The following is a 72,089-nucleotide window of genomic DNA, read 5'->3' on the forward strand; positions in this document are numbered from 1 at the left end:
CTCAGCTAAAATCCAATTCTTAAAAACGAAGGTTTAAAAAATATATATATAGGGTATTAGGCGACGCATAATCATGGTTATGCGTCGCCTATTACTAAAATTCAAAAAAAAAAAAAACAAACTCTGTTTATCATCTTTAAATATTTTCACTGGTTTTGATGCTGGAAGAAAATCAAATTGTTAAATAGGAAGATTTTAAGAAAACCAGCTTCTCTAACTAGTTTAAATCTTTTAACTGGTTATTTGATGCAGAGATAACATCAGATTGATTAAAAAAATAAAAAAACAAAACTCATTTATGTTGTTTAAATATTTTCACTGCTTATTTGATGATGGAAGAAAATCAAATTGTTAAAAATCATGGTTTTTTTGAAAGAAGAAAAAAAAAAAAAGGGTATTAGGCGACGCATAATACTGATTATTCGTCGCCTAAAACCTAAATTTTAAAAAAAAAAAAAAAAAAAAAAAAAAAAACCTCTCTTTATATTGTTTCAATATCTTCACTGGTTATTTCATGCTCAGCTAAAATCCAATTGTTAAAAATGAAGGTTTAAAAAATATATATATAGGGTATTAGGCGACGCATAATCATGGTTATGCGTCGCCTATTACTAAAATTCAAAAAAAAAAAAACAAACTCTGTTTATCATCTTTAAATATTTTCACTGGTCATTTGATGCTGGAAGAAAATCAAATTGTTAAACAGGAAGATTTTAAAAAAAACACCTTCTCTAACTAGTTTAAATCTTTTAACTGGTTATTTGACGCAGGGATAAAATCAGATTGATTAAAAAAATAAAAAAACAAAACTCATTTATGTTGTTTAAATATTTTCACTGCTTATTTAATGATGGAAGAAAATCAAATTGTTAAAAACCATGGTTTTTTTGAAAGAAGAAAAAAAAAAAAGGGGTATTAGGCGACGCATAATACTGATTATGCGTCGCCTAAACCCTAAATTAAAAAAAAAAAAAAAAAAAAAAACCTCTCTTTATATTGTTTCAATATCTTCACTGGTTATTTCATGCTCAGCTAAAATCCAATTGTTAAAAATGAAGGTTTAAAAAATATATATATAGGGTATTAGGCGACGCATAATCATGGTTATGCGTCGCCTATTACTAAAATTCAAAAAAAAAAAAAAACTCTCTTGATCTTGTTTAAATATCTTCACTGGTTATTTGATGCTGGAAGAAAATCCAATTGTTAAAAATGAAGGTTTAAAAAAAAAAAATATATATATATATATATATATATATATAGGGTATTAGGCGACGCATAATCATGATTATGCGTCGCCTATTACTAAAATTCAAAAAAAAAAAAAATTCTCTTTATCTTGTTTAAATATCTTCACTGGTTATTTGATGCTCCAACAAAATCAAATTGTTAAAAATGAAGGTTTAAAAAAAATATATATAGGGTATTAGGCGACGCATAAGCATGGTTATGCGTCGCCTATTACTAAAATTCAAACAAAAAAAAAAAACTCTCTTGATCTTGTTTAAATATCTTCACTGGTTATTTGATGCTCAACTAAAATCCAATTGTTAAAAATGAAGGTTTAAAAAAAAAATAGGGTATGAGGCGACGCATAAGCATGATTATGCGTCGCCTATTACTAAAATTCAAAAAAAAAAAAAACTCTCTTTATCTTGTTTAAATATCTTCACTGGTTATTTGATGCTCCAACAAAATCAAATTGTTAAAAATGAAGGTTTAAAAAATATATATATAGGGTATTAGGCGACGCATAAGCATCGTTATGCGTCGCCTATTACTAAAATTCAAACAAAAAAAAAAAACTCTCTTGATCTTGTTTAAATATCTTCACTGGTTATTTGATGCTCAACTAAAATCCAATTGTTAAAAAAAAATAGGGTATTAGGCGACGCATAAGCATGATTATGCGTCGCCTATTACTAAAATTAGAAAAAAAAAACTCTTTTTATCTTGTTTAAATATCTTCACTGGTTATTTGATGCTCCAACAAAATCAAATTGTTAAAAATGAAGGTTTGAAAAAAATATATGAAAAAAAAAAGAGATATAAGGCGACGCATAATACTGCTTATGTGTCGCCTATTACTAAAATTAAAAGTTAGATCAATGAGTCGCTAGATCATATGCCTTTTTAAATGTAAAATTACCATTTTAGAATTATTGCCAAAAGTTTAAGAAGTAAATAAACAGTACTTGGAGAAACTTATTTGTTTTAAACGAATTAAAAAAAGAGCGTCTATGAAACTGTTTATCCTTTAGCGACACAGTTTATCTGAATATGTCGCCTGTTTATCCAATTTCTTAAAATTTTTGGCGCGCTTTCAAAATTTACGCGGGATTTTGAATACCATTTCTTTTCACAAAATATGGGTTAGTACACTTCATAATAGGTGTTAGAATTGGAAGCAATCTAAAAAAGACTTGAAGAGTGGGATATTTCGTGTTTAATTTTCCATTTGCTTGCATTGCTATCTGGAAGTTGGATTTCTTTCTTCGTGGATTCTTCTTTCTTCGTCAACCTCGTGGTTAGCTTGGATTCTTCTTTCTTCGTCTCCCTCGTGGTTAGCTTGGATTATTCTTTCTTCGTCTCCATGGTTTCGGTGAGTTTCTTTTCGCTTTATGATTGGCGGTGACATGTGGTGGATTGGGTTATTTTTTATTTATTTATTCATTATACCCAAAGGTTCGGTTCGTTGGGTTTTCTTAATCTTGTTTTTGTGGATAATTTGTTTTCGATGGGTTTTCTTAATTTTGCTTTTGTCAATAATTTGTTTGCGATGAGTTTTCTTAATCTCGCTTTTGTGGATAATTTGTTTGCGATGGGTTTTTTTAATCTTGCTTCAATGGGTTTCTTAATCTTGCTTTTGTCGATAATTTGTTTGAGATGGGTTTTCTTAATCTTGCTTTTGTCGATAATTTGTTTGCAATGGGTTTTCTTAATCTTGCTTCGATGGGTTTCTTAATCTTGCTTTTGTCGATAATTTGTTTGCGATGGGTTTTCTTAATCTTGTTTTGTCTCAATTTTTTTTTATGATATTGTTTGATATTGTTCTGTTTAATTAGATTGGTAGGGAAATGGATAAATCGTGGATAACGAAGGATAGAACCTCAAGCGATTTTGCTAAGGGGTTGAGTGAATTTTTGAAATTTAGCATGGAGAATGCCAATGATTGTAATGCCATACGGTGTCCTTGCATGCAATGCGGGAATATGAAAATCCATACTATTAGGGATATTAAAGGCCATATATATTGGAATGGGTTTGATGTCAACTATCGGCGATGGATTTGGCATGGTGAGTCATGTGCTGATGGTATTAGACCATCTTCTCATTTTGGGAATATTAATGTAGAATATAATGAAAATGATAGTAGTAGTAAGGAAGACGTGGCTTTCAATAGCTTAGACATGACCCGTGCTGCATTAGAAACTTTTGATAATGATCCTAATGAATTTGCTACCTTATTGGAGGATGCGGAGAAACCTTTGTACCTAGGTTGTACCAAATTTACCAAGTTGTCTGCTTTGGTTAAATTATACAACTTAAAGGTAAGATATGGATATTCTGATAAGAGCTTTGATGTACTGTTGCAATTGTTATCCCAGATGTTGCCAAATGACAATGTGTTGCCAACCTCCATGTACAATGTTAAGAAGACTTTGAGTGCTTTGGGAATGGAGTACATCAAGATTCATGCATGTCCTAAAAGTTGTATTCTGTTTAGGAAGGAATATGTGGACCTTAATGAATGTCCTAAATGTGGATCTGCTAGATGGAAAATTGATAAGAATGGAGTTGCTAGCAATATTCCAAATAAAGTTTTATGGTACTTTCCTATTATTCCGCGTTTTAAACGAATGTTTCGTAGTGTTGAAACAGCTAAGAATTTGACATGGCATGCCAATGGGAGAAAGGTTAAGACAGGGAAAATGCAACACCCTGCGGATTCTCCATCTTGGAAGTTGGTTGATCGTTTATGGCCAAACTTTGCATCCGAAGATAGGAATTTGAGACTTGGGATCGCGGCCGATGGAGTTAATCCACATAATATGTTGAGTAGTAGGTATAGTTGTTGGCCTGTGATGACGGTTGTGTATAATCTTCCTCCTTGGTTGTGTATGAAGCGGAAATTTATGATGTTAAGTCTTCTAATTTCTGGACCGAAGCAACCAGGAAATCAAATTGATGTATACATGGAGCCGTTAGTTGAAGACCTGCAGCGGTTGTGGAATGAGGGTGTTACGGTCTTCGATGCTTACCGTCAGGAGAAATTCACGTTGAAGGCAGTGTTGCTATGGACAATAAATGATTTCCCAGCTTATGGTAACTTGTCCGGTCATGCGGTGAAGGGATATTATGCTTGTCCAATTTGCAGTGAAAATACTTTTGCTACAAGGCTAAAGCATGGAAAAAAAATGAGTTTTACCGGGCATAGAAGATTTCTTCCTCCAAATCATCAATATAGAAGGCAAAAGAAGGCTTTCAATGGATTTCAAGAATTTGGAGTGCCTCCAAAACCGTTGACTGGAGAAGAAATATTAGATAAGCTTAATGCAATGAGATTTGATAACTCACACAAGAGGAAAAGGACTGTTGATTCTGAAGAATGTTGGAAGAGGAAGTCCATTTTTTTTGAATTGGAATATTGGAAATTTCTCCATGTGCGACATAATTTAGATGTCATGCATATTGAGAAAAATGTTTGTGAGAGCATATATGGTACATTGCTCAATATTCCTGGTAAGACGAAGGACGGAGTTAATGCTCGGTTAGATTTACAAGAAATGGGTTTGCGGAAAGACTTGGCCCCTAAGCCTCAAGGTAATCGAACTTTCCTACCACCGGCCTGCTATACATTATCAAAGCATGAGAAGAAATTGTTTTGTAAGTGTTTAGCGGACTTAAAGGTTCCAGATGGTTATTCTTCAAACTTTAGGAATCTTGTTTCAATGGAGGACTTAAAGATGGTAGGATTGAAATCTCATGATTGTCATACATTGATGCAACAACTCTTGCCTCTTGCAATTCGTGCAATCCTTCCTAAACATGTGAGACATGCAATTGCAAGACTTTGTTTTTTCTTCAATGCAATTTGCAAGAAGTCTATCATTGTTGCTGAATTGGAAAATATTCAAAATGATCTTGTCGAAACTTTGTGCCTTTTAGAGAAATTCTTTCCACCATCATTTTTTGATGTAATGGTTCATCTAACTGTACATTTGGTTCGAGAGGTAAGATTGTGTGGACCAGTACATTTCAGGTGGATGTACCCGTTTGAGAGGTACATGAAAGTATTGAAAAGTTATGTTCGAAACAAAAATCGACCAGAAGGTTGTATTGCCGAGGGTTACATATGTGAAGAAGTGATTGAGTTTTGTAGTGAATTTCAGAGAGGATTAGATGCAGTTGGAAACCCAATTGGTAGATATCAAAAGTTAAATGATAAGGATGATGTTGGCGCCCCATTTAAAGGTGGAAAAAATCAATCAATTGATCAACAACTTTGGGAGCAAGTTCATAGATATATACTTTTGAATACACCAGAAGTGGAACCGTATGTCAGGTGCGTATATACATGTTAATGTATAAAATAGTTGATATATATTTTTAATATATATATATATATATATATCAACATGTATAATTTAGTTGATATTTTGAATATATTAATAGGCATCGATAAGTTCATATGTTGGATATATTTTTATTAATTACAACAACTTTTATTTGTTTTAGTATTCATTTTGAAGTCTTGAAGTCAAGCAAAAAAAATCGAGGAAAAAAAGCAAAATGGTTTCAAGACGAACACAAACGTACATTTCCGTACTGGTTACGTGATAAGGTATGGGAAAGTTAAATATTCAATATATAATATAATTGTTTTAGCTTTAAATTTTCATATTTTTCTATTGACTAGATTGCACAAGAGCGAAGTCAACCTAACCACACAGTGTCTGAAACATTACGATGGTTAGCCCATGGTCCGCAATGGGTGGTAACGAAACATGAAGGATATGTCATTAGAGGGGTTAGATTCAACACTCTAAATATGGATAATAAGAGGGTCACCCAGAATAGTGGTGTCAAAGTTATTGCCAAAAGTGAGCATTTTGCTAGTGCTAAGGATAATAACCCAATTTTAGCCGAGATGACATACTATGGGATCATAAGAGAGATTTGGGACGTCGATTACACTATGTTTCGAATTCCAGTGTTCAAGTGTGATTGGGTTGACAGCAGTGGTGTGAAAGTTGATGAGATGGGGTTTACATGTGTTAACTTTAGTAAAATTGGATATAAATCTGACCCATTCATCATGGCTTCACAAGTTCAACAAATATTTTATGTTGAAGATCAACTTGACTCGAGATGGTCTATTGTTTTAACTCCACCACGACATTGTACTTTGGTTGAAGAAGAATTGGTTGAAGAAGATGTTCTTGGCGATACTACAATGGCTCACAATCCATTTGCCATACAATTGCCAAGTGTTGATGAAAATGATAATGAGGATGAATGTGAGAGTGGCTATGTTCGTAATGACTGTGAGGGGATATGGATAAACAATATCTTCTAAATAAATTGGTACGTATATTTATTAACTTATAATTATATTTTAAGTAATATTTATTTATTCATTGTGTGTTTTTTTCTTATGTGTTATCCACTTTAATTAGGAGAATATGTGCCACGCCAAACCTTAAGAAGGTAAATATTCATTAAATTTTCGTTTGCCAAATTACAATTTAATTTATTAATTATGATTAAGTTTTTATTAATTTATTTTGCGTCAGTGCTAACAAAATTTTTTATTTTTCCATATGCAGTATGAGGGCGTAATATCGTCAACTAGAGTACATCAACTTCCATCTCAATAAGTATGCATATGTATGTCAATGAGATGATATTTAATTATATTGATTATTGTTTTGTTATGAACAAGTATTTATTTTAAATTTTATATTTTAATTATTTTGGACGAAGTTAGTTTGGGTTTTTTGCTATTATAATTAATTTTATATTTTAATAAATTTTTATGAAGATAAATCTAAAAAATAAAAGAAATGGCGGTTTATGAATATAACTAAAAGTCGCCTAAAATATATAACGACATATAATAAGATCAATTTGGCGACTCATATAATTTTTAGCGACATAAATATATAGTTGTATACGTCGCTAAATAGGTCAAAGAGTCGCTAAAAATTAATAAATATGCGACTCTTATAATATGTCGCTAAAATATAAACGGTCGCTAATATGGCGACACTAAAAACTCCTCGCTAATTGTTACGGGTCGTTAAAAAACCGATCCACAAAATTTGTCGCTAAACCTAATACGTCGCTACATAGATGCAAAACGGCGTCGCTAAAAATTCATGAGACGCTATTTTAGAGACACTAAAAAATAGTCGCTAAAAATATAACGTCGTTAAAAGAGAGACTCAAATAATGCGTCGCAAAAATTAAAGTGTCGCTAAATAGGCGACAAACAAAATATGTCGCAAAAAATAAAGTGTCGCTAAATAGGCGACAAACAAAATGTGTCGCAAAAACTAAAGAGTCGCTAAATAGGCGACAAACAAAATGTGTCGCCAAAACTAAAGCGTCGCTAAATAGGCGACAAACAAAATGTGTCGCTAAAAATGAATGAGTCGCTATTCAGGAAGAATTTTTAGCGACATAATTATTTGGCGACTAATCACACAACTGTCGCTAAAAATTTATTAGCGACTTTATTATAAAGAGTCGCTATTTTATTAGTCGCTATAAGTACATCACTGTATGAGTCGCTAAAAATATAATGTGCGTCGCTAAAATGTATTATTAGGCGACTGTTATTATACGTCGCCTGTTATCTTATATATTTCGCGACAAGACATTTGGCGACTCAGTCAAATGCGTCGCTGTTTATTTAGTGCGACGCAGTACTTGCGTCGTGTATCAGCTCGATTCTAGTAGTGATTATTGCTTCTCATGATCATGAGCACTACATAAGCATGGTATTCCCTTCCCAAATGCTTAAAGAAGACCTTTTGGGTTGCCAAACTTATATTAGGGATAAACTGATCACAGCAGAGTTAGGGTATAATAGCCCTCCATTCTTTAGAACCAATATTGCTCCGCTTACCGCAAGACTTGTGGAGATTGCTGACAGATTGAATATGGATTATGATCGGGTGCGTTGTAACGAGATATGCCTAGTTGGTATTATTTTCGTATTGATATGGATATTATTATTCATCTTGATATATAGACAGTCGATGTGATAAACATTGAAGATGAAGAAGAAGATGGATTGCTTGATGAGCAAGTTACTAGTAGAACAAGAACATTGAACACTGCCATTAAAAAGTTGAAAGTTAGTGGAAGATTCGTTATTGCTGATCATAAGAAGAAAGAGTTGGCAAGCTGCTGTATATGTTTGGAAGAGATGTTTGATGGGAAAAAGCTGCTTGTGGGTTTGCCTAAATGCAAACATGTTCATCATGAAAGCTGTATTCTTCAATGGTTGGACTACACCATTTCTTGTCCTCTCTGCAGATGAAAGTTAGTGGAAGATTCGTTATTGCTGATCATAAGAAGAAAGAGTTGGCAAGCTGCTGTATATGTTTGGAAGAGATGTTTGATGGGAAAAAGCTGCTTGTGGGTTTGCCTAAATGCAAACATGTTCATCATGAAAGCTGTATTCTTCATTGGTTGGACTACACCATTTCTTGTCCTCTCTGCAGATGAACCCCTATGGAGAAATAATTCAGACTCTTGCTGTATATAGTTTCTTTGTTTTTATTTTTCGGAGATGAAAATTTTGTTAAAGTTGAAGCAGATACTTAAAACTGTATGCATATAATACATTTGAATGTTATAGTAATAAATGTGGATTAAAAGTCCTTTTTGTGTTTAAGCACCACATAATTAACATACGTACATCTCTTGACCACGGTCCTAAAGCTTAAAGGTTTTCCAAAATCTAAGATTGCCTAGACTATATAATTCTATGTATGAACTAAAAAGACTGTAATTCTATGAACTTAAAATAGGATTAAATGATCAATGCACTTGATATAAACATACAAATAACGGTATGAAAGAAACAATATAAACTAGTTATTTAGTAACAATAATATCTTAATTTCAACAAACCCCTCTAGCTTTTTCATATTAATTTTCTTCACAACTTTAGTACATTGGAGCAAGGATGTATCAATTGCTTAGATCATATTAAATATTGAAATTTAAAATTATATTTATTAATCATCAAATTTTGATATAATTTATCTTTTTTTATGTATATATATTAAATATATATTTAATCACTTTTTAAATTATATTTCTTGATATCATCTAAAAAAAGCAAAAAGAAAAAAAGTATATATATATATATATAATTTTATTTTTTTTTCTTTTTGGAATCGCGCTAGGTTTCCTTTTTTAGATGATGAGTATGTGTGTTATAATATATTTATATATATATAAAGTCAGGTTCCAAAGTGCGATTTTTCCTACTTTGATTTGTTTTTCCTGAAAGCTCAAGCTCTTGTACAATTTGTTCTCTCTATCTTAAGTTTGCATCGGCACGACAATGGAGGATGCCATTGTCACCTTCGAAGTGGACGGATTTACGTTTGTATACGAAAATTTGAGTTTCCTTACCATCTCTCTGAAGGAGACCGGCATCAGAGAGATTCAATCCCTCGAGGGCGGCGATGTTGTTTCGGCCTCTTCATATCAAATTGCTCCAGAACGCTCCATATCTATTCTATTCCATTCCCAAATACTTGGAGAAGACCTTTTGAGTTGCCAAATTTATATTTGGGATGAACTCACAGCAGAGTTAGGGTATAGCCATTGCCCCCCTTTTAGGACCATTGCTCCGCTCGCCACAAGACTAGTGGAGATTCCAAACAGATTGCGTATCGATTATGATCAGGTGTGCGGTCATAATGATATGCCTGGGGGGTATTATTTTTTTGTTGATATGGAGATTATTACTCATCATGAGATACAGATAGTCGACGTGATAAATATTGAAGATGATGAAGAAGAAGAATATGGATAGCTTGATGAGCAAGTTACTAGTCAGAGAACAACATTATCGTAAACTGCCATTGAAAAGTTGGAAGCAGCTTGTGGAAGATTCATTAAGGGGGATGACGAGACGAAAGAGTTGGGAAGGTACTGTATATGTTTGGAAGAGATGTGTGGTGGGAAACAGCTACAGCTTGTGGGTTTGCCATGCAATCATGTTTTTCATGAAAACTGTCTTCTTCCACAGTTGGACAACACCGATTCTTGTCCTCTCTGCAGAAGAAACCCATTGGATTTTTTTTTTTTTTTTTTTTTTTTTTTGAGATAGACTTATGCATGACATTTGAATATAATAATAAATGTAGATTAAAAGTCTTTTTGTGTTTAAGGAACGCATAATTAACATAGATATATATATATATATATATATATTGACCACGCCCCTAATGCATAAGCGTTTACCAAAATCTAAGATTGCATAGACTATAATTCTATCAACTAAAAGTAAGATTAAATGGTCAATGCGCTAGATATAAAACCTCATACATGTTCCAAACCATCCAAATAACAGAATGAAATAATATAAAGAAAACCAATAATTTTTAGTAAGAATAATATCTTAATTTCAACAAACCCCTCTAGCTCCTTCTTGTTTTATTCACAACTTCAGTACAATAACATCAACTTTAGTACATTTTTGCTTTATGGTACGAGTTGGTATCACACGTTTGAGTCTAAAGTTTCCGAGTTTTTGTACAATAACTCATACAATTTGAATCGCGTATCACATTGGTGCTAAGTAGGCATTATAGGCTCTTAGCAAAAAAAAAGTGTGCATATAAGCTTTCGTCATCAAGTGTGAAACGAAAACTATGAGTAAAAAGAACACATGAAGCAATCGGATAAAGCACCAATACTAACAGTAATCAGTAGAAGAAATGAAAATTTGTGAAATACTTTTTCTACTAAAAACAACCATTTACAAGCAGCAGTCTTCTGCACAATATTAAGATCCTTAAATCTTAAGAAACCGGATCATCCTTTGATAAAGCAACATAGTTGACAGGTATTATGTTATTCACCCGGCCACTTTCTCTGCGTTCCTTCCCAGCTGATGGTCCATGACGACCCAGAGGACCAGCTGCACGTCGACCCATTGGTGTTCCAACCATTGTGTTAGCATTAGTGCTCTGCCCCAGTGGCTTCTTCGTCGCAGATCTTGATCCGAAAATTGCCTCATGCTCTGTAGCAAGTTGTTCTTGCATCCGCTTTTGTTCCTGTAAAGGTATGTTATAGAAGGCATTACAAAAAATCAGTGCAGAATCTAAAAATATAAGAAACTGAATCCATAGGAAATGCACAGTATTTACATAAGTTGTTCTTTATTAATTCAACAAAAATTAATAAAGGTAAGATAAAAATGGAGCACTGAGCATACCCTGGATTTACGCTTCACCTCTTCTCTTTCCTGCCGTTGAACAGTATATTCCTCCAAGCTATTTAAAAGAGGAACCTGGATATGAATTCAGTGTTAGACTTAAAGCTATAGGACTTTGCTTAAAACCTCAACATTAAAACACAACAGAACAAAAGGTGTATTTACAAGTTGACAAGTCACCTTGTCATATAAGAAAGGGATTCCTTTCTCCAGTTCCCAGGCTTTTACTTTGGCAGTCAAAGCTTCAACCATAGCTGGTCAACAAAATGATAGAAGTTTACTAACCATACTACAAATTTATTAAACAGTGGTATAACAATGATTTTAGCGCATTCAAGGAAATAACATACAAAGGAATTAAAGTCTTTCTATAATATATGTTCCATAAAGTAAAAACTGGAGGTGAGTTTCTACAGAGGAACCATATAGATGGTTTTGATTAAGTTTTTTATTTCAAGATGGTAAAGAGTGCTGCAAAAATTCAATTCTACATGCAGTGAAGTACACGTGTAGTACAAAAGGCATACTTTCCTTTCAATTATGATGGAAAGAGCCTAATTATATAGCTGAATAGTTATAGGCTTACATGGTATTTTGCTGACCAAAATCCGAGCTTTCTCTGCACGTTTGAGATTTTTGTGTGCTCCTCTTCCAGCACTGTATCGGTTTTCATCCTGGGAAAGAAGATGGCAACTTCAGCAGTAGTAAAATCCTCAAGTGTCATTTCATCTAAATGAGATCTAACATGCTAGAAGGAATCTCAATAACAGATATCCTCTTCAAACCAGTTCTATACAGAAGAAAAATTTTACTATCCTAGGAATTATCCTGATTTTCATTTTTTACCCTTTCATAGTCATCAAGCCACTTTTCCTCCTCTGATGCAAATTTCCATTTCTGTACTTTGTCCAAAATATCCTTTCGGCTAAGAGCTTGTTCATTGGCTTTTGCAATCTGGTCATCCATGCTTGAAAGCAGATCAGACAGATCAACATTACCTATAAAGAAATGCACCTGAAAACAGTTAACTTAAAAGCTTTTCTATACAATATATTGCCAAAATCAACAAGATACATTGTAAATTGACTTGTAGATCTAATTTGAAAAAAAGCAATATGTTTGGATTTGCCAAATAAAAAAAACAAAGGTTACTAGGTTTGGCATCAAAAAATCATCATCTGTTATGGTGTTGTGAAAAACAAGACAACCATACACCATATTTCTATTTCAAAACAACAAAAGGCATTAGGATCCACCATCTTTTCTCTATCCCATCCTTTTCTTCACCTCTCTCTCTCTCTCTCTCTCTAAAAAAATTTATTAGTATGTCATATACAGATTCCAACTTGGAGAACTATTTTCACATCCTATATGCAACGCACTTTCAAATTCTACAGATCAACAGTTTTAAATGAGTGTTTGTCTTGTGTTGTGTGCCTTTGTGTCTTCATTCAATATTCTAAGCAAAAGGCACATAATTTCTGATTCTCAAACAAAGTGCACTGTATTTGAGATGAGAGTTCGGTGAACCAGAATCAATGAGACCGTTGAGAATCTGCCGTGCAGCATCACTATCTACATCCATATGAACCCCTTTGTATATTTCTTCCAGCTCGTTTTGTCTCTTAAATATCAACTCCTTCATCTTGCTTGCTTTAAGAATATTCAACCGCTCAACTTCAGCCTCAGTCTAAAAATTTATAAAATTGTGAAAGATGAAGAATATACACCAAAATCAGTACGATCTACACAAAAGCAAAACAAAAGAAACCAAATAAAATAAGCACACCTGCTCAAGAACTTCCATAGAAAGGCATCCTTTCCCTGACACTTCATCAACTAAGGAGGAAATTAGGGAAGTAGCATGTTCAAATCTTTTACGCTCATCAACTGGTGCATCCATAAGATTCCACATATCTATCAAAACACTACCGAGACCTTGCAGCTGCAGTGCAATATATATTGTAAGAGGAAGACAAAATTTCATAAAATTTCTGATAATACATGACTGAAACAATGAGGTAAACTGCAATATATATTGTTAATCAAGCTTAATGTAACAAACGTTTCCATCAAACTTATAGATCTTAGGATTAGCAAGAGCATTTAGGATGGACAATGAGGGCTATGGGAGTGTGATAGTGCTGTTTATTGGAACAGAATGACAACAATCATATCAGCACTTTGATAATGCTAAAACAGAGAAGAAAAACAGCACATTGATTTTTATGATGGTGGTATAAGTAACATATTTGCTATATAAAAGTAGCCAAATATTATGTAACTCCACAAAAACAAAAATGATGCATTTATAATTGCAATTATTGAAGAAAAATAGTCAACCTTTCCCTTAAGTCCATAAAACAGCACCCACCATCCAAGAAGCAGACATGAATGAATGTGCAACCACATACTCTCTCACAAAAGATGCGAGGAGAGGTTTTAAAATAAATCACCTTTTGCAATCTTTGTTGCTTCTCTTGCTTGAGTGAGCTAATAACACCCGTTAATCTAGCAAGAGTTTCATTGCTGATGCTCCTCAATTGACCATTGGAGGGTTCACTTAAGCTCGGGTGAACTTCATGAACTGTCTTAAGGAAATCAACTGACATCACAACTGACAGCTCGTGGATGGTGCTAAGATGGCTGTTAACTTTCTGCAAGCGGAAAGCCTGCAAACCAGATACGAAAAATGATAAACATAAATGGAGCAAACATAAATGAAAACCATCTATATAAGAAAACAAGCCAATTAATCTTGCACTACAATCAAACTAGAATCACAATCCTTAAAGCTAAAACCTTTTCATTCTGAAGTTCTTTAAGGTGTGACTTTAGCTCCCCCAACCTCTTGACAGTCAAATCATTCTCATCAACTTGTGGACCAGCAAAGTTCTTAGATAGACCATTTCCTGCTATCTCTCCACAGATTTGTATAATTTGCGATTGAATTTCTGAAAACTCCTTGACCCTTTCTTTCTTCCTCATCCTCAAGTCCTCCAAAAAAGGTTTAATGGCAGATATTTGGTCCTTGAGAGTGCTCCTTCCCTTCTCAAAGTTCTCAAACAACATAAACAAAGAACAATTCTCAATACACAAGCAAGACTAACCAATCAAAGAACAGCAATTGAAATAAGCCACGTCAAAAAAAAAAAAAAAAAATAACCCATGTGTGCAAAAAACACATAAAGAAAAAGATAAACAATGAGCAATGCTAAAAGGACCAAACCTTCGAACACGAGGAATGCTCTCCGAGGGCAGAAACAATGGCAGAAATTTCAGCTTCGGCGTCGGCCAGTGACTTAAGCAAGTGAGTGCTGTACTCTCGGGTCTTTTCGACTCTCTTCCGGTAAATATCAAGGCATTCTTGCTCAAGCTGTAGAAGCATCTTGTCCCTCTCACTCTCAGTTTCCCCAATTTCATTCCATATTATCTAATACCATTAAAACAAAAGTAAAAATAAGCCCATAAATCTCCACCAATTATGCCCAACGTACACATAAACAAAACAAATAAATCATTTTTTCATAAATTTCCATTTAAAAAAAAATGGTCATTAAATCGAATTACAAATATAGTAGACCGAAGACAAACATAGCCAGTATAAACAAAATCAGGAAAATGAATTTTATAGAATTCAACAGCATAAACTAAACAGAGAATCGAAATGACTAGTAAGAACCTGCAATTCGTGGAGGAGGGAAGCGCAAGTGGTACGAGAAGGGGAGAGAGAAGGGGGCACAGTCGTCATTTTGCAAATCAGCACAAAAATAACTATCTATCAGAGACCAACAAGATCAAAGCGGTTTTTGGGGTTACGGAGTAGAGGAAGTAGAAAATTGCAGAGAAACAAAAATGGCGAAAGCAGAAGAAACCCTAAAAAAGAAAATTGAGGAATACGGGGAGGTCGTACTGAAGACAAGCGTGTTTCTTGAAAAAGATTTGAAACATAGTTTGAATTTTTATGATCCCTAGATATTACGTTACGATTTATATATATATACATATATGGAAAGAGAGAGAGAGAGAGTGAGAAATCTCTGCTCTTTTCGAATGCAGAAAAGTAACGGCGTTTTGGGGTTGTTCTTGGCGCCAAAACCCAAAGTTCTTTTTTAAGCAAAAAAAAAAAAAACCAAAGTTCTTTTTTTTTTTTTTTTTCTTTTGTCTTCTTCTTTTATTTATTTATTTATTTATTTATTTTTTGTCTTTTTAGATAGTTTTTGGCTGCTTTGCTTATATATGAAATTATTCCCTTAACCTATTTTTAGATTCAAATTTTCTTCTTTTTTATTTTTTTATTTTTTATTTTTTATTTTTTGGGTTTTTCAAATTCAAAAATACATGGAGTCTTAATATGGAATATCAGTTAATGGTGATTTTAAATTCACAGCCAAAATCCTTTTTCTTTTTTTTTCCTATATAACAAAAAATAACAATAATAAAAATAATTTATGCATTCAATTAAAGTTTTTTTTTTCTTTTTTGGTTTAATTCCTATACATATATATTTATTTATGTCAACGCCTATATTACTTAATGGTAACAAATATTTACTAAGAAAAATTCTAAAAGGAATTCAATTATATCAAATACTTTTTTTAAAGGAATTTTATCGAGTACTTCAAAATAGTAAAAAAAAAAAAAATTTCTTGAAAATTAAATAAAAAAAGATTTATTAAAAACATGATATTTCATTAATTAAATTGACAATCATTATTAGTGTTTTTGACAAACATACCGAATATTTATTTTTCTCATCCAACTTGGATTGAAAATTTTAGCCTTTTTTTTCCGCATTCGTAAATTATAGCCTTATAGGCACCAATTTATTAATAAAAAAATAAATTTCATTGACAACAAAAGTGAAATTAAAAAAAAAAAAAGAGTATTATTTATCAAGCAACAAAGTTAATCAACATTTATTTATATTTATGTACAAATATATATATATATATATATATATATATTTTTTTTAAAAAGAAGAAATACATGCAATCTTAGTATTTTTCCATGAAATCACTCTTTTCCGTCGAAATAAATAATATTAATTAATCCTACTTAATTTCAGACAATAAGCATGAAGACAATCACCTCGCAATAAACAACTAGAAAAAGGAAAACATGTGCTATGTAACTCTCCCACGGTCCCACCACATATTATGGAACTCCGTGTATGTTCTTGAAAGCTTCTCAAACTCCTAAGAATATAGGCTCCATCAAGATTTGTTTTGCTTGGCCTGTTTGTCTATGGAAAACTTGCATAATTGTCGTTGCATATCAAAACGCTTAACGTATTCAATTGAGTGAGAACATTTTGAGCTAAAACCTAATATGATTCAAAGTGTAAGCTTTGAGCCTTGGAAGGGCTGAGCTTGTTGAAAATACGAAGCAAGACTGCCTTGAGATATGAATATTACATGTAAACAAATCCACCAGCAGTTGTGGAGAAAGAAAAAAAGTCAAAAGTCATTTCTCAAGTTTCATACAGCAGTAGGTGTTTCCTTTCCCTGCTCAGTGCCACTCTCTCCATCGCTTCCTCGACGACTACCATTATATCCATTCTGTAAAAATCTATGCTCAGATGGCAAATTCTTCTTAGCTTTTCTGCCCCCTTCAACTTTCCATAGTTCCCAAACCCGAGTTTTCGGGGGAGGAGCAGAATCTGCAATTGGCGCAACTAATCCTGGCTTCCCATCATCAACAACCTCATCAACTAACCCGTATTCCTTGGCTTCCCAAGGATTCATGAAATTATCACGATCAGTGTCCACTTCAACCTGGAAATGACATCATAAGATGAAATTTTGCAACACATAGATGGTATATTTAGTACTGGGGGAATATGATTTAAATACCAACCTGCTCCAGAGGCTTCCCTGTAATTCTTGACAGAATTTTGTTCAGCTTAATCTTGTGGTAAACCATTTCTCTAATACGTATACTCATTTCTGTTGCCTAAGAGCACATAAAGTTGTCAGTGTCAGAGATAAGAGAGTTTTTTTCTTTAGAAACAGAAACAAGCACATCAACATCAAAACAATCGCAATTTGAGCTCATTTATTCATGTCAAACAACATATACCTAGCTGAATGTGTTTGTTCATACAATTCAAACAGATAACTATAGCTGGGTGTATTCATTCCTGCTAATGTATGCTCATTTGCTAGAAGGAACAATGCTTCCAAAGATATGAATTCGGGGTTTTGAGAATATGCTGGAGTAACATTTGAATATAGGCCGAAAAGAAATGAAATAAATAGACATCCAATCAGGAATAAAAAGAAAGATGGGAAATCATCAAGCAGAACTCTAAATAGTAATTCAAGAGGAATCTAGAAGAGGAAGAAAATAGTCAATCAGAAAAAGTAGAATTGTAGAAAAGAAGCTCACCAGCTCCTATTTTTAACCAACATAACTCAAAAGCAAAATGACAGCAGCGGAGTGGGATAGAGGTCATAGACTCCAATAAATGGATAAAATATTGGTATGGGTTTGGGGGTGGGTGAACAGGTAGGTATGATGAGAGAAAAACATGTGTGTAGATAGAGGAGGGAAGCGAGAGTGATAATATATGAGCCGTTGTACAAATCATTCCAGTTGACTATTTCCATCCACAAACTTAAAAAGTCTTTCGAAAGAACTAATCATGGAAAGGGTAACAAATTTAATCAAATGGAATTTTTTGGGAACAGCCCAGTAAGTGTTAATCACCTCCAATGAACTAAGTTTCCTCTCAGTTAAGCAGACAATTCTTTGTTTTTAGGTTGTGGCTTTATTTTTATACTTGCAAGTGGCACAGTTCAATTGAAGGGTTCCAGTAATTTTCAAAGCTCACTCCATCACATACTCTTTAAGACATCAACCTCCAGACTAAAAAGGTTTTTATCTTTCCTCTTAGGTCAATATTCTCATCAATGAGCATCCTAAACAAAATTGGTTAAAAACAAATACTTACTTTCCCTCCAGCAGTTCCAAGTGGTTGATGGATCATCACTTTTGCATTGGGCATGCAAAACCTCTTTCCTTTCGAACCAGAAGCAAGGAGAAATGCACCCATTGATGCAGCAAGTCCCAGGCAAACAGTTGAAACATCTGCCTTGCACAACTTCATTGCATCATATATTCCCATTCCTACATGCAGTGGTCATGAAATCAGAATAATACAAGAAATATACCTTTTCAAAGGAAAAACATAAAATAAAATAATAATAATATATATATATATATATATAGAGGACAACAAAAGCTTAAAAATCACCAAACCTCATATAAAGCTTTAAATCACAACTACTAGCACTAGTTAGGTATATCCTTTTACGCCAATTAAGTAACTTCATAGCAGTTCTAGGGGCAAAAAACACTTGGAACAATTGTAGAAACCTCAAGAATTCACTTCCATAACACTTGGAACAATTGTAGAAACCTCCAGAATTCGCTTCCATAAATCAATTATAAATTCTGCCTGCTAACCCATCCTCCTTATGGCTCAGACTACTTAAGCTATTTTGTTGGTTCAAAGACTGTTTTACCCATTATCGCTTGAAAAATTAAAGAACACTAGGTGAAAAAGAGACAAGATCAATTATTCCTCAGTTAGATGTATGATAGCTAAATTCATTCAAATGCTACAATATTAAAAATTCAATTGAAACCTAAATGCAAAAATGGACCACCATTTTCCATCGAAAGAGATTAAAAATGTCACAATTTCACTGCCAAAAGAAATGTGGCATTACTTATTGCAAAAAACTTTCAAGCTATCCTTAAGTCAAAGCCAGTTATGCTTGTTGTTCACTACCTTGGCTATGTTAGCAAGCTTTTCCTTCAAATTTTTTGGATATATTTAACCTGAACATACATAGCTTCTTTACCATTTTGTTACCAAATACTAGGTTATCTAATATGCTATGTTTTCTGTTTTATCATTTGATTAGCATGACTTTAGAATATAAAAATGTAGAATATGATCATTTTGCTAGTCATTATCTTTTAGAGGAGTCACCATCAAGCATATCAATTGCATTGTTAACATACCAGCAGTAACAGAGCCACCGGGAGAATTTATAAACAATTTGATGTCTTTTGTAGAGTCTTCTGCATCCAGAAATAAAAGCTGGCTTATTATCAAATCTGCTGTCATGTCATCCACCTGTTCAACATCAGTCACACAAAGAAAAGGGAAAAAAAAAAAAAAATTTAAATTAATTCATCCAAAACTTTCACTGCTTTTCCTTTTCTTCTCAAGGGTCATTCCAAGAAAAAAAACAAAAAATGAACTTTATAGATAATTCCCAAATTTAAAGCTAAACTTTAATCAAAGTTATAATCACACAGCATTAGTTTTAAGCTCTATAATTCGTAGATAGACAAACCCATCTCTAAAAGTTTTATCTTTTCAAGCTCTATGATTAAAACAAATACGAACAACTAATCCAATGAAAAAAAATAAAAAAAAATCACACACACACTATTAACGAGAGGGAAAGGGAAGTAAAACCTGAGAGCCCAGAAAGATAATTCTCTGTCGGAGAAGCATATTGGTGGTATCAAGCTCTTCGAATCTGGGCAACCATGGAGCTGAGGTTACAGAATATAAATCTTGGGAAACATCCCAGTTATTCGATAAGGTCCTTCTCGGTGACGACGGCGTCGTTTTCAACGCCTTAATCAAAGACGCGGCTTTTCTTCTTCTAAGAGGTCTGGTATGACTGAAGCTGCTACTAGTGGAACCAGTAATACTCTTCTCAACGGTCGAAATTGGGAATTGGGTTTGTAAAACGCCATGGTTGAAGCACATAAACCTTGAAGGTGCGGCCGCATATGTCAAGCCCATCTCCATCTTTTAACACACTGTTTGGAGCTAAAGAATGACGGGTACTGCGTTTTCTCAGCCCCACTTTTCCCTTTCTTTTTCCTGAGAAAATCCGTAAAGAAAATAGCTAAGAAAATAGGTGAGATGCGATATGGTGTCGTTTTTGCCTCTTCTTATTTTATATGATTTTTTAGGATAGCTTCTATACATTAAACATGTAAATAAATATTTTATTAGAAGAAAAACAGTGTCGTTTTCTTTTGGTACAGAGGAAAGGCCATACATGCGTAACATGCCCGAGCGTCAGAGTAATGTCGTTTGCATGGGAGATATTGCAGGATAAATAAGGGAGAAAAAAAAAAATTTACCAATGATTTTGATTCATATAGATCTTGGATATATTATATAAATTAATTTTGAAAAATGGTTTAATATTTTCAAAACCAAGCTACCAGGTCAAAATTTTCCCCAAAAAAAAAAATAATTAAATAAATTTTTATTTATTTATTTTAAGCTTTAAAGTTTAAAATTAAAAAATATTTTACAGGTTTTCTAAAACAAGTATAGATAATTAGACTCTTTATTTAACTTTTTGAAAAGTTTAATGTTGTCAGAACCAAATTATAAGGTCCAAAATCCCCAAAATTAACCTTTATAATTCTCTGAAACAGTTTTTCATTAAATTATTTTTATCTAATAATTTGAGATTTTTTTTTTATAAATAATATCTTTTTAATAATTTGAGATTTAGGTTTTCTTCAACAATATTATTTGCTAGACTCTTTAAATTAACTTTGATTATGGTTTTATGTTGTCAAAACCAAATTACAATTTATAAGGTTCAAATTTTCCAAAATCTTTATAATTTCTCAAAATCATTAATATAAACTATTTTTGAGATTTGGAGCTTTAAAGTTTAAATTGAAGTATTTCAAAGCTTTTTTTTTTGTTTTTAATAAGTAAAGGTGATTAGTTTTTGAAAGTTCGTTGGTTATTATTATCAAGTTATTATAGTTAAAATAATATCATTAATTAATATAAATATATATATAGAAATCTTATAGAAAACAGTTTGAGCACAAGGGTGTAATAATAATAATAATTATTATTATTATTATTATTATTGTTGTTGTTATTGTTATTATTTCACTGGATGTGTGTGTAATTTATTCGTTAAGAAAAGAGATTTCAGGCAATCAAGTTGAAAGGGGAATGGAAAAGTTAATTTCATATCTAAAAATTATAAACTTATCAAATATTTTTTTCCAGAAAAATTATTCCATGATCTATTTTAAGTTTTAAAAACAACCCCAAACGCACTCTCAGCCTGAAAGCTCATATTACCCTTGGAGCTTCAAATCTTTAAGGATTTTAAATAGTGGAGGGCCTTGCAGGTCCACGAATTCCTTAAGTTTAATTTCAGCATCACTATTACAACTTTATAAATACAGTATTTTTCTATATGTTGATTTACTAGATTTGAAATGTGTCCTACTATATTTGATAATATGTCATGTTATACCGTATTTATATCGTATCGTGTTGTATTCGTATGAAATTTAATTAATTTAAATATGATTTATTAAGTTTTCGTGTAAAAATAGATAAATTTGACTTTGTTATTTAAGTTATGTTGTAATTCATCAACCAACCAATTGATCCATTGAAAACATATGAAAATTTGAAAATTCAAAATTTACTTAACTTTCAAACAATAAAAGAATGTTTTCGAAAAGGAATTTTGCAAAAAAACTTATTTGTTTTTAGATTTTTAAAAAATTAAACTAAAAAAGAACAAATCAATATATGTTTAACAATAAATTAAATAATTTTAATATTATAAAAACTTATAAAATTATAAAAATATTCCTCTTTCATGAGTTTATCGTGTATTATCGTATTTTATCCATTAATTTATTGGATAATACGGATATGAATCCGATACATTATCATAAACCTAAATTTGCAAATTATTATTTGAATTCGTATCATATTATCATATTGTATTATATTTTATCAAGCCTATATTTTACTTTATTACAATTCAGATTTATACATTATAAAGCAAAAACTTCATAAACACGTAATATGGCCATTAATTTACAAAGATTTTTTTCCTTTCCATAATATACAAAATACATATATATAATATTTTTATAAGAATTTTACTATTAGTCAGTATTAATAATAATTATCAATTTACATGATAAATTTTAATTTGAACAATTAATTTTATTATTTTTATACTAAAATATTAAAAATAAATAATTTAATATGACCATTTATGCTATTTAACATATAAATGCTACTGGTGATAATCTACAAACGTTAATAAATAATATTTTTCTCTCCCTAATTCCCCATTGATTATAAAAGTCTTCTAATGGATTACTCAATTTTGATTGAAGTTGAACTTTGAGTTAATTCATTTACTTCCATGAGATAGTCAATAGGTCATTTGATAATGTGAAATGCATATAGATTCTTTCCTTTGCATGAGTTTTTTGGAGTTCCGCCATGTGGTTGTCTATTTTTCCAATATAGAACCATGTGAATATGTTGTCTGGTAGCCTTTCATTATAGATCTTGTCAATTTTTAAGTTATTTCTAAAAATTATTCTTTACTTTCATAATTATGTTTAAGAATGTTTCACAATAACAATATTTATATTGCCATGCCAATTTTTTTTTTTTTTTCCCAAGTGTTATATTCAAAAGCGACCCTACCCATTTAAATTTCTTCATAAATTTTGCAACTTTGTATAATTTTTTTAATGGAAATTCAAATTGATTGGTGGACAAATTGAACAATTTGCTAATTGAAGCATCCTTATCCCTCCTATAAAAATCTGTGTCTAAGAAGAAGACTGTCATTTTCCAAACACATACAACAAAGTATTATATATTAACATCACGAGAATACTTTTTTGTTTTGTTTTGTTTTTTTTTTTTTTGAATACTATTCAAACATTTTCAAGATAATCACAAGTACATCTTGAGGCTGAGATTCCTTCCCTTGTAACTAAAACATCACAATGACAATGTCTTTTTCCTAGAAAAAAAACAAAAAATCAGCATTTTTTTTTGGGGATAAAAAACAAATTTTTAGTCAAAATTTTGTCCCCAAAAAAAAAAAAAAAAAACTACAATCCTTTCAATATAAGATGACATGGCTGAAATTGTGGTTGCAAATTTGCAATCACGTGACGACATATACACATGTCTTCCATGAAAATTTGATGAAAAGAAGAAAAAATGTCTTACCTTTTTTTTTTTTGGCTAACCCATAATAAAAATGGAAAATATTAATATTAGATGAAAAATAAATAGAAAATAAAAAAATGTGGGCATTAAAAAAAAAAAAAAATTTGTAACTGCAATCGCACGTGGCAGGAGCTAATGCATGTGGCACAAGTATTTATTTTCGCAGTAACCAAACAAAATAATTCATACGGACAAAGACGGAACTAAAAGTCAGACGTCTTTGCACAGAGGACTGAGAGACACAGAGTCCAAGAAAAAAGCTCAGAGAAAGAGGGAGAAAATTTCGGGATTCTGAATTTTCCCGATGAGAAAATGAAACCATCCTTTGGAGCTTCGGATAGTTCTCTGACCGCTCTGTTCTGGTCAGGAGGATCAGGTGGCTGTGTTGGTGATCCTCAGGAATGCTCTCGGATTGTCCTCAGAGACTTAGCCACAAGGGAATTCAATGCTTTCCTGTGGCTTTTCCTCATCACAATCACAGCTTTGTTGATGAGGAAGGTCGTTAAGCTTCTCAGATTATGGTTCAAAGGACATCGAATCCCTGGACCTCCTTGTCCTTCTTTCTTCGGTCACTCCAAGCTCATCTCCAGGGAAAATCTCACCGGTGAGTTTGAAAAAAAAAAAAAAAAAATTTTTTGTTTTTGTTTTTGACTTTGATTCTTGTTTGGTTGCCTAGAAAGTGATATAATAAAAATGTAAAAAAAAATTTGGGGGTCAAAGAATTTGTATGAGAATTAATTACTTTGTATTATTTGTACAATTAGATTATTTATCGGATGTACATGAGAAATACGGGTCAGCGGTGAAGCTGTGGTTGGGTCCAACTCAGCTTTTGGTGTCCATAAAGGACCCAAAACTTATCAGAGAAATGCTTTTAAAGGCTGCCGATAAATTGCCTGGTACTGGGAGGGCATTTCATCTAGCCTTTGGAAGTTCTAGCCTCTTTGCTTCCTCTTTTCAAAAGGTATTTTCCATTTTTATTTTATTTTATTTTATGTATATATATTTTCTTCATGTTATTTATCTTGTTCTTTTTTTTTTTTTTGGGGGGGGTCATATTTTGAATATTATAATGTATTATACTATATCTTTTGGTAAGAAGGAGACAAAATAGAGAGGATGGATAGAGCAGGATTGATAGAAAGTAAGAAGGGAAGGAAATTTTGTTAATGACCCCTTTTGGTGTTTAGTATAAACAAGGAAATAAGATGGTATTCTTTCTCTGACTTGGATATCCAAAAGGAAAAATGAAAGGATAAGAATTTACTGAATTAACTTTTCAACCCTTATTTGCCAAAATAAAAAAAAAAAAAAAAAAAAAACCCTTTCCACGCTTGATTAAGTTTTACAAATTATCATCTTATTATTTTATATTAGGTATACGAGGATAAAAATAGTAACTCTAACCTATTCCGTATCTCTCTATTATCCTACTATTAAACATAAATTTACTCTCGATTGCCATTGTCTTATTTTTTTCCCCCGTCTGTCTGTCACTTCTACCAAGTATATTCTAAATATCAACTTTTGTATTTACTTGGATTTGATGACATTTTTTATTTTATTCCCAATATAATTATATATATATATATATATATATATATATACAATCATTTTGCTCATCCATAGGTACAACGGAGAAGGGAAACATTAAAGATAGAATTAAATGACAGACTGCTTGAGAGAGAAAATTTGATTTCTAGAACTGTTGTGGACTGCATTACAGAGAGAATACACGGGTCCATGGTGAAAGGTAGCGTTGATTGTAGAACGGTTTCTCAACATATGGCATTTACCATTTTGGGAGCTACACTTTTTGGAGAAGCGTTCTCCACTTGGTCTAAGGCAAATGTTTATGAGGAGCTCCTTATGAGGATTGCCAAGGATGCTTCCTTTTGGGCTTCATATAATGTTACTCCTTTCTGGAAGCGTGGATTTTGGAAGTACCAGTGTTTATGCACAAAGCTGAAAAGTTTAACTCAAGACATTGTTCAACAGGGCAAAAAAAACTACAAGATATTTCATTCTGTAGATAGCAAATTTTGTAATGAAGCTGCCTTCGTTGAAAAGGAGGTTGCATATGGTGTGCCGTCTTGTTCTGTTATTGGAATGCCTGATGAGTTTATCCTTGAGGAGCTTAAAAGCCATCTTAATGTGAGAGAAGAACCATGTGGCAATATTATGGGCATAATGTTTCATGGATGCCTAACTACTGCAGGTTTGATAAATAACATTTTGATGAGGCTTGCTACAAACCCAGAAATACAAAATAAGGTAGCTTTCTTGTCTTTATCTTTGTCAAATGATATTCTCATGCTGATTTGAATCATACTACCAAAATTACTTTCTGATTTAGTAGGGTAGGGTGCAAATCCAGTTGTCTTTTGTTATTTTCATTGAATATTTTGCTTAATATCTATGAATTTGAAATCCAGTGGATTTTTAAAACATTACTTCTTTTCATGACTAGAGTTAAGATTGTGTTTTGATGTTTGGAATTTGTTCATAATCTGAATTAACTTGGAAATCATTAGCATCATAGGTAATAAGCCATAATAGATACTAACTATTTTGACCACTCTACAGATTTATACAGAGATAACTATGATACAGAAAGGTTCAGTTAAACAAGTTGAGCAAAACGTTGATAAGATGTTCTTGTTATTGGCAACTGTTTATGAATCAGCACGTCTTTTGCCAGCTGGACCTTTACTACAGAGATGTTCCCTGGAAAATGGTAACTTTGTTAACTTCTTTGATGCAAAGCTTAATTTGGTGTAGCAGGATCACTGTATCAGTGCTTGTATATGTATTTCAAGGAAAATTAGGACTTAGCGTTCTTTTCATATGTAAACCGCATGAAGTGAGTATGACCATTTTCTATATCATTTCTTATAATTCTAGCTAAGCTGCGTTCTCTTGCTGGATTTAAGCACTAATTGTTTCTTTTTCCCAGACTTGAAACTTGAAAGCGGTTTAACCATACCAGCTGGAGCTGTAGTGGTTGTCCCTGTGCAGTTGGTGCAGATGGATGATTCTAGTTGGGGAAGTGATGCTAGTGAATTCAATCCATATCGCTTTTTGACAAAGGCTGGCAAGAAATCTCATATGGTGCTGAATACATCATATTCAGGTTGGGAGTGCTGACTAATTAGTAGTACTGCTTGCATAAGATTCTTAAACAAGTTATTGTAGAAGAGTTATAGAATATGAAGTAATTAACTGTAGCTAGAACACATAAGATTTCTTCACTTCCTGCATGATGCACCTCCATAAATTTCTTTCAGGGCTTGCAGAAGAACTGGTGAATCCATGTCCAGGAGAGAGCTCTTTTGTTTTGAATGATCCAAATGAGAATGCAGCCTTTCTTCCCTTTGGTTCTGGTATACGTTCCTGTGTTGGCCAGAAATTTGTAATCCAAGGAGTTGCAACGTTATTTGCATCATTGCTTGAACGATACGAGGTTTGTGCTTTTATGTTTTATTTTTTACCCCTCTCCGCCTAATTTTCATCATATTTAACATCCTCCTCTCTGTTCTAATGGGCCTAGTTGGTGTAACACTCTTGAGGTCTTAGGTTCTGCTTATTTTATATCCTAGAAGTATTTAGATTGAAAATGAGAAACTAGTTAGTATAAAAAATGTTTACACCCGAGGTTAAGAAACTGGTTTTGGACCTCCTCTTCCATGTAGTTATGATACAATGTGGTTTACAATACATATTGCTGCATAAAATTTTAAACTTGATGATGTGCCTCATTTGACATTTTACAATGTGGTTTAGAATAAATAGATAGTGTTACATTTATAATTAGTTGTGTATTATCTTAAAGGTTTCTTATTAGATTTTTAGTTATTGTAGGCCATAGACGTGTTGTCCAATGGGTATCCTTAGTATTGTTTATCTATCTTTTCAGTCAACATTGAATGGTGCAGTGCTGCTATGCTTTATTAGTGTTACATGAATCTGACTTGTACTTGAATGTACTACAATGTTTTTTTTTTTTTTTTTTTTTTGTATACTATTGCACATATGCAAAAGAGCAAACATCTGGCGACAAGGTCCATTCATTTTGGTGGCTTTGCCGGGCTTCCATTTTCACCTATTTATATATGATCACATGATTCACACTTATATGAACTTTGAACCGTAAATGTTTTTTTTTTTTTTTTATAATTTAATTTAATTTAATTTAACAGATAAAGCTCTTGCCAGAGGCCCAGAATAACCAAAAGCCAACGAAGAACAGCTCTGTGTTTCAGCTTCTTTCAGGTGTGGAAATAGCTTTCGTGAGAAGGAACTGCTGAAAGAACAAGGAAAGAGAAGACCTTCTTTGTGGATAAGTGTGTTTGTGTTGGTAATCTGTTTTTGATTTACTAGGTCATGCATAATACAACTCAATCCCTTCCTCTTTTTATACTCGGTGAGGGAAGCTTTTTCTTTTTTTAATCTCTTTTTTTTGGCACTCATCTGCTGGCTAAGTAGAGGATGTTACCTGAGTATGGGACTGTGGCTCATGTTTTTTCCTCTCTAATTGAAATAGCCCAAGTGCTGTCTTTGTGCAGTGACAGTTTTTGAATGGTAGTTTTTGAAGCACTCAAAGGGCTATTATTGAAGCAGAGCCTTGTGGCCATCGAGTGGATTTGCAACTTTTTATTTTTCTCCTTAAACGTTTTTCACTCCAACAATGGAGTTGGCCGTGATATCATAGAATGTATATGTACAAAACCTGTACTTTTTTTTTGTGTTGTCAAACAAATGTGAACTGCAACTTATCTTGTGCTTCATATTCATTAAAAAAATTAAACTTGTGCCTCTCTCTCTATATAACTTTTTGTTATGGGTTATTCCCATCAGATGATATAAATTTCACATTCAGGTTATATGTTATGAAAATTATTAATTTCCATAATATTGATGTTTAGAAAAAAAAAAAAAATTGGAAAAGACGAAAGAGGGCCAAAATTTATGTTATGAAAATTATTAATTTCCATAATGAGGACCAAAAGTTAAAAAGTGGTTGGATGTGTCATGAGCCAGCTTGGCAAGCACCTGCGAGTAGGACTCAGATCCATGGGTTGAGCCCAATCCCGGATTTATCATTGTTTTGTTAGGCTTTCCATCCGTGCTGGATGGGTGGGGCCCAATTACCTAGGGCCAGAGGGGTGGTAACCTACAAATTTGACCCAATCAGTAACACAATCAACCACTTTAATGCCCCGTTTGGTTACAAGCGCCCTCACCACAGGGCTCGGAGACAGAACCGCTTAAGCTGTGCTTTTTAAGTATAAAATTTATTTGATTTTCGACCAATTTGGTATTGTATAACCTTTACTGAAGATATTTAAACTTTTATATACTCTGGTTTTGTTAAACTATATAATTAATTAAAGGTTAGCAGCTTAAGTGTTGAATCCAAATTACTTTTAAAAACACAAAGATTTATGTTTCAATGATCCAAGGAAATAAAAAAGAAAAAAAAAAGAAAGGAGGTAATCTTAAACATGGGAATTTATATATTGATTTTCCTCTTCATTGTCTTAGATCGTGAGCAAATAGGTTGGTGTATTCAAGCTGTTCATGACTTGTTTTGTCCAAACATATGCAAGTGGATCCAAACGAGACCTAGCTATAGCTAGCTATACATACAAAACAAAATTGATATATAAATTTTATTTGTCACACCCAAAAAAAAAAAAAAGAAAAGGAAAATGAGAAGAAAAAAAGAAGTAAAACAATCAAAATTAATACATTGTATCCTAAGAGGTGTCACTATATTGAAAATTATATGAATGCCGAGTTGTAATTCAACTAGTACCAAATTAAAGTTACCAATTCTAATTATCAATATATAAAACTAAATATCTGAATTTTTATATCTTAGAATATTGAGAGCTAAGCTAGCCCAATCTATGTCAATTAGGTGAGACCTAAAAGAAAACAAATATTAATTTTAGAACCAGAGACAAATTCAATCATAAAAGCTTAGGCGTCACCAAAAGAAAAGAAAAAATCAGTGGCTTTTTTATTTTTATTTTATTTTATTTTTCTAGGGGCTTTCTTTTGTAACTGCCCTATAATACAGAAAAAGCTGTGGCGAAATGACTTTGACTGAAGGAAAATAAAAAATCTGTACTTGCAGATTTATGTTGGAGGAGGAGTTTGTTCTAGTAGTACTGCCAATCAAATACAATAATTTTTTTTCCAAACCCTGGTCGTTTTGACATATATTTTTGTGGCCTGTGATTTCAACAAGAAAAATACAAAGAGAGCATAAAAAAATAGTGCAAAATAAAGAGAATTGTTTTTCAGTTAGTGTGCTGGTTCACACCCATGATCTCAATCAACCATTGGTTACTTTCTTCTACATTTAGATAATTTGTTGTTATTGCTATTCCAACACAGTTGGCAACCACCGAAACATACTTCATACATACATACATCCATATATATATATATACATATATGTATATGATCCAGATGCATGGGATGGGATGGGTTTGATGTAGGATGGTGCTTAGTTACTAATTTTTAGCTTTAGTTTGAGAATATCGCTATGATGGCACAGATTGCAATCTAAATATGTCCACATGTGTGTGTATATAGATATATAATTTTGGTATAAGGGAAGTCGCTTACCTCTTGACAAGGGATGATAGGGATGATCGTTGGTTTACACGTAATTGTGCATAAGGGATGATCGATGATTTATGAGTAATTGTGCATAATTGCTGTTCAATTACACACAGTAATAGAGAGTTGATACTCATCATACAGTGAAAAACATAGGCTACAGTACCATTTTTCTATGTATTAATAATGAATCTTTTAGCACAACGGTTGAATTTGTGTTTAGAAGATAAGGAGTTGGCCTAATTGGGCAAATAAAAGGCTGATTTAGAAGTCTTTAATTTTAAGCAATAAGGGCTAGTTTGTCTTGATAAAAGACCAAAGCTTAATAAGCATATAAAGGAAATAAGGGATTCATGAGTTGCCTCTTCTCCCTAATAAACAAATAAAGAAAAGATGAATAATTCAGAGAAAAATCTAGAAAGAGTTTTGTTACATCACGGAAGTATGATTCCAAAATTAATCAATGGGCGGTAAATACTCTAGCTAGTGCGACACGTAAAGGCAACAAATAAAGTTATCTCACCTAAATAACACAGATATAATAATTTTCTAATTACTCTGTTGCTTCTATTCCCTCCAATCTCCATCCATTTTCATCTATATCAAAATTCTCCACCATAACAAGCTTATCCATTGTATCACTGTGTTTAAGCAATTCTATGTTCAATATAATATATACATATATATATATATATATATATATAATGCAGAATATCAATATTATATATATATATATATATATATTTATTAAGAGAGAGAGTATTCATAATTAAGTTGCCCCACTTGCAATACTACTAGATAGAATAATAACATCCACATCCATTATTGGATAAATCTTAATGATATATAGATTTAACTTTAAATGATAAATTCTCACTATGAGAGCCTATTAATGATCTTTAAACAACGAAATCTAGACCAGATCTAATCTAACAGTGGAACCTTCATTAACAATCACACACACACACACACACACACACACACACATATATATGTATGTATGTATGCACATGCAAATATATGAACTAATAATATATAAATAAAGTTAATTGAACGCCGATTTAGAGTTTGTTGGGTGTCTCCATAGTATGCAACACAAAAGATCTGCAAAGTGCAAGTTGGTAAGGGACCAATATAAATAAATACATGGGGAATTATCAACAATTGTGTTTGCATGATTAAGCACAACTTAGTGGTTTCCATGCAGATTAACTTTGTTAGTTTAAAGTAATTCATTATTTCTATATTTATAGCACAAAACTGATTCATATATTATCCGTCTCTAATGCTATATATGCGTTATTGGGTTTCTTTGTCATCATTTATATATATTTTCCGGAATATGACAACCACTACTGCATGATGTTCCCAATTTTTAACATACCAAACTGTGATCCACCCGTCCAATTAATTAAATTAAAGCCCTTCTCTGTTTTCTCTGTTTTCTGTAGGAATTAAGACATTGGAGAAAAAATCCCACAATGGAGCCACAACATAGAGTTCTTTTATAAAATGCATCATTAATTAAAACAAGCATAGTTTAGCAACATTTTATAACTAATAAACTTGGATTATTTTATTTGGAAATTTATTCAGTTACTAAGAACTAATGTTGCATGAAATTGAAAACTTGTATACGTTTCTATCTTTTTAGATACATTTTTTGATCAAGCTTTTAAACCAAAAGGGTAAATTCCATGTGGTTGATGCTTAATTAATTTTCAAAATAGACAAGAAAGTCCATGTGGTTAATGGTTAATTAATTTGCCACATATAATGAACGTTGACTGATATGAAGAGCTCAAGTAGTGGTGGTACCTAAAAAAAAAAAAAAAAAAAAAATCATGTAAAATAATATTGGTTCAATTGATGAGCTATTTACATTTATGATTTGATCGAGAGTCTTATGAGTTCAAAATATTGGGATATGACAATGGAGAAATATTGTAATTGATAGAAAAAAAATAAAAATAAAGAAACTAAAAATCTTCCATATGTTTTAATTTTTTTCCCTTTGATTTTCTGTTTTTAAGGTTATTACTCCAAAGGGATGAATTTTCACGGTGTAAATGGAATGCTTGTTTATACAGCAGGAATAAACATAAGTAAATGAAGTAGGAAAGGAGTATGATATTTTTCTGTAGCACTAATATTCTGTGGAGAAAGTAGAGGTTAGGGGTGGGAGATTCTTATAATGCATATATCTAAATCACGTTTATTATGATTGTACCACATATGTTTCTCTAATTATTTCAATCACTATACCAATTCTAAGCTATCCACTATAATTTTATTTTAATCTATGTGACTTTTTAAAAAAAAAAAAAAAAGAATAAAAAAGCTATAATTTATTTTAAGCTCTGACTTTTAAATTAATATTCTATTCTACACGACTAAAAGCTACTAGAGAATATCTAGAGGCATGTATTTTAACGGTACACAGATAGGACTTTTAAATTTGATCATTGTATACGAGAATCAAGAAATTAATTATAACAAAAACAGAATTAAGAAACTTTCCGACCAGTAGGAATTGAATAAATGAATGAGAAGAGAATATTGATGAAGTGGGAAACCATGCATATACATATATATATATATATATATATATATGTAAAATTATATTATGTTCAGATTCATCAATGGATATATATGTGTTTGGTGATATTCCTGTCTGGCTGTTATTCTTTCTGTAATGATCAGGAATCAATATTTGCAACTTGGCCACTTCAAAAAATATATGCTGTACTAGAGGGAGTATCAAATTGGATCCTTCAATTTGTTTATTTGGTTTCAAAAAGCAGACGTCTTGTTAACAAAGGTACAGATCTTATGGTACTGTTGCTTCAAATAAATGTTTGAATCTGATCACTTTGTGGTTTGTACATTATTTGGTTGGAAATTAATATACAAGTCAAGGGTATTACCACACTGCTATATCCACCCATTTATTAATTAATTTAAAGATCAATAAAATTTAGTCAAACAAGATATTGCAAAACAAGCATTAGCTAGATGTTTCGGTTATGTTTATGGAACCCAACTAATATTAAGTTAGAAATTACGAACTAAACACAATTCCCAATATCGACTAGATCATCGTTAAAAAATAATAAATGATTATATATAGTTTTTTAAAATGTCTCTAATTTATAGCATGGTTGACACTTCTATGAATAATTTGAATTTAATAGTTAATTATAAAAGATTATATACGGCCTATATATATGGGCATATCAATATGGTTGAAGGGAAAGTGTCAGGCATATTTTCTGTATATATAGATGCATCGATCACTGTCCAACATATAATACCTTAAATTTTCATTTTGGGAATAAGGGACAAGCTCTTTGAAGCGTGTCATGATAATGGACACAAAATAATAATGTGGTCGGATCACTAGTACCCCTCTCTCTTGATTCAAGTAGGTGCATGTTGATGCATTCAGAATTATCATCTTCTGATTCCAAAGATAAATCAATAAATAAAAGAATTATTATCTTCTGGAATTGACGTTTTTGCTTTTGCCTTTGTTGGAATGTCGAAGCTTTTCTTGCATATTATTGCACTCACAATTATTACACTCACACTGTGTCTATAAAATACTAGTACAGGCACTTTCTATTTTACTAATATATCTATTAAAAATATATGAATTACTATTTAATTAGTTTATATATAGTAATTTTTTTTTTGTGTTTATTTATTTATTTTTAAATTATTTTCATGTATTAACTAATCAAATAGATATATATATATATATATATATATATACATATTTATAGATTTGTTATAGTATTTGTAGTATGTATATATATATATATATACACAATTTTAATATAGTACGAAAGCAATATAAAGCTTATGATAAGGCTATACTTTTTGGCATGACATGTCTTCTAAATGTCATTTTATTTGAATATATTTTGATTGTTTTTAAATAAACAATAATTGAGGAAGTAACAACATGTTAGATTGGCATGGGCTCATTGCTAATAGCCTTTGGATTTGCATGTGTTTAATTCGTATTTTCTAACTTATTATTAGTTGATTCTATAAATCTAATACGAATTGACTAAAACAAAAAAATAATATTTTTCTTTAATTGCATTTATCTATTCCTCATAGATACTGTGTAATGATAAAATAATAATAATAGTATAGACTTCAACAAGTTCTCTGTTTGTTGTTTGTTTTTTGGGTAAATAAAAAGTTCTCTGTTCTAATGAAAAGGAAGCGCCATTATATCAACTGCTAAAAAAATAAATAAATAAATAAATAGCTTGACACGCTTAGTTGAACCCACTTTTTAACTAGTTTGGTTGCGTTTATATATGATAGATTGATATTGATACCCTCAAATCCTACTAATTTTGAAATGGGTATGATGAGTTAATTCACTGGAATCTTACTAAGACGGGATGTGGTGGTAACTTTACCCCCTCTCTATTATATATTGCTTTTCAATTGGACTCTGTTATAATCAATTATTTAACTAATTTTCCAATGAAATGAAGCTAGGCTTATCCAAGATAGATACCATTATTCTAGAGAAGCCTCGATGCTACTCTACAAGAGAATCAGTGAGAGAGGAATCCATTTTACTCATCATCACCAGACCTTAATGGATTCCAACCTCCCTCCACAACCCAAAAGAGGATACAAATTTGTTTGCTTTATTCTTTCCTATGTGATAAGCTATTTTCTAAGTTAGGGCCCAAAATTTCTTCATCTTCTTCTTCTTCCAATTTCTTGTTAAAGCATTATGTATTTGAAAATATAAAGTCTGATGAAATCCCAGAACTTTATATATTATATAATATATATATATATATATATATATATAAAATACAGACTAAGCTATCAAAGAGGTCTAGTTTCACATATTCGAATAACAAATATGCTCTATATATAAAAGTGGATTAATGTATCTTCCTGTGGTATCTCTGTCAGACCTATATAGCTATACTCTTAATTCTGGGAGGCATGTATGGTGGATGAATATTACTAGAAAGAAGGAATCGGAGTCGGAACCGGATGCAAAACAAAGATTATAAATCTTGGGGAACATATATATTTACATAACAAAGCCAAGGAAGACTCAACTAGCCCCAACATATATATGTATCAAGTACTTCCGCCCACTAGAGAGCAACCCTTTAGTGGAATCTGATTCAGACGTCAGCAACTTTTGCCACGTGTCCATACATACATGGATGCTTTTGAAAGTTATCCGGATGAGAAAATGAAAAAAGAAAGTAAAAAAAAAAAAAAAAAAATGTGTTAGTGAGAAAATAGGTACATAACCTCTACTGGGATTCTCATGATAATTCCATTAACCTCAAAAGTAGTCATTACAATATTAGCTTACATACACACAACAAAACCCCCTTACACATTAATATTAAGAACCAAAAAAGTTGGAAAAAAAAAAGGGTTTTGAGAACTTGGAGATGCAAAAGACAAAAAATCCCATCCCCATCCATTTCCATTTCCATGGCCATCCCTCTTTCCCTTTGATTACATATTAACTTCAAGCTTTTTGTTGTGGGTTAGTGACTAATATCATCTGTGGTTCTTGGGAGGGCATGGTAATAGCAAGTGATGAGAGCTTGTCGTTAGCCAACTTCTTCAATTCACCTTCATTTGCTTCAATATCTTCCATTATTGAAATTGACCCATTTCCATGGCCATTTATTTGAGGACCTTTTATGGCCTCTGGTATCTCCTCCTCTGTTTTCTGCATGTTCTCTTTATGCTTTCCCCATAGGACCGAGTATAGACCAATGACTATCAACACTGCACCAAGTACTCTGCGCACCCAAAAAAAGTGAATCCATTAATTAAATCCCAACCACTACAATTAATTTATTCTTATAAAAAATAAAATCCACATATATACTATTAATTAGATCATGAATGACATATATATATATATATATATATATATGTATATATATATGTATACATGCATGCAAGAATAGTATATATATAAATATATATATTGAAGTCAGCAGAAAAATAATTTACCCTCCAAGGAAAATCTTCTCTGCAAGGATGAAGGAGCCCATGATTGCAACAATGATCATCATCAAGGGGCTAAAAGCTGTTGCAAAGACTGGCCCTCTTTTCTTCATCACTAGACCTTGTACATAGTATGAAATACTTGATGTAACAATTCCCTGTATAGATCGTTAACAAATTAGAACATCTTACCAATTTCAGTAAATTAATTTCACACAAACAAAGAATATATTTGTATATATACATATATATATAAATAATCATTTATTACCTAACATCGGAGAACTTATATTAGACGTTTAGCATTTATATTTGGATATAAGTCATATGACGTCCAGGATAAGCTGGGAAACATTGAATAAATTTGTGTGTATATATATATATATATATGTACAGTATGTAGAGAAGGAGAGAAATTTACAGCATAGGCGGCAGCAAGGAGGTTCATATCCCAGCCAACTTTCCAGACAGAGGGATCGTGCTCCATAACAAATGTGACGGCAGTTGCTTGTAGAGTGCCCACAAAGCATACCATTGATGTCAGTGAAAGTTGATGGTTCTTGTAGGTATTCAGGGCCTTATTCTGTACATAACAAATTAATCAACATTAATTAAAAAAATAAAAATAAAAATAACCATATATGTTTAGTTTCTCTGATATATATATAATATCTATTAAAACAAATTAATTTTAACTTAGAAATAGGATGACTTACTTGAAGAACAAACAAAGAGGCCCAGGCAAGAGTGGCAATGATAAGAAAAATGGAGCCAAGGAACCAGTGCTTTTCGCCGGTGCCGGTGGTGTCGGTGACGTAAGATTTCCGAGGATGGATATGTTTAGTCCAAATCATCTCCACTACAGGTCCTTTGTATAAAGTCATCAACATGGCCCCAGCCACTGTCACTGCCGTTCCTACCACCTTTGCTTGACACCTCACTTTCTTCATGTTCACCTTTTCCATTCTGTTTTTTTTCACATTTTTTTTTTCATTTTTGATCCATCAGTACCCAAAATAAATATAAATATATAAATATATATATATATATATATATATATATATATATATATATATATATATATATATATATATGTGTGTGTGTATATTTTTATATTGTTATTATTATTATTACCTGCATATGACGGCCATCACAAAAGTCATAGCCGGAAGCATGTTGCTCATTGCACATGAAAACGTTGGAGATGTATATTTCAACCCGGCGTAGTAGAAATTCTGATCAATCACCGGCCTAATTATCCACCAAAAAAAAAAAAAAAAATTTAACAATCTGATTAAGTTTAAAAAATTATATCGTAAATTATTATGAAAATTGTAAAAGAGAATTTTTGGAGTACTACTAACCCCAGAAGAGCCAGGATGAATATTTGCATGAAAACTGGGAAAGTGATTTTTGGCTGAGCTTTCCTATAAACAGTTAATAGCAACATTTAAGTACGTAAAAAAAAAGTCAATTAATTAAATTGAACACATTATAAGAGTAGAGAAAAATTAACAAACTAATTTGATAATTAATGATTAACCTCTCAAAGAAGAAGGCAAAGGGAGCGATGATAGCTGTAGCGAAAGCATGGCGATAGACAACAAGAACATAGTGGCTCATCCCTCTGTTTAGAGAAACCTTGGTGATGATATTCATGCCAGCATAGCCAAATTGCAAAGAGATCATTGCGAAGTAGGGTTTGGAGCTCTCAATGAAGTTGCTTGAACTTCCTAGCTTCTCCATTCTTTTTTTCTTTGAGAAAAAAATAAAATAAACTAAAGAGCAAGAATGCAAGAGAAAATGGTAGTGAAAAAGAGGGAAAAACAAAGGAAGAACACTAGCTTAAGGAAAAATGCTGTGGTTCTTCCTGGGGACAGAAGTGCATTGCTCACATATATATACACTTTGAGGATTGCTTACTCTTTGCTTTTCACATATTATGTCATCACCCTTACCGTCAAATTGCACCCCACTTTTTTGTTTTTTTTTCTTTTTTGAGATTTTAGAAATCCAATTTGTGATCATTTATTTCAATTTAATTTTTTCATCATTATATATATATATATAGAGCATATATAGTGCAGACCGTATCCAAAATCAATGCTTTTTAAAAAAAAATTTCAGTTTTGTTGTGTACGCTGTGTACACATACACAACAAAATCGATGTTTTTTTTTTTTTTTCTAAAAAATATCGATTTTAAATGCGATCTGCATGTGGACTATCTGCATTATAGAATTACTCTCTCTCTCTATATATATATATATATATATGCATGTGTGTGTAATGGGAAATGTGGAATTTTCAATTCCTTGGCTGATTTTGGTTAATTTGGTTCCCTTGCCTTTCCCTTTATGTTGAATAAATTGACAATATAAAATAGACAGATTCTTGATGCTCTGATGTCATTATTGGTCATTCGTTTCCTTTTTAATTTTTTTATTTTTCCTTCAATGATAATTTATGTGGGATGAGGAACCTTTTTTTTATTTTTTTATTTTTTTTATTTTTATTTTTTAAAGCGAGGATGAGTTTGAAATAATAAAATAAAAGTAAAACAGAATAAAATCATAAACTATATTCATTATTTTTCGAAAACTTGCCACGTGTCATAAGATGTTTGCAATTCAGGTAAAGCTTTAGTTTTGCTTTATCAATCACTCAATTTTTTTATTTATTTTATATTTAATACAGTGTGTTACCACGAAAGAAGATTTTTTCTTTATTGGTGAAAAAAGATTGAAATGAAAAATTAAAGAGTCTGATAGAAGAAATAGGAGAATATTCTTAGTTCTCTTTGTAAAAGAACTTTCAATTGTTCCATTTTTTAGTGGAATTTTTTTTGATAAAAATGATTAATTAATGACCCATTTCATATTAAATTCAAAATCAAAACAAAATTGTAACTATGTACTTCATAAGAAAAAAAAAAAAACATTATTTTTCATAAATATTAAAAATATTTTTTAACTACCTCTTCTATTATATATATATATATATATACAGGCTATGGTGCAGTCCGTTCATATGTAGACTCAAATCAAAATTGATGTTTTAAAAAAAATATATCAATTTTAGTACGGATCCACATACAAACAAACGGACCGCCTCGTAGCCTTTTTATATATATGTGTATATATATATATATATATATTTTCAAAAAAAATATGCTTTCATAATGACCAGGACAAAACAGCGTCACGGACATATGCCTAGCAGATTGTATATTTTTATACAAGTAATCGCACACTGTAACCTTCTAATTTTTAATATATGATCATAAAAGTTTTACAGGCCAGTTGTTAGCATACTCTGGGAACTAAATAGCAAACAGCATGAGAACCAATTGAGCAAAACCCAGATCATCTTCCATAAATAGTTTGTCCAAAAATTCTGAATCTTCTTCCGTAGAATTTATTACGGCCTTTAATTAAGAGGGATAATTTTATATAAACCTTTTTAGTTTTACTATGATTAAAGTTAAATCTCACATTTTAAAAAAAATTAGTATTTAAAATTTTCAATTTTTAACAGTTAATTTTAACAATTAGAAGCTATAATTATATTTTCAAAATTTTATTCAATCATAAAATTTTAATTTTTAATTTTTTTGATTTTTTAACTGTAAAAATTGATTGAAAAATTAATAAATGAGTTTGTTTTGATAGATTTAAAAGACTAAAGTGAATGTAGTCATCCCCGTTTAATTAAAATAATTAATTAATGTAGTCATCCCCGTCAAAAAATTCTATGATATCTGAATTTATAACTGTATCTGTACACTCAATAATATTGATTCGTAATAAGGTAGAAATGACACAAAACTATTTAATTTCATATTTTAATTTATTTGAAATTTATTTTAGTCTAATTCAGTAATTGAATAGGAAAATCATGCGGAATAAATATTTTCTTTTCTATATTGCAAATAGAAGGAATTCAAAATTTTTAAGGTTTTTAGTTAAGAAAATAATGACTTTATTAATAAATTATCTTGTATGTTCTATATTCCAATTATCCTCGCCTCTCATAAAGAGAAGAAAAATAAAATTCTTATAGAAAACAATTATAATAAAATATTGGATTAACTTAATCTATATGATTTATTTTAAAAAACAAATTAGGTAGTTGTGTATTATCAGCTTATTTCGTGTATGAAAGTCTACTGAAATAAAGGCACGTAATATTAGTTTTTGTTTTGTTTTTTGTTTTTTGTTTTTTTTTTTTTGTTTTTGAAAAATAAACTCATATTGAATTCACCAAATACATTATACATCCTGATGGAAAGCGTATTTTATTAAGCTATTAGGCTGGTATATCTAGGATAGTTTAAATTAATCTGAGACATGGGCAGGGGTTAGGTTATATATAATAATATCATATTGAAGATATTACCATCCATCAGAACGGCCGTTTAATAACAAATTAATAATTGGTAGCGTGTTAGGTTGCTAGTGGACTCCTCAGGAGTTAATTCTTTCTCCACTCTCAATTTCTGTAGGAATATTTTTGGTTTTTCACATTTAATGAATTGCATATTTTTCAATTAAAATAACTAACAAAAAAAATTATAAATTAGTATTAAAATTTATCAATATTATAATTTTTTTTTATTATTACAACAGTTTCTAATATAAAGAAGAAAAAAAAATGTCAAATTTATGAATATATATAAAAAGGATATTAACTGAATCGATTTTTTAACTATATAATTTCATATGTCATTGAGGTTAATTTTTTTTTTTGGGTTAATTTCTAAAATTTAATAAATCAATTTTCTTGCAAACCCAAGTTTATTCTTCTTTTTGCCTAACCTCGTTAGGTGGAATCTGATGAGTGTTTGGAAAATATACATAAACGAAATATGATTGTCTGATTCTGATACATAAATATGTTGCTTTAGATGTAAGAGAGTAAAGAAAAAGAATGGAGAGGGAGATAGTGGTTTACACGTGTCAAATCGTAGTGAGTGATTGATGCAGATCGATGTGTAAGCTCCTCCTCCTGATATTTTACACACAAAAAAAAAAAAAAAAAAAAAACTCATCATTGATGATAAAAGGGACCCACCAACATATGTATGATGATCGATAGCTTGCAACCCTGGTTTTCTCTACATGATGTAACCGCTGCCGTTGGATCAATCTAAAGGGAGAAGACAAAACATATTACGTCCCAAAATTAATTATTCGGTTACTTTTCTTTATAAAATAAAAACATTAATTCAGTTAAAAGTTGAAGGCAATATGAAATTAAATTATTGTATCAACTTTTTAATCTTTCCATTAGTTTTTTCATATATAAAAGAATCATATCCTAGTTTGAAGTTTCTTTTATTTATTAGCTCATCCGTGGACGATTTTGCTTCTATGGTTAAAGACATCAAACACTTTAGGTAAGAGTTTGATTGTTTTTTGCTTTTTCTTTAAAGGCTCTTCTTTTTTTTTTTTTTTTTATGATTTTGTTTCCAGAATTGGTAAATAGATATTTAATTCCAATAGAGAAGTATTGCAAATAATAATGATGATAACAATAATAATAATAATAATAATAGTGATTAATTTTCTCTAGCTAAAAATGGGGTGCTCCTTGATGGTTTAGCGCATAATTCGATATCACGAGCTAATGTCTTGTAACATACCAATCTATTATTTTCAAAAATTATGCTTTGCCATTTCACACTGAAAATAAATTAAATAAATATATTTAAATAATTTTCATAATAATCTTTATTTATTATTATTATTTTTGAAGAAAGTAGAATAGCAAAAAATCAAGTTGGTGCAAGAGAGAAAAAAAAAAAAAAAAAACCTGATATGACAAGTGATTCTCACATGAAATATTGAAATGGGTGTAAGAGTAAGGGATAGAGATAGGAAGTGGAGCACCAAATATAAAAATGGGCGTCTAATCATCCTCCAATCATCTCACATGATATTCATCAAATTGGCACTTGTTCTTCTTATAAATCCTTCAATTAAACGCACCAAACTAATACATCATCAAATTGGCCTACACTCACTCACAATCAAAATCCTTTTTGCTCACCTTTGTGTTGATTCTAGGCATCTTTGGGAGAGAGAGTGTGGAAAAATTCAGACACATTTCCAACAATTTTATGTGGGAGACTGGCAAAATACCATTCATATATTTGTTTTAATTATTGAGTTCCAAACTTGAGAAGAAAGAAAAAGAAATACTGATCTATATGTACATATGAGTAGGGACGTCTGTGTCTTACACAGTTATAGTAAACGTGGAGAATAATGTGGATTATATATAAATGGCCTTTCCATAGGGCAAAGGAACTTGATGAGGGGCTGTTGAAAGGAAGTGATATGATTTATATATGTGCCCACAAGCTATTGTGTGAAATGTGTTGGAATTGAACTTCTTAAGCAATTCCAATATAAAGGAAAAACAAAGATGATTCTTGATTGCTCTTTCCCTGTCTCCTCTTTGTTTCTACTATTTTATTTTTTTATATTCTTTCATTTCGAATTTTATTTGTCTCGGCATTGTTTTGTTCTTCTTTTTTATTTTTTCTTTACTCAATGCGCATGTCTAACTTAATTTCTTATATTTATATATATACTGGTCTGATATACTGAGGGATTTATAGAAAGCACCCCATCAAATTTGACAGTTATAGATTTCTATCTTTTACAATTCTTCTCTCTCTCTCTCTCTCTATATATATATATATATATATATATATTTTTTTTTTTTTGGCTGAAAAATCTTCTCTATAATTTATTCATTATATCTAACTTTTTTTTTTGGCTGAAATATTTATTATATCTAACTTGTATATAAATATGCATATAGAGTGACATTCATATTATATTAACATTATATTAACGTGATAATTTTAAAATAAGAACTTTATTAACTCGTGAATCATTTTAAAAATTAATTATGACATAGAAAAGCATAGTTAAGATATTAAAAAACATAGGAGGGGGTTTGGTAAAATACTAACATCTTATTTCTACCTACAAAACAATTATAATTTTTATTTTTGAAGTAATTAAAGGATTCTAAAGGAAATTTTAACGGTTTTACCATAGTATCCTCTTAATGTGAATTTAATTATATATATATATATATATATATATATTTATATTGAAGATGATACTAGTCGAACTTTGAATGTTTTCACTACAATAAGTGGAATAGATAATTGGTTTCATCAATTGTTATATGGTTTTTGCTTTTAATACATTACTATTTAAAGTGTCAATATTATATTCGTGGGAAAAAGAGTGTCCACATATAGAAAAAGAAATAAGTCGTATAAGATCACTAGGAAGTTTTATCAAAGGAAGATGAAAAAATTGTAAAATATTTTGATGTGTGAATTAAAATCGAAAAAGAAGAATTATTTTTTTTTGAGAATGGCACTCCATTTAATCGTAATAATGTTAGTCTCCATAATTTATTCATGTCATTGGGCAGAGAAAGAGAGAATGATCTCTTAGAACTTCATAGTCCCTTTATGGCCACCCAGGATCCCAACAACGAACGAAAACGACAAAACAAAAACGAAGCTAAAAAAAAAAAAAAAAAATGAAAGCAAAAATTAGTCAGCAAAATTAACAAAATGATGTATCAATTATTACCAACAAATGTCATATTCAAGCCCACTATATAAAAAAAATATAATTTGTGTACTTAATTAATTATTAGAAGCCCTCCTTGTCGAGCTAGATCTATCATGTGTTGTCTATAGCTTAATGGATAACATATATATATATATATATGCAATTTTGCTATAAAACCTGTCCATTTTCGTGCTCTTAGTTTTTACCCTCGTTTAAAGATGGCTGTGTAAGTTCTTTTACACGTCTCGTCTATAATTAAAAAAAAAAAAAATTAGGTGTGTATATTTTCACTCGTGCACATTACAAAATAGGATAGGTGCATTTTGTAGGAAAATCTTATACATGTATATTTCCTCCATTTTTATGAAAAGCATAGGCATTGACTTTTTTTTTTTTTATAAATAATATTCAAGACTTTTCCACTTGTTATTGATCAATTTTATCTTGATTTACATGTTGAGGAGGTTGAAAAGAAGCATTTATGATCATGGATCTAGTTATATATATATATATGTACGCAAGAGTTCTTCAGTTTGTTTGATAAATGGTAAATTAGTGAAAATCTTTTTTTTTTTTTGGGTGAAAAAATGATAATTTTTCTATATTTGGATAGTTATTTGGAAATGAAAAAGGTGTAGATTTTGGAAATTAGATTTTCAAATTTAAATAAAATATGTGAAGAAATTAATCTCACCTTAAAAATTCATTTTAAAAATCCATGGAAAACTGATTGTAAGATTTTTTCTTTTAAAGTACAAATTTATTCTTGATTTAATTATTTAAAAGTTTTAACATTCTTATTATTAATCAAATATTACACAAGAAAACTGCTTCCCTAAAAAAAAAATTAATTCATAGATAAAATAAATTTTATAAATCAATTTCCTTAAAAAAATTGACATCGTAAAATGAAGAGTATAAATATATATATATATATATATATACAAACTAGAGCTGTATATACGTTCCCCATAATGTTTTCATGGCCAAAAAGTGTTGTACTAGACGAATTCTTGCATGGACTTGTTCAAAAGAATCATGCACTTTTTACATCTTATAGATTACAACAAATAAACATTTAAAAATAATAATAATAATAATAAACAAACACGAAGGTTATATAATCAATTGGCAAACCCTTTTTTCAACAAATTATTTGTTTAGTGGAGGGAAAATTCACTTTCCCACCCATTTATGCTTTTTAAATCCATTGTGTGTATATATATATATATATATTTCAAAATATATATACATGAAAAAAATTGTTGGATTCAATACATCCAAATTTTCAAAGGCTCCACATTCCCTTCCATCTACTAGCTACTCTTTTATAATTTAGTCAAAATTTTACCACTTAAAATTGTTTTTTCTAGTGATATCCCTTTAAGCCAAAAAAGGACTAAAAAGCAAATGTTTTTAGCTTTTGCAAACTCTGTCATATCAAGCAGTGAAATTAAAAAAAAGCCAATCCTTGACCAAAAAGCCTTGCATAATTGATCAATATTGGTCTTTGTCCTTCAAAAGTTTTGGTCAAAGATTCATTTTGTTTTCTTTTTCTTTCTCTGTATCTAGCGGCTAATACTCTCAACATATGAATCTTTTCGTGGAACCAATTTGACACTACATGCTTTCCTTTACGTAATACAGCTTTTGTTTTTATTTTTCCTCTCTCTGTGTGATTTGCCTAATGAAAGCTTAATTTGCACAAATGGTAATATTAATCGAAAACGCGTGCACCGTCGAAATGGGCAACAAAAAAGACCAAAAGCAAGTGCCTTTTATCAACAACTTTTGCTTGCAATTAGACAAGTTCCAGCCAATCCATGCGTGATCAAATTTGGGCAAGACAATAATTGATCACGATAAGCAAGTTCACAAACCAAAAGGAAAGAGAGGTTATATAATGATTTGGATCATATATGACAAAAACAGGCACTAAACATTAAATAAAGGGGTAAAAAGATTAAAGGGCTATAATATTTTGATCAAAGTTTTGCACGTAAAAATTGAGTTAACTGGTTAGGTGGTGCTATAATTGTATCTTAATTAGGTAAAACTATTATTGTTGTACGATTAATACTTTTTTTTTTTTTTTTTGGTTGTTCTAAGATATATTTTTGCTCCAATACTATAAACCGGTTTTAAAATAATTAAAGAATTGAAGCAACAATATTAATTTAATGATTTTCCAAGTTCATTTCCATTTATTTATGATTCTTCAACCTGCTTTAGGAGAAAAGTTGTTTTTATTAAAAAAAAAAAAAAAAAGAAGAAAGAAAAATGACGAAAGAAAAATGACAAAAGGAGAAAAGTTATTATATCTTCCATTTCTTTGAAAGCTATGATAATTATTTAGCGCATGGGTTAGCTAGAAAATAGAGTCGTTTTGAAGGATATATAACCTGTAACTTTTGAAGCTCAGATTATTGTGGTAAGCATTAATATGTATACTTTTTTGGAACGAGGATATACATCTTCTTTTTTCATGCTTTTTCACTTTCTTGGAACGGGGGGTATACGTTTTCTTTTTTCACGCCTTTTCTTTCTTCAGTTCGATTAAATATATCTAATATCATTATCTATTCTTTTAAATTAAAACTAACTTAAATTTATTTACATTCATTTCATTATATATATATATATTTTATAATTTTTTTTTTTAAAAGAGAAAAATTATGCCTTATATTATAAGAACGTCACCAACTGATTTTTCATTCAACATGTAAATTTATGTACTTGGGTTGGACCCCAAAAATTGGCCCAAATCTCAATTTGGATGTGGATAGTCTATTTTTTTGTGGACCTCATAACTCGTCCCAAATCCGGAAAGACAATTATTAAATGATGTTTCTCAGAGCACCTCATAAAATCTAGTAAGACACACAAATTTACGAAAACAAAGGAAGATAATTACCAAAATACAAAAAAAATTTCGGTCCTCTGTATACCGTGCACGGTGTATTTAGAATCACCCAACGCTGAAAACCTAACCATTCAATTGTCTACCTGGGCCTGTTGGACCTGTTGGCTATGTTAGTAATTCTTTGTTCAATGTAACGAAAAAATTTATTAGACAAATTAATAAATTTTCATGTCTCATCTTTGTTAGTGTATTTTCATATCTCTCTCATTTTGTACCTTTCCGGAATGGACTCTTGTGATTTGGGATATCTAATCTTAGAGCCTTTAATGATTGTTTCCCAGTCCGTAATATGATACAATCAACTTGATATTTTTGAAATTCATACTGTAGTTTGAGTTTAAGGGCTCATCTAAAAACCAAATTAGTTTTTATTTTTATTTTTTTTACTCTGAGTATTAGTTTGGATTTGATAGGAGAGCATCGAAAACTGAAATATATGAACAACATTTTGTACGGAGTTTATATCCGTTTGATAAATTATTTGAACTTATAATATAAATAATGCGATTCAAATATGTTTGGACCTTTCAATTGCATTGTTTTTGGCCTAGAACTTCACAAAAATCAATTTTATTTATCTATTATTATTATTATTTTTGGGCTTGAAATGAGATAACATGTTTTTATATACAACTTATGGTACACGGTTCTATTTGTCAAATTGAAATCGTAAAATCATCGGGATTTTGCAAGACAACAAAAACCCTTCTAACATAACATCAATGATTTTTATAGCGATAAGATCGAGAAAAGTGAATTTTTTTTTTGCCCCCCCATAAAATTGTTTTAAGTGCTTTTTGTAGTTATAGGTACAAATATCCTCTTTTTTATTTTATTTTTATTTTTTAACTAAAATACAGATAGAAAAGGTTGAATCATGACATTTCGTATGAAAGGGACGAGGGTCCTCTGATCCCAAGGGATTGGCCTTTTTTGAATCTGAAACTTGTTGTACCTTCTTAATTTTGCTCAAATCACGTTTTTTGTTGATATATATATATATATATATATATATATATATATCACGTTTTTCATTATATTTCTGCATTTAATTGGATAAAATGAAAAAAAAAAAAAATTGAGTGAAACCCATTATTACGATAGTGAAAGATTGTGACTTTCCAGCAACCGACATTTTAACGCACTCCACACATCCTTGAATTCATAAGCAATTAAACCATAAGCAATTCATAAGCAACCGACATTTAATAAAAGCCATTTTCATTTTTGTTTTTGCTTTTGCTTCGGCTTCGATAGTGAGAGTTTACCTATAAAATTCATTTCATTAATTGTCCTCTCCGCTTCTCAAACATTCAAATTCCAAGTTGACTCCAGAATTTTGAAAAACCAGGCCATGCCTTCATTTTGATTAATCATACTTCTCAATGGTCAAACAGATAATAAGAAGGTCTCTATTTAACATAAAAGTAAATAAATAAAGAAGGTAATTTCTCATAAGACAATTATGGAGTCCGCAAAGTCACTGAACCTCAAACCAAGGTCGCGAGACTAAATTTACATACTCCCAGTTTCTCATTAAGAAAAGTAAACAACAAAAAATTTCATTGTGGGCTTTACTTATTTTTTGCATAATCCCAATCCTTCCGAGCTATAAACATTCTCAATATATATGTTATCATCGAGTTATTTCTTACAAGAGGGATGGACAATTGGTCACGTTTCTTATATATATAAAAAATACTTTTAATCTATTGAAGAGAAACTACGGATAGGGATGTCAATTTGCCCCACCTATCCCCAAAACCGCGGTGCATCACCCCTAACGGGGCGGTTTTTTCCCGAAAATTCGGGGATGCAGGGCGGGTTCGGGGCAAATGCTTAAAAATCGAGTCGGAGACTGGCCGGGGACGGGGAATAATAACCCCGCCCCGAACCCGCCCCGATATATATATATATATATATATATTTATTTATTTATTATTTTTTTTTATAAAATTTTATTTATGTAAAATCATTTTCTTCTTTTTTTTATTTATTTTTCTAAATATGTATTTTATTATAATTGTAAATTTGTTCCTTGATATATTTTATTATATTTTTATTGCATTGTAGTCATTTTCTTTATATTTTAATCATAAAATAATTTTTTTATATAAATTTTTTAAAAAAATATCAATTAAAAAATAAAATGGGAAAAACCGTCCCGCCCCGTCCTCGCTCCGCAAAATCCCTGATCCCGTCCCGCACCTAAAGAAACGGGGAAAATTGCGGGGATGGGATATAAAATTCCCCGCGGGGACGGGGACGGGATTTTAAAAACCGGTCCCGCCTCGCCCCGTTGACATCCCTAACTACGGACATAGCAAGTACTTTTAAATTTTTAGTGACACCATTTTTAATGTGTACATATTAGCATCTTTTCAACGTGAAATGAAATTATATGTTAACAAAGGTTGGCCCATTTCTTTGCCCTCTGAACTGAACGCACATTTTTGAGGGTTTGAATCATACTTTCTTCCTCTTATATTAGAATATTATTATAATTTTAATAAATTAAAAAAAAAACTCTATATATATATATGCATATATATATATATTAGATTGATATGATGATTTTAGTATGAATTTTCCTTTATCAGTTATTAAGTATATCATATCGAAAAGTTAAAGTTTAAAAACAAATTAATAATACATAAATTTAATAACATATTTAAATTTTTACTACGGAAAAAAATGATTTAGCGACACTAAACATGCGACATAATACAAAAATTAGAAATAAAACGTCGCTAAATAAAACAACAAGCGACACACTTTATACGGCATTCCTAAATAGATAGAAAATTGATATCTAGCAACATAAACTTAGTGACGATACGAAAAGCATAAATCGAAGGTAACTAAAAAAATAAGCGACTCTGGCTCTCCGCGTCGCTGCATATAAGAATATCAACTCTCTTTCTATTGTTCTTTAATTAGTTTTTATATTTTTTCATCTACAAATAAATACTAAAAATATTTCTTAAAATATAAAGAAAACTTACTGGTGTGGTGATTAATATTTTTATTTTTCAAGTACAAATTATTTTCTTTTAAAATTTGCAAGTAATTCAAATAGTATTTTTGTTTTATAATTATGAGAACCAGTGACTCAAATATTTACTCATGCGTCGCCTGATATATGAAATTAATTTTTTTAATGTTTCTTAATAATTTTTTTTCATTTTCAAATAAGTACTAAAATTATATCTTAAGCATGTGAAGCAATATTGCTTAGGTGATTGTTTATTTTTTTTTTTGTTTTTCTAGTACAGGTTATTATATTTCAAAAATTTGCTACCATTTGAGGTTTTCAAATGGACCGGCGACGCAGAAACCTTAGTTTTGAGTCACCGGTTCAAAAAATAATTTTTTTTTAATCATTTTTTTTCTCATCTTCAAATAAGCACTGTAATTATTTCCTAAATATGTGCAATATATTTCTTAGGTGGTTATTTTTGTTTTTCCGGTACAGGTTATTATGTTTAAAATTTTCTATCCCTATTAATTTTTTTTTTGTTGAATGGACCAGGCGACCTAGAAGACTTCCTTTTGCGTCACCGGTTCCAAAGTTTTTTTTTTTTTTTTTGTTTTCTCAATAATATTTTATCTGACCACCAAATAATCATTGAAATTATTTCTTAAATATCTGAAGCAATACTACTTAAGTGGTTGTTTAACCTTTTTGTATTTTCAATACAGGTTAGTATGTTTTAAAATTTGCTACCAAGTTAATATATTTTTTGAAACAAACAGGTGACATGTATATTTTGCTTTTGTGCCGCCGGTTCAAATTTTTTTGTTTTGATTTAATAATTTTTTATCTAACCATCAAATATGCATTGAAATTATTTCGTAAATATGTGAAGTAATATTTCTTAGGTTTTTGTTTACCTTTTTTTGTTTTTCCAGTATAGGTTATTATGTCTTAAACTTTGCTATCAATATAATTTATTTTTTAAAACAAACAGGCAACTCATAAACATACGTTATGCGTCACTGGTGGTAAATAAATTTTTCTTTTGATTTTTTATAATTTTTTACCTCACCATCAAATAAGCATTGAAATTATTTCTTAAATATGTGAAGTAATATTTCTTAGGTGTTTGTTTAATTTTTTTTCATTCCGGCAACGCATTAGCCTACCTTACGGGTCGCTGGTTCCCCTTTTTTTTTGTCTTTGAATAATTTTTATCTCATCTTCAAAGAAGCATTGAAATTATTTCTTAAATATATGAAGCAATATTTTTTAGGCGGTTGTTTACTGTTTTTGTTTTCCAGTACAGGTTATTATGTTTTAAACTTAACTATCACTTTAATATATTTTTTGAAACAAACCAGTGACGTATAACTTTTGCTTTTGTGTCGCTGGTTATAATTTTTTTTTGATTTAATAATTTTTTATTTGACCATCAAATAAGCATTGAAATTATTCCTTAAATATGTGAAGTAATATTTTTAGGGTGTTTGTTTAATTTTTTTTTTTCGTTCCGGCGACGCATCATCCAACCCTACTGCATCGCTGGTTCAAATTTTTTATTTTTGTTTTTGAATAATTTTTTATCTCATCTTCAAATAAGCATTGAAATTATTTCTCAAATATATGAAGTAATATTGCTTAGGTGGTTGTTTAACTTTTTTCATTCTCCAGTACAGGTTATTATGGTTGTCTAATTTTTTTCTTTTTGAATGGACCAGCGATGCAGAATCCTTCCTTATTCATCGTCGGTTCCCATTTTTTTTTTTTTTGTTTTTTGTCTTTTAATAACTTTTTACCTCATCATCAAATAAGCATTGAAATTGTTTCTTCAAAATGTGAAGGAATAATATTAAGTGGGAACAGGAGACGCATAAGTCTTTATTGTGCGTCGCTGGAGAAATTTTTTTTTTTTTGGGGAATTTGTTTTACCTTACCATCTAATACCCATTGAAATTATTTCTTAAATATGTGAAGCAATATTTCTTAGGTGGTTGTTTAATTTTTTTGTTTTTCCAGTACAGGTTATTATGTTTGAAAATTTGGCATCACTTTAAAATTTTTTTTGGGGAATGGAACAGATGACGCAGAATCCTTCATTATGCGTCGCCGTTGATATATATATATATATATATATATATTTTTTTTTATTCTTATAATTTTCTTCTCATCTTTAAATAAGCACTGATTATGGTTGTTTAATTGTTTTTTTGTTTAATTTTTTTTTTTGGATGGAACCGGTGATGCAGAATTTTTACTTATTCGTCGTCTGTTCCATTTTTTTTCTTTTTTTTTTGGTTGTCTTTTAATAAATTTTTACCTCATCATCAAATAAGCATTGAAATTGTTTCTTAAAAGTGTGGACCAATAATGTTTAGGTGGAACAGGTGATGCATAAGTCTTTATTATGCATCGCTGGTGACTTTGTTTTTTTTTTTTTTTGAGAATTTATTTTACCTTACCATCTAATACCCATTGAAATTATTTCTTAAATGCGTGAAGCAATATTTCCTAGGTGATTGTTTAATTTTTTTGTTTTTCCAGTACAGGTTATTATGTTTGAATATTTGGTATCATTTTAAATTTTTTTTTTTTTTTGGGAATGGAACTGGCGACGTAGAATCCTTCCTTATGCGTCGCCGTTGATTTTTTTTTTTTGGTATTCTTATAATTTTCTTCTCATCTTTAAAGAAGCACTGATTATGGTTGTTTATTTTATTTTATTTTTTTGTTTTCAAAATTTTTTTTTTTGAATGGAACCGGCGACGTAGAATCCTTACTTATTCGTCGTTTGTTCCAATTTTTTTTTTTGTTGTCTTTTAATAAATTTTTACCTGATCATCAAATAAGCATTGAAATTGTTTCTAAAAATGTGGAGGAATAATGTTTAGTTCTAACAGGTGATGCATACGCCTTTAGTATGCGTCGCTGGTGACTTTTTTTTTTTTTGGGAATTTGTTTTACCTTACCATTTATGTTAGAATTCATCCAAGATCCCTCACTGGAATCCCAGACAAATCCTAATCCTAGGGAAACCCTACCAGACCTTCCAATGGAAAATTCGACAGAACCTCCCCTAAGGGTTGGACTTACTATAATTTTTTTGCACTGAAAACACACTTCTAAATGCACCACTTTATTCCTCCCACTTTACTACAAAATATTACTACAAATTTCAGCATTTCAAAAATTAACAGGGAACCAATGCACAATTAAATAAATAGGCGTCCAAATAGTATACAGAGCGTTATCCATTACAATTGAATATGATATTTAATACAATATAAGATAAAAAGAAATAACACAAGATAGAAATGAAAAGAAAAGCCTTTTGGTCTTCGACAATGAACCAAGACGTCGAGCTCGTCCCGGGACGATCAACATCGACTAACCTGAGCCTAGGGGAACGGAATTTAAAAACGTGAGATGCTAATCATCTCAGTAAGTAACCCAATCTACTAAACAGGAAAATAACTAATAATAATATTAACTTGATTATTCAATAATAAATAAGTAATTAATTATTAAGTATTTAAAAATAATATTTTCTCTCAAAACCCTTACGATTTACTCAGTTGGAAAAGTTCCATTTTTAAAATATTTTTGCAAAACCCAACATTTTATGCCCCAAAAATCTAGAAAATATTTAATTAATAATTTGTAAATAAAAGACAATAAATTAATAATCCAAAAATCTTAGTGAGAAATAATTATAAAAAATAAGACTAATGACAAATATTAAATTGGAAATAAAGTATTGTAAACAATTAATACGAAAACATAATAAAATTTACATTAACAAAAATGATCCAAGAAATATTTAAATAAATAAAATAAAATCAAATAATTAGTAATAGAAATCAATTTAAAATGCCAAAACAATTTAATTTATAAAACACTATTAAAAAAACATTTTAATTTAAATAAAATTCTAAAATATTGTATGATTAAAATCACATCGTGAAAACCATTTGATGCACTTACTATATACCAGTGGTGCCAACGATACCCAGTGTCCCAAGTACCGCCAAACAGCAAGTTAAAGAGAGAAACCGGCATACGGTCGCGTGGCGTTGGACCTCGCTACTGTAAACAGACGTCCCGGCCATGGAGGGGCAGTCTACCCTCATCCAATGGCAACCACAGGACAACCCCATAATCACCTGTACGCTACTCACACCCACCTGCGCAGTCACCACATCCACCTATGCGCTAATCATATCAATGTATAAAGAACACCAGTACGTGTATGGTGCATCTAAAAATCATAAAATCAATATATTTATTTTCAAATCTCAAAATCTCATAAATACTACCGGGTTTATTCTATCTAGTTAAACCTGTAAATTTTCCACAATTCCTTTATAAATTATCTACATAAATTCATCGCATAAATTCCATCAATTTCAAATCCATCAATGAAATTAACAATAATTTAAAATAAATATTCTTTTAATTCCTCAAAATTCAAAATATAATTAATCACATAAAAATTCCAAAATTCATAAATCCATATAAATGCATTTTTATTGCTTGAAATAAACTCACAATAATTTCAACAATAAATCAAAAATGTTAAAATCATAATTTCCTTAAATATCAAATTTTTGTAAAATGAATTTCCATAATTTATCAAAATCAAAATATGATTGAATGCACATATACATTTCAATTTATTCAAATTGTGCCATCAAAATTTAATTCACATTTTATCACATAATCAACATAGAATAAAAACATTCAAATATTAGAATATTCCAAAATATAATTAATTTAACACCCGAAAATAATTTTGAAGGTGGGTCACTCATCTCGAGCATGCAATCCAACCAAGATCCTCCATAGGATCAATTCTACGACTCACACGTGCTCCTAGAATAAAAATATTACACAGGGTCAAATAAATTAATATTTTATTCAGGTAAATAATACCTGGTACCCGGGGGGTTTAACACAAACAGTATCCAAAATTCGCAAATAAGGTATCAACGGAAAGCTAAGGGGATGAGGATCATATTACCGATCTCCGCTGGACTTAACTAGACCGTAGGTGGTCGGAAAGTGGACGGAAGTTTTCGTCTGAAATTCAACTTGTCGTGTTTCCCACACGGCAAGGAATTGAGCTGAATGGACCTCAAAATTGAGCTCAGGAGGTCTAAAATAGGGGGAATAGGGTATGAAATCGGGCTGGGTTGATCAAAAAACAACGAAATCGCCCAAAAACAAAATGAGCTGCCGCCGGCTTCAACCGCCGATTTGGGAGCGTCACCGGTCGGCCGGCCGCCAAACTTGGCAGCTGAGCTCATCGACAGCTGGGCTTCACCAGTGGCTGGTGCGTGTGGTTGTTCGGTGGCCGGAACAAGTGCAGCAAGGAGAGAGAGAGATTGACGGGAAGGAGAAATGAAGAGAGAAGGAGAAGAAGAAAGAAGAAGAAGAAAGGAAGAAGAAGCCCGTGGGGGCATTTTCCCACATGGGGGAAAAGGGAAAAAAAAAAAGGAAAAGAAAAAGAAAAAAAAAAGAAAAAGAAAATAAATAAATAAATAAATAAATAAATATATATAAAATAATATTAAAATAATACAGTATAAAAAAAACTTATAGATCCATAACTTGTAAACCACATATCCGTTTCGGACGTGCCACTAGTCTATGTACTCGTATCGACGAGTACTTCACAACCATGCAAGATTCAAAACTTAATTTTGCACGAACATAAAGTCAACTACGGCACCCCTTGGACAGTTCGGATCTCAATTTGTTTTCCTTGTAACTAGTCTATGGACTTGGGTTGATGTATACTTTGTAACGATACCCCAGTCAAAGAGAAATTCCATCCGGATCAAAAAATCAAATTTGACCCCTCTCAGTCAATGGCAGTTAAACCTGATTAATCTCAGTCAACATGAAAAAAATTTCCGATGTACTTCGGGATGGGGTGTTACAATCTAAGCCGCATTAAAATTATTTCTTAAGTATGTGAAGCACTATTTCTTAGGTGGTTGTTTAATTTTTTTGTTTTTCCAGTACACATTATTATGTTTGAAAATTTGGTATCACTTGAATCTTTTTTTTTTGGGTAAATGGAACAGGCGACACATAATCCTTCCTAATGCGTAGCCGTTGACAATTTTTTTTTCTCATATTTAAATAAGCACTGAATATTTGCAAAACAAATTTACCATTGAATTAATTAAATATTAACTCATGTGCGATATTTACATATTGGTCAACCATTTTATATGTACAAACAAAAGCTATTACACAACCATGCATAGATATTCATTGTGATGAGATGCTTGAGATCATCTGTGTTGCCCATTCTTTTCAAAACTGGTTGACCTGATCAGCTTGTAGCCAAGTGACACTTGCATACTGAACATTATTAAGTTATATAATCATACATATACAAACAATCGTAATTATTAATTATTATTAATAGAAATATGAAATCATTAAATAATTTACCATTGTTCTTATATTTTGTCGATGAGGATTTGTCCTAACAATATCTCTCATCATCATCATAATATAATAACCGCATTCAGTGCTTTCAGGCTGCATAGGAGTCTGAATTGACAAACAATATGTAATATTAGATAAGAATACATGTGTAAGACAACAAATATGTAACTTTATTAACAACCAATAATGCTCACTTGCCACCGAAGTTTCTGTTCGGGTGTCTTCCCTTTGTTCCATGCAACGAATGAATTATATAGAAATAGAAATATTGTATAATATTATAGTGTAGCTTAAATAGTATATTCAATATAAGAACAATTAATTAAATAAGATTAAGAGTTTTTAACTTACTCATCAAGCAAAGCTTTTAGATCCCCATCAATTCTATTCTTATGAGACTTCATGGAATCCAAAAACCATGCTACTGCTATGTATACATTAACAACACAAAGCATCCAATGATTGCTAAAAACACCAATAAATATGTTAGTTAATATGAGATTTTATTAAAGTAATATTGTAACAACATAATTCAATTAAAACTAACACAATATACCTTGCACAATAAGGAAAAAACCATAGCTGATCTGGCGATGCATCTTGCCATTTACTCACTATATGTATCATCCAGTCATGAGGGTTTGTATGAAAAATCGGCGCAATAATAGCCGGATGAACAAAGCAAAATTTCCGTTCAGATGGTGTGCCTATCAATCCATCACATAAAAACCTGCGTAATCCAATTACAAGTAAATATAGTTTTTAAAACCAAATTTATAAATAATTGAATGAAATAATTAATTATAAACACATCCAAATTTAGGTTACCTTATATAGAACAAGATGCACTCGGCAGACAATTCTTGCATGTAGCAAAAATTGGATATGTCACTTCTAGTTATGCACAACATTTGTTCTTCCTCAAAAATCTCTTTTTTCATTTGAAATGTATATAAATTATCGCTCTTGACATTTTTGATCTGACGCAGCAACTTGCGGATCAGTGGGGTAATGATAATGAGATCAACATCATCATCTTTATCATCCTCAACATGTGAACTCTTCAGACTCCCCTACAAATATCAACAAACAAAATTTGAAGTATAACAAAAATGAAATTAGTCAAAACATACAAATATCAACAAACAAAATTTGAAGTATAACAAAAACGAAATTAGTTAAAACATACACAAAATTAATTATCATATATAGCTCAATCAAACAATACCTCATCGGATGGCAAAATAACAAGATGTCTCAGCTATGCAACAAAGGCACCTTCAGCATCACCAACAATCAGCTTCTCCATATTCTTATATTTTTCATTATCCGGGGCCTTAATCTTTTTCTGTGGACGTTGCTTAAGGGTATGGAAGAAGTTTGCCATCGTGTATCCTTTGCCTTGACCCCTAAGCCTACCTCTTTATTCGTCATTCACCAATGCTTGTGTAACACCTCGTCCCGAACAACATCGGAATTTTCTTCACATTGACCAAGGTTGATCGGTTTGACCGCCATTGACCCAGAAGGGTCAATATTTGATTTTTTGTTTCGGATGGAATTTCTCTTTGATTGGGGTACTGTTGCAAAGTATGCATTGACTCGAGTTCAAAGACTAGTAGTATATTGAAAACGGAGCTACCATTTGAAAGTTATAGGTAAAGCAAGTTGAGGTCCAAACTATCCAAGGGGTGCCGAAGTTGACTTTTTGTTTGTATAAAGTTGAGCTTTGTCTCATGCATGGTTGTGAAGTACTCATTGATACGAGTTCATAGACTAGTGGCACGCCCAAAACAGATATGTAGTTTACAAGTTATGGATCTGCAAAATTTTTTAAATACTGTAGTATTTTAATATTATTATATATATATATTTATTTTCTTTTTCTTTTTTTTTTTTCCTTTTCCCCCATGTGGGAAAATGCCCCCACAGGCTTCTTCTTCCTTTCTTCTTCTCTCTTCATTTCTCCTTCCCGTCAATCTCTCTCTCTCCCTACTGTATCTCTTCCGGCCATCACACAGCTACACGTGCCGGACGGCATGGTGGCCCACGGCTAGACGAATCTGGGGGCCGAGTCTCCAACTGGTTGGCTAGTGGACGCATCGGGATTGATGCCCAAAGCTGACGGTCGGTGAGGTGGTGGTTGGTCGGTTTTTCGACGGCCACCGGTCCTGTGGTTGGTCTTTCCTCCTAGATTTTGACCCCCTGATTCCAAAAATAACCTCCATTTGCCCAAATTTCGAGCTGTTTGTGAGATAGAAGAAGGGGAAATTCTACCAAAATCTTCTATCCACTTTCTGACCACCTTCGGTCGAGTTGAGTCCAATGGAGATCGATAATATATTCCTTGTCCCCTTAGCTTTCCGTTAATACCTTATTTGCAAATTTTGGATACCGTTTGTGTTAGCCCCTCCGAGTATCAGGTATTATTTATCCAAATAAAATATTAATTTATTTGATCCTGTGTAATATTGTTATTCTAGGAGCACGTGTGAGTCGTAGAATTGATCCTATGGAGGATTTTGGTTGGATTGCGTGCTCGAGGTGAGTGACCCACCTTCAAACTTAATTTTGGGTCTTTAATTATATGTATTTTGTGATAATTGATTATTTGAAAATGTAATATTTCATGTGTTAATTGTTTTGTAAATTATAATTGAAATTTTATGCCAAAGTTGAAAGAAATTAAATTATTTTTGTATTATGAATATTTTTTGGGTTTTAAGAATTTTCTTGAATTTGAGGTTTAATTTATTAATTATTGAATTTTGTAGTTGGACTATTTTATAATTAGATGTTTGAAAAATATGTTTTATGTAATTAATATTAAGAGAATTTCCATCTAAATTATATTGCCAATTTATGTTATTTTAATAAATGTTTGGGTGCCAAAAATATATTTGGGAATTAACAGAAATTGTGATTTCAATTTCCTTTTATAATTGTTATGCTTATTGTGGAATTTAATTATATTTTGAATTTTGAGGAATTGAAGGAATATTTATTTTAAATTATTGTTAATTTCATTGATGGATTTGAAATTGATGGAATTTGTGCGATGGATTTCTGATAATGATTTATAAAGGAATTGTGGAAAATTTATGGGTTTAATTGGATGGAATAAACCCGGTAGTATTCATGAAATTTTGAGATTTAAAAAAATATATTGATTTTATGATTTTTAGTTGCACCATATAGTTACTGGTGTTCTGTATACATGGATATAATTAGTGCGCAGGTGGATGTGGTTAGTGTGCAGGTGGGTGTGAGTAGCACACAGGTGATTTATGGGGTTGTCTTGTGGTTGCCATCGGACGAGGATAGGCCGCCCTCCATGGCGGGACGCCTGTTTGCAGCGGCGTGGTGGGATGCCACGTGACTATATGCCGGTGTTTCTTTTTAACCTCCTATCTGGCGGTACTTGGAATGTTGGGTACCGTTGGCCCCACTGGTATATAGTGGATGCATCATATGATTTTCACGACCTGATTTTAGTTATACAATATTTTAGAATTTTATTTAAATTAAAATGTTTTATAAATTAATTGTTTTGGTATTCTAAATTGAGTTCTACTGTTAATTATTTGGTTTTATTTTATTTATTTAAATATTTCTTGGATCATTTTTGTTACTGTAAATTTTATTGTGTTTTCGTATTAATTGTTTACAATATTTTATTTCCAATTTAATCCTTGTCGTCAGTCTTATTTTTATAATTATTTCTTACTAAAATTTTTGGATTATTAATTTATTATCTTTTATTTGTAAATTATTAATTAAATATTTTCTAGATTTTTGGGGCATAAAATGATGGGTTGTGCGAAAATGTTTTAAAAATGGAACTTTTCCAACTGAGTAAATTGTGAGGGTTTTGAGGAAAAATATTATTTTTAACTATCTATTATTTATTTACTTATTTTTTATTAATCAATTAACTAAGTTATTTATCCTTTTATTTTTATTATTGTATAGTAGATTGGGTTACTTACTGAGATGATTAGCATCTCACGTTTTTAAATTCTATTCCATTAGGCCTGGGTTAGTTGATGTTGATTGTCCGGAAGTGAACTCGACGTCTTGGTTCGTTGCCGAAGTCCAAGAGGCTTTTCCTTTCATTTCTATCTTGTATTATTTCTTTTTATCTTGTAGTGTATTAAATTTCATATTCAATTGTACTGATAATGCTCTGTATACTATTTGGATGATTAACTATTTAATTCTGCATTGGTTCCCCGTCATTTATTTGAAGTCTTGCAAATTTGTGGTAATACTTTTTAGTAAGGTGGGAGGAATAAGATGATGGATATAGAAGTATGTTTTCAGTACAGGGAAATTGTGGTAAGTCCAACCCTTAGGGGAGGTTCTGCTGGATTTTCCATTGGAAGGTCCGATAAGGTTTTCCTGGGATCAGAGCTTGTCTAGGGTTTCGGTGAGGAATTTTGGACGGGTCCTGACACTTGTGTGAGATATCAACCGGAGGTGAACGGTCAATTTCTTCTTCTGCTGCTCTGTTCTTTAGGACATTCCACAATATATTTATGAAATGATTAAATGTCTCGGTTGATATAAGATTTAACAAAATCACAATATATGCAACAAATAATCATAAAAAAAGTGTACTCACAATTTTTTCCACCATATTTTCAGTTTTTTCATTTGCATATTTTCCATCCTTGCCCATACACGCCCGTATCCATAAGTCATCTCGGTTGATAGACTTTTGGATGCCTTTTTCTTTTTGCTTCAAAGGTTACAAATAAATTTTACTAATGCAAGTTATTAACAATGGCCAAATTACATATAGTTAAATGTAAATAAAAATAAATTGCATACAATGGTTTGTTCCAATCGGCATATCCCATTGTGCCCATTCGATGTGGATGCTTATTTAATTTTTGTTTTTTGGAATATTGACGGCTTGTTGCCTATAAAAATTATAAACACATGTACATATTACAAAACCCAAATAATGTAAGTCACCATAACAAATTTTATACAAGTAACATCAACGTGCATTAAATAAAACTATACCTTGAATTCATCCAACAACTTTTGTTTCACAAATTCATTCCACACCTTTGGGGTTATGAATGTATACATTTTGGGTCAATGTTCAAACACTTCGGATGTGTCGATATATGGTTTAATAAACTGTACATATAATTTATTCTTGAATTTTCTCCATTTTTCAGTACAATCGCTTAAAGTTCTCTTATTTAAACTCACGTCTTTTTTTGTATATTGCTGCAAATTTAAAACATATATATTTATTAATATGGTTAACAAGTAAATGTGGTAAGTTAGAAATACAAGTAAAATGCATAAAGTTACTAATGCAAAAAACATATAAAATATGCATCAAATAAATATGACCAATAATAAACAATTAACAATAATGTATTACCTTTATCGAACCCCAGATGTTATCTTTTAACCGCTTTGGCATGTCTCTCCATTTTTTAATAGTAATTGGAATTGTACTCCCAACCAACGAGCCCTCTAAATTGGTAATTTGGATAGCCACATGGTTAATAGCAACGCCAACCTCATTATATTGAGGTTCCAAACTTTTTCTGCCCCCTAAATCCATCCTAAGGCCTTTCATCAGTGTAGCTCCTCTTCTTCTACGCTCTATGGATGACGTAGTCGGTCTGGCCATATCACTTGATGGCGATCCATCGTCATCCTTATCCGAAAGGGCATGATCATTAAAAGGATCCATAATTCTACATACATGCACACTTAAAATAAAATATTAACATAATTACTTATTAATATTAATAACAAAAATAAACATCCATAGGTCATGTAATTTATTTAACTTGTATCTCCTTTAACAGTCATTTAACATTTTCAACCACAAAAGGCAACAAGATCACTAATTGGTTGTGAGGCATATTTCTCCCTAAAACGACGTCGTTTTTTATTTTCCTCGCATTTTATAACGACTATATCTTGAATGTAAAATATCAACACATAATATAACTATTTTTCAACAAGAAGCTAAACATACACCACCAAACCCCATATATCATAAAAATAAAAACAGCACACCTTTACAAATCCATCAAGCAAGAGGAACAACAACCCACCAAAGTAGTTGATGGTGACGGCAAGGTAAAACCCCAACAACCACTGTAGGTGACGGCAACGGCAAAAACCCAGCCACCTAACCCTTGCAACAGCGACGGCAAGAAACCCAGCCACCCAATCCCGCGACAGCGACGGCGACGGCCACGACCCAGCCAACCAACCCACGGCAAAAACTTGAAGTGCTCACAGTCCAACCAATGGCAAGAAGAAGAATATGTAAAAGGAAAATTTTTGAGGAAATAAACCGTTGAAATCCTTCAAACCCTTCAAAGAAACCCAACAGCCTAATGGGAGAGAGACCTTCAAATCCTTAAAATATTTTGTAGATTGCTTCCAAAACTCAATTTCCCCTAATATATGTACTTGGGGTCCGTGGTTGAAAAGAAAGCCCGTTGGAAGATGTGCCATATTAGTTTCTTTTTATTTTCATTATTATTGGTAATTTTAGGGGTTTAGGGGCAAATAAATATATTTAAAGACCCAAAATATATATACATATATCTCAAAAGGAATTGACGACTCTAGGGAAAAAAATATTACGTCGCCAGTAAGTTTTTTCCCCCAAAAAAACCAAAACAATTTAAGAGGCTTCCAAACTTGAACACAAAATAAATTGTACTTCAAATATAAGCCAAATAAAAAAAATATTAAAAGGGAACTGGCGACGTTTGATATAGTAATTGCGTTGCTGTTTTGCTAATTTTTTTTTTCAAATATATACAATTTAACTGACTTGCAAAATTAAACACAAAATAAACTGTACTTGAAAAACAAGATAATTAAGGGGCAAAAAAAAAAAAAAATCATAGAGAGGAACAGGCGACATGATTAAGTTTAGTTGCGTCGCTGATTCAATAATTTTTTTAAAAACAAAATGAAGACTTGAAAGTTTAAATAACAAATAAAATGTAAATATGAAAAACAAATAAATATTTTATTAGGATTGCAAATTTTAAAAGCAAATAAACTATCATTGAAGCATTAACAAGTGAAAATACAGCCTTTTATCAAACTTATGTATAGAATTGGTCAATAAGTCCTTGTTGTGTGGTACAATTCTACATTTAGATCAATGGAATATGTTCATTGGATTTCTACATGGGTATATTTGTAGATGAACAATAAAAACAAAAATTAATAAGAAAAAAAAAATTAAAACATGAACTGGCGACGCATAATGACCTGTGTCGCCATATTGCTTTTGAAAGGGAACCAGCGACTCGTGTTGTAGTCACTTCGTCGTCCTACATTGTTATTCTTTCGTTTTTAAAAATGCAATTTAAGTGATTTGCAGATTTAAACACAAAACAAACTATACTTGAAAAACAAGATCATTAAGAGGGGGAAAAAAACAACAATTATGCGAATAGGCGACGTGATAGTTGTTCACCGTGTCGCCAGTTTAAAAAGTTTTATCACACTCTTTAAAGACTTGCAAGTTTAAACAGAAAATAAAATATGAATATGAAAAACAAATAAAAATGTTATAAGGATCGAAACTTTTAAAAGCAAACAAACTATCATTGAAGCACTAACAAGTGAAAATAAAGCCTTTTATAAAATTTATGTGTAGAATTAGTCAATAAGTCCTTGTTATGTGGTACAATTCTACATTTAGATCAATGAAATATATGTTCATTGGATTGATACATACGTATATTTGTAGATGAACAATGAAAAACAAAAATTAAGAAGAAAAAAATTAAAACATGAATTGGCGATGCAGTATGAAGAAACTGGGTTGCCATATTGATTTTGGAAAAGGAACTGGTGACGCATAATGTGGTAACTACATCTATAGTTCTTATTACTTTTTTTTATAAAAAAAAAATGCAATTAAAGTGACTTGCAGATTTAAACACAAAACAAACAATACTTGAAAAACAACATCATTAAAGAGGGGGAAAAAACAACCATTATGCGAACAAGCGACGTGATATTTGTTCACTTGCATCGCCAGTTCAATAATTTTTATCAACCTATATAAGACTTGCAAGGTTAAACAGAAAAAAATGTGAATATGAAAAACAAATAAAAATTTTATTAGGATTGAAACTTTTAAAAGCAAACAAACTAATCAGTGAAGCACTAACAAGTGAAAATATAGCCTTTTATCAAACTTATGTGTAGAATTGGTCAATAAGTCCTTGTTGTGTGGTACAATTCTATGTGAAGAGCACGGACAAAACTATTTTCTACTTTTAGATCAATGGAATATATGTTCATTGGATTGATACATGGGTATATTTGTATGAACAATAAAAAATTGAAACTAAGTAGGGAAAAAAATCAGAAAATGAACTGGCCACGCATTATGAAGAAACTGGGTAACCATATTAATTTTGGAAAGGGATCCAACAACACATAATATAGTGACTACGTCACTAGTTCTTATTATTTAAAAAAAAAAATTGAAATTTAAGTGAATTGCATATTTAAAGACAAAACTAACTATACTTGAAAAACAAGATCATTAAAGAAGGGAAAAAAACACCATTATGCGAACAAGCGACATGATATTTGTTCACATGCATCGCCAGTTCAATAATTTTTATCAACCTATATAAGACTTGCAAGGTTAAACCGAAAATAAAATGTGAATATGAAAAACAAATAAAAATTTTATTAGGATTGAAGCTTTTAAAAGCAAACAAACTAATCAGTGAAGTACTAATAAGTGAAAATACAGACTTTTATCAAACTTATGTGTAGAATTGGTCAATGAGTCCTTGTTGTGTGGTACAATTCTTTGTGAAGAGCATGGACAAAACTGTTTTCTACTTTTAGATCAATGGAATATATGTTCATTGGATTGCTACATGGGTATATTTGTAGATGAACAATAAAAAATTGAAACTAATTAGGAAAAAAAATCAGAAAATGAACTGGCAACGCAGTATGAAGAAACTGGGTCACCATATTGATTTTGGAAAGGGATCCGATGACGCATTATATAGTTACTACTTTGCTAGTTCTTATTATTTTAGAAAAAAAATGCAATTTCAGTGAGTTGCAGATTTACACACAAAATTAACTATACTTGAAAAACAAGATCATTAAAGAGGGGGGAAAAAACAACCATTATGCGAACAAGCGACGTGATATTTGTTCACTTGCGTCGCCAGTTCAATAATTTTTGTCAACCTATATAAGACTTGCAAGGTTAAATAGAAAATAAAATGTGAATATGAAAAACAAATAAAAATTTTATTAGGATTGAAACTTTTAAAAGCAAACAAACTAATCAGTGAAGCACTAACAAGTGAAAATACAGCCTTTTATCAAACTTACATATAGAATTGGTCAATAAGTCCTTGTTGTGTGGTACAATTCTACGTGAAGAGCACGGACAAAGTTGTTTTCTACTTTTAGATCAATGGAATATATGTTCATTGGATTGCTACATGGGTATATTTGTACATGAACAATAAAAAACTGAAACTAAGTAGGGAAAAAAATCAGAAAATGAACTGGCCACGCATTATGAAGAAACTGGGTCACCATATTGATTTTGGAAAGGGATCCGATGACGCATAATATAGTGACTACGTCGCTAGTTCTTATTATTTAAAAAAAAAAATTTGCAATTTAAGTGAGTTGCAGATTTAAACACAAAACTAACTATACTTGAAAAACAAGATCATCAAAGAGGGGAAAAAAACAACCATTATGCGAACAAGCGACGTGATATTTGTTCACTTGCATCGCCAGTTCAATAATTTTTATTAACCTATATAAGACTTGCAAGGTTCAACAGAAAATAAAATGTGAATATGAAAAACAAATAAAAATTTTGTTAGGATTGAAACTTTTAAAAGCAAACAAACTAATCAGTGAAGCACTAACAAGTGAAAATACAGCCTTTTATCAAACTTATTTGTAGAATTGGTCAATAAGTCCTTATTGTGTGGTACAATTCTACGTGAAGAGCACGGACAAAACTGTTTTCTACTTTTAGATCAATGGAATATATGTTCATTTGATTGCTACATGGGTATATTTGTACATGAAAAATAAAAAACTGAAACTAAGTAGGGAAAAAAAATCAGAAAATGAACTGGCCACGTAGTATGAAGAAACTGGGTCACCATATTGATTTTGGAAAGGGATCCGATGACGCATAATATAGTGACTACGTCGCTAGTTCTTATTATTTTAAAAAAAAATTGCAATTTAAGTGAGTTGCAAATTTAAACACAAAACTAACTATACTTGAAAAACAAGATCATTAAAGAGGGGAAAAAAAAACAACCATTATGCGAACAAGCGACGTGATATTTGTTCACTTGCATCGCCAGTTCAATAATTTTTATTAACCTATATAAGACTTGCAAGGTTAAACAGAAAATAAAATGTGAATATGAAAAACAAATAAAAATTTGATTAGGATTGAAACTTTTAAAAGCAAACAAACTAATCAGTGAAGCACTAACAAGTGAAAATACAGCCTTTTATCAAACTTATATATAGAATTGGTCAATAAGTCCTTGTTGTGTGGTACAATTCTCTGTGAAGAGCATGGAAAAAACTATTTTCTACTTTTAGATCAATGGAATATATGTTCATTGGATTGCTACATGGGTATATTTATAGATGAACAATAAAAAACTGAAACTAAGTAGGAAAAAAAGAAAATGAACTGGCGACGCAGTATGAAGAAATTGCATCACCGTATTGATTTTTGAAAGGGATCCGACAATGCATTATATAGTTACTACATTGCTAGTTCTTATTATTTTTTTTAAAAAAATGCAATTTAAGTGAGTTGCAGATTTAAACACAAAACTAACTATACTTGAAAAACAAGATCATTAAAGAGGGGGTAAAAAAACAACCATTATGCAAACAAGCGACGTGATATTTGTTCACTTACGTCGCCAGTTCAATAATTTTATCAACCTATTTAAGACTTGCAAGGTTAAATAGAAAATAAAATGTGAATATGAAAAACAAATAAAAATTTTATTAGGATTGAAACTTTTGAAAGGAAACAAACTAATCAGTGAAGCACTAACAAGTGAAAATACAGCCTTTTATCAAACTTATGTGTAGAGTTGGTCAATAAGTCCTTGTTTTGTGGTACAATTCTACATGAAGAGCATGGACAAAACTGTTTTCTACTTTTAGATTAATGGAATATATGTTCATTGGATTGCTACATGGGTATATTTGTAGATGAACAATAAAAAACTGAAACTAAGTAGGAAAAAAAAATCAGAAAATGAACTGGTGGCACAGTATGAAGGAACTGGGTTGCCATATTGATTTTTGAAAGGGATCTGGCAACGCATAATGTAGTAATTGCGTCGCTAGTTCTTTTTTATTTTTATTTTTTAAAAAATAATGCAATTTAAATGACTTGCGGATTTAAACACAAAACAAACTCTACTTGACAAAAAAGATCAACAAAAAGGGGGAAAATCAATCATTATGCGAAAAGGCGACGTGATTTTTGTTCACGTGTGTCGCCTGTTTCATAATTTTTATCAAACAATATAAAGACTTGCAAAATGTGAATATGAAAAACAAATAAAAATTTTATTAGGATTGAAACTTTTAAAAGCAAACAAACTAATCAGTGAAGCACTAACAAGTGAAAATACAACCTTTTATCAAACTTACGTGTGGAATTGGTCAATAAGTCCTTGTTGTGTGGTACAATTCTATGTGAAGAGCACGAACAATTGTTTTCTACTTTTAGATCAATGGAATATATGTTCATTGGATTGGTACATGGGTATATTTGTAGATGAACAATAAAAAACAGAAATTAAATAGGAAAAACTATCAGAACATGAACGGGTGACACAGTATGAAGGAACTGCGTCGCCATATTTCTTGTAGCGTCTACATTATACCAAGGTTTCTAACCACAGATTGGTTAGGGGTTGAGGTCAATTTTATTAGAACTTGAACTTAATTAAGATCCGGGCTAATATAATACGGGTTTAGGAGGAGGTCGTCCTAGGTTCATATCATTTGGTATCAGAGTTAAATTTTGTTCAGGTTTGATCTATCTTTATTTGCTTTATTTGTTTTTGTATTATTCTACAATTTTAGCATTAGGTTAAGGTTGCATCCATCCCATACACGTTCTGCATCTTGAAAAAAAAAATAAAAAAAAGTTCATTCCTAGTTGAATTAGGATTTCCTAGTTTTACCTTATTTTTTTGTTTCCTAGTTTGTTGGTTGTCTTTCATCATTGTTCTTTTAATTTGGTTATTGTTGATTTTTCTTTGCTGTTTTACTCTTAAATATTTGCATTCATCTATTCAAAAAAAAAAAAAAAAAAAGAGTTTGCGGCAACATTTAAAAAATACAAAATAAAAATTGCACATTTGTGTTTATTTGGAGGTCACGGGTTTTGTGAATTTTTGGAGTTGGAATTGCAAATTTGTTGTTTATTCTTGCTACTGCAGTTGTGTCTGATATTCAGTGAGTGAAAAAACAAAAAAAGAAAAGAAATGAAGAAAGCCGAATATTAAAATATATACATATATATATATCGGTTTGTTGAAAATTGGTGTTGAAGTTTGTTGCTGGAAATTTCTTGTAACCGCTATTGTGTTGATTATTTATGCCATATTTGGAGTTTTTGGAGAGTTATTTTTTTGTTGCTGGATATTTGAGTTTGAGTGCTAAATTATTTGGATTAAAATTAGTTAAAGGATTTGATACAAAAACTTGAATTACAAAGAACAACAACCAACACTTTTCTATATTTTTGTTCTCTTTGATTCTTGTTCGTATTTGAATTTATTTTTCTAGAATTTTATTCTTGAACTCATAATCTATTACCATCTGGTCCAGTTCTTCAAAATTCCAAAGTTTTCTCATTAATTTGCTTTATTTTTTCTAGAAAAACCGAAAATAGGTATTTTCATTCCGTTTGGTATTTGTTTATTTTTGCTTACTATTTTGTTGATAAGTTTAATTAAAACATACTAGTGATCTAATTGCTATTTTGTGGGTGTTTTAATTAGAACTTTGAGATAATTCATTGAGTGGAAAAAGGCAAGAGTGTGTGAGCTTAAAAGAGGTAAAAAGCCGAAACTAGTATGCAAACACAAGTGTCGAGACCTTGTTTAAGTGAAACACGTGAGGGAGTGAATATTGTGAGGATTTATTTTATTTTTGCAGTATTTTACTAACATGGCAGATTCTAGAATAAGAAGAGAAGATCCACCCTTGAGGATCAATGAGGAAGAGTCCGTAGCATTCCATGGCGATGCCCGAGTTACCGAGAGTGAAGACCAAGTGGACATGAGAGCTGTTTTGGAGTCAATACAGCGTGTTAGTGCTTAAGTTGAGCATATGAATCAAAGAATGAGAAGACTAGAAGCCTCACAATGAATGCCAAACACAAGAAATAGGCAAGAATTCCATGGAGAACGAGGCCGAGGACTAGGAGGTCGCGAGAGACCGAGAGAGGAATTTGATGAGGAGCCATTCAGTGGAGACTTTGAGGAAGGTATGGATGAAACTTTTGCTGTCCAAGATAGAGCTGGCCATGGAAGATATAGGAGGGAAGATACAGATGATGATTTGGAAAATATCAAGGTTAACATCCCACCTTTTATGGGTAAAAGTGATCCCAAAGCTTATTCGGAGTGGGAAGAAAGAATGGAGATGATTTTTTACTGCCACAACTATTCGGAAGGTGAGGTAAAATCTGAACCTCAACCTCAAAATTCAAGAGAAATTATTTGTTTCAAGTACAAAGGAAGAGGACATATAGCCAGCCAATGCTCGAATAGAAGGAAAATGGTAATTAGGGGTAATGGAGAGGTGGAATCCAAAAGTGAGGCTAGTGAGGCTGAAATCGAACAAGAAGATGAAGGACTTGATGATGTGGCCGAACCATTAAACACATCAAATGTTGAGCTAAATTTGGTCTCAAGGAGGGTACTTGCTGTTTACAAGGATGAAGAACAAATTCAACGAGAGAACATCTTCCACACTCGTTGTGAAATACAAGGTAAAATTTGTAGCATGATTGTAGATAGTGGGAGTTGTACTAATGTAATAAGTAACCTTGTAGTTGATAAATTGGGCTTAAAAACAATAAAACATCCTGATCCATATAGATTACAATGGCTTAATGATAGTGGTGAGATGAAAGTAAACAAACAAGCCAAAGTAAAATTTAATATAGATAGATATGAGGATGTAGTTTTATGTGATATTGTACCCATAATTGCTGGACATATACTATTAGGTAGGCCATGGCACTCATTTTGGTCGAGAAAATAGTATTGTTTTTAGGTTTAAAGGGAAGAAGGTCAAGCTGGAACCATTATCTCATAAAGAGGTTTACAAAGATTAATTACAAATGCAACAAAGGAGAGAAGCCGAAAGGCTCAAGGAAAAAGCAAGTATGGCACTAACGGCTTCACCATCCTTTCAAGAAGGTAAGAATGAGGTTGCTGATCAAGGTACGGTTTCTAAGACTCATATTGAGTGGAAAGATCAAGGAAAAACCAAAAGAGAGGGGAAAGAAAGTGGCAAACCCGAGAGCTTGGAGAAGGAAGGGAAATCCGAAGGTTTGCGCCAATCCAAGGGGAAAAAGAAAAAGAAAGAAAAAAAAGGTTAAGTAGCAACTTTTATTTGAGTTTAGGGGATATTAATAAGGTTATTAAGTGAAAGAAACCTTTGCTGGTCATGATTTACAAAGAAAATTATTTTAATGATCAAACTAACTTTGAAGAACTTGAATTTCCAAGTTCAATAATTTCACTTTTGAAGGAATTTGGAGATGTCTTCCCAAATGAAATTCCAAGCGGACTACCACCTATTCGAGGGATAGAACATCAAATTGACTTTGTTCTAGGGGCTGTCATACCAAATAGACCAGCTTATAGGAGCAATCCCGAAGAAACAAAGGAGCTGCAAAAATAGGTAAGTGATTTACTGGACAAATGTTATATTCGTGAGAGTTTAAATCCATGTGCTGTACCTATTTTGTTAGTGCTAAAAAAAGATGGTACATGGAGAATGTGTGTTGATTGTATGGCTATAAATAACATTACCATCAAATATAGACATTCCATTCCTAGATTAGATGATATGCTTGATGATTTGCATGATGCTTGCATGTTTACAAAAATTGATCTTAGGAATGGTTAGTTATGCCTTTCTGATTATCCAATGCACCTAATACTTTCATGAGGCTTATGAATCATGTAATCCGTCCATTTATTGGTAAATTTATGGTTGTTTATTTTGATGACATTCTAATATATAGCCGAAATTTGGATGACCATGTGGATAAACTTAGGCAAGTTTTGCAAGTTCTTAGAAAGGAAAGATTGTTTGCTAACATTGAAAAATGTGATTTTTGCAAAGATGAGCATGTATTTCTAGATTTTGTTCTAATAGTGTTTGACCTAGGGGAATTGATTTGGTTGCACTTACGAAAGAAAAGATTTCCCGAATAAAGGAAATCAAAACTCATGCCGAGGGGTGATGGACCTTTTCAAGTTTTGGAGAGGATAAATGACAATGCCTGCAAACTTGATCTACCGGGTGAGTATAATGTTAGTGCTACCTTCAATGTTGCTGATTTGTCTCCTTTTGCTGCAGGTGATGACTTTGATTTGAGGGCAAATCCTTTTCAAGAGGAGGGGAATGGTGCGAATCTGCGCGAGACCGTTCAACCGACAACCCGCTGGGGTGCTGATCCCATACAGATGAAGGTGGGACCAGTCACTAGAGCACAAGCCAAGAAGTTCAAGGATAACCTTGCTGTGCTTATTCAAAGCATAAATCATAATCAATAAGGAATGATCATGACCAAAGAACCAAGACCTATTTTGCTGATACAAG

At 31.3% G+C, this 72,089-nt stretch overlaps 4 protein-coding genes across 5 annotated transcripts; 1 reads left to right on the plus strand and 3 right to left on the minus strand.

The window, feature by feature from the left end:
- Positions 1-10,651: 10,651 nt before the first annotated feature.
- LOC107412813 (65-kDa microtubule-associated protein 5) lies at positions 10,652-15,560 on the minus strand. 2 transcript variants are annotated; one of them, XM_016020633.4, is made up of 11 exons: positions 15,153-15,560; positions 14,700-14,903; positions 14,273-14,518; positions 13,927-14,142; positions 13,260-13,415; positions 13,001-13,160; positions 12,317-12,468; positions 12,057-12,144; positions 11,651-11,724; positions 11,471-11,545; positions 10,652-11,309 (listed from the first exon to the last, which is right to left on the minus strand). In XM_016020633.4, exons 1-11 carry the CDS (start codon positions 15,219-15,221, stop codon positions 11,055-11,057), a joined length of 1,695 nt encoding a protein of 564 aa, XP_015876119.3. In that variant the 5' UTR covers positions 15,222-15,560; the 3' UTR covers positions 10,652-11,054. The 2 variants fall into 2 exon arrangements, with proteins under 2 accessions (XP_015876119.3, XP_015876118.3); XM_016020632.4 differs by having other exon boundaries at positions 14,273-14,530.
- A 1,150-nt stretch (positions 15,561-16,710) lies between these two features.
- LOC107412810 (ATP-dependent Clp protease proteolytic subunit 3, chloroplastic) lies at positions 16,711-20,450 on the minus strand. The gene is made up of 5 exons (XM_048470569.2): positions 19,968-20,450; positions 19,505-19,619; positions 18,426-18,601; positions 17,330-17,425; positions 16,711-17,247 (listed from the first exon to the last, which is right to left on the minus strand). The coding sequence occupies exons 1-5, from the start codon at positions 20,307-20,309 to the stop codon at positions 16,951-16,953; spliced, it is 1,026 nt and encodes a 341-aa protein (XP_048326526.1). The 5' UTR covers positions 20,310-20,450; the 3' UTR covers positions 16,711-16,950.
- A 3,254-nt stretch (positions 20,451-23,704) lies between these two features.
- Positions 23,705-28,376, plus strand: LOC107412817 (uncharacterized). The gene is made up of 7 exons (XM_016020638.4): positions 23,705-24,150; positions 24,311-24,510; positions 25,176-25,820; positions 26,133-26,283; positions 26,503-26,679; positions 26,834-27,009; positions 27,746-28,376. The coding sequence occupies exons 1-7, from the start codon at positions 23,859-23,861 to the stop codon at positions 27,851-27,853; spliced, it is 1,749 nt and encodes a 582-aa protein (XP_015876124.3). The 5' UTR covers positions 23,705-23,858; the 3' UTR covers positions 27,854-28,376.
- Positions 28,377-35,462: 7,086 nt separating this feature from the next.
- Positions 35,463-38,086, minus strand: LOC107412811 (WAT1-related protein At5g07050). Its single transcript, XM_048469423.2, has 7 exons — positions 37,747-38,086; positions 37,568-37,630; positions 37,338-37,454; positions 36,920-37,169; positions 36,625-36,786; positions 36,210-36,361; positions 35,463-35,992 (listed from the first exon to the last, which is right to left on the minus strand). Exons 1-7 carry the CDS (start codon positions 37,947-37,949, stop codon positions 35,713-35,715), a joined length of 1,227 nt encoding a protein of 408 aa, XP_048325380.2. The 5' UTR covers positions 37,950-38,086; the 3' UTR covers positions 35,463-35,712.
- Positions 38,087-72,089: the final 34,003 nt, after the last annotated feature.

The sequence above is a fragment of the Ziziphus jujuba genome, chromosome 8, assembly GCF_031755915.1.
Source record: "Ziziphus jujuba cultivar Dongzao chromosome 8, ASM3175591v1".
Taxonomy (NCBI): Eukaryota; Viridiplantae; Streptophyta; class Magnoliopsida; order Rosales; family Rhamnaceae; genus Ziziphus; species Ziziphus jujuba.

What these genes read in the sequence shown, in the direction of transcription:
- LOC107412811 (XM_048469423.2), bottom strand. Translation starts at nt 37,949, where the DNA reads ATGGAGAAGCTAGGAAGTTCAAGCAACTTCATTGAGAGCTCCAAACCC. An exon ending in TTCATCCTGGCTCTTCTGGG is followed by an intron (nt 37,455 to 37,567) that starts GTTAGTAGTACT and finishes GTGGATAATTAG; the next exon opens with GCCGGTGATTGATCAGAATT. An exon ending in GTGATGGCCGTCATATGCAG is followed by an intron (nt 37,170 to 37,337) that starts GTAATAATAATA and finishes GAAAAAAAACAG; the next exon opens with AATGGAAAAGGTGAACATGA.
- LOC107412817 (XM_016020638.4), top strand. Translation starts at nt 23,859, where the DNA reads ATGAAACCATCCTTTGGAGCTTCGGATAGTTCTCTGACCGCTCTGTTC. An exon ending in TTGCTTCCTCTTTTCAAAAG is followed by an intron (nt 24,511 to 25,175) that starts GTATTTTCCATT and finishes GCTCATCCATAG; the next exon opens with GTACAACGGAGAAGGGAAAC. An exon ending in CATTGCTTGAACGATACGAG is followed by an intron (nt 27,010 to 27,745) that starts GTTTGTGCTTTT and finishes TTAATTTAACAG; the next exon opens with ATAAAGCTCTTGCCAGAGGC.
- LOC107412813 (XM_016020632.4), bottom strand. Translation starts at nt 15,221, where the DNA reads ATGACGACTGTGCCCCCTTCTCTCTCCCCTTCTCGTACCACTTGCGCT. An exon ending in AGCAACAAAGATTGCAAAAG is followed by an intron (nt 13,416 to 13,926) that starts GTGATTTATTTT and finishes ATTGCACTGCAG; the next exon opens with CTGCAAGGTCTCGGTAGTGT. An exon ending in TTTGGTCAGCAAAATACCAT is followed by an intron (nt 11,725 to 12,056) that starts GTAAGCCTATAA and finishes TTTGTTGACCAG; the next exon opens with CTATGGTTGAAGCTTTGACT.
- LOC107412810 (XM_048470569.2), bottom strand. Translation starts at nt 20,309, where the DNA reads ATGGAGATGGGCTTGACATATGCGGCCGCACCTTCAAGGTTTATGTGC. An exon ending in CGGTGGCTCTGTTACTGCTG is followed by an intron (nt 18,602 to 19,504) that starts GTATGTTAACAA and finishes CACTGCATGTAG; the next exon opens with GAATGGGAATATATGATGCA. An exon ending in CAGGGAAGCCTCTGGAGCAG is followed by an intron (nt 17,248 to 17,329) that starts GTTGGTATTTAA and finishes TGTCATTTCCAG; the next exon opens with GTTGAAGTGGACACTGATCG.